The sequence below is a fragment of the Vitis riparia genome, chromosome 14, assembly GCF_004353265.1.
Source record: "Vitis riparia cultivar Riparia Gloire de Montpellier isolate 1030 chromosome 14, EGFV_Vit.rip_1.0, whole genome shotgun sequence".
Taxonomy (NCBI): Eukaryota; Viridiplantae; Streptophyta; class Magnoliopsida; order Vitales; family Vitaceae; genus Vitis; species Vitis riparia.
Window position 1 is genome coordinate 10,054,727 of NC_048444.1, and position 72,089 is coordinate 10,126,815.

General features: G+C 31.5%; 3 protein-coding genes across 3 annotated transcripts; 1 reads left to right on the top strand and 2 right to left on the bottom strand.

Annotated features, from left to right (window-relative positions):
* Window positions 1-6,288: 6,288 nt before the first annotated feature.
* On the bottom strand, window positions 6,289-9,519 carry LOC117930448 (cysteine-rich receptor-like protein kinase 8). The gene is made up of 5 exons (XM_034851109.1): window positions 8,458-9,519; window positions 7,988-8,198; window positions 7,353-7,590; window positions 6,813-6,963; window positions 6,289-6,609 (listed from the first exon to the last, which is right to left on the bottom strand). Exons 1-5 carry the CDS (start codon window positions 9,517-9,519, stop codon window positions 6,289-6,291), a joined length of 1,983 nt encoding a protein of 660 aa, XP_034707000.1.
* Window positions 9,520-29,874: 20,355 nt separating this feature from the next.
* Window positions 29,875-33,864, bottom strand: LOC117931087 (cysteine-rich receptor-like protein kinase 29). Its single transcript, XM_034851949.1, has 5 exons — window positions 32,617-33,864; window positions 32,018-32,228; window positions 31,167-31,404; window positions 30,940-31,090; window positions 29,875-30,253 (listed from the first exon to the last, which is right to left on the bottom strand). The coding sequence occupies exons 1-5, from the start codon at window positions 33,721-33,723 to the stop codon at window positions 29,933-29,935; spliced, it is 2,028 nt and encodes a 675-aa protein (XP_034707840.1). The 5' UTR covers window positions 33,724-33,864; the 3' UTR covers window positions 29,875-29,932.
* Window positions 33,865-54,179: 20,315 nt separating this feature from the next.
* On the top strand, window positions 54,180-55,975 carry LOC117929880. The gene has a single exon (XM_034850310.1). The coding sequence runs from the start codon at window positions 54,481-54,483 to the stop codon at window positions 55,240-55,242; it is 762 nt and encodes a 253-aa protein (XP_034706201.1). The 5' UTR covers window positions 54,180-54,480; the 3' UTR covers window positions 55,243-55,975.
* Window positions 55,976-72,089: the final 16,114 nt, after the last annotated feature.

Here is a 72,089-nt window from a genome sequence, read left to right on the forward strand (position 1 = left end):
ATTCATAAGGATATTGTCTCAGCATTAGGGTTCCAACTTGGAGAAGTTGATCGGGGTAATAGCAAATTCAAGTTTAACCTGAATTAATAAATAATCAATCAACCTCTAACCCAAAAGGTATTCAATCCCCATTCAACCCAATCTCATTTTTCTAAATTCGGGTTAGTCGATTTAAACTTGGGTTGATCGGGTTGCCTGATTCAAAATACATCTATAATGTTTTTTTAAAAAAAAAAAATTTAACATATTTATATAAAAATTTAAATACTAGATAGGACAAATTTTTAAGATAACAACAAAAAAAGTTAAAAATAAATTTATATATTTTAAATAAAAAATAAAAAAAACTATATATTATAATATAATTTGATACCTTTATAAAAAATTTAAAAAGAAAATGAATATAATATGTAAGATAATATATATTATAAATATTAAAAAAACATTAAATTGGATTCGGACTCAAATATTTCAAACCTTAGTTCAAGAACAACCCAAATTGAGTTTTAAATGGGAAAAACCTAACTAAAATTCAAGTCAAATATTGAAAATAATTGTTCAAGTTTGCTCAAACATGAAATTGAGTTCAAGTTCAGTTAGACCAGTCCGCTCAAGTTTCACTCCTACTCAACATCATCACTTACAATAATGAAAATATTTGAATGACATAAACTACGCCAGTGAATCTGTATGCTAGACTTCGGGTCTGTTTGATATTCTGTGATGACAATTCGCCAATAACTGAGTGATTGTTGTGGAGGTTTCTCTCCCCTTCCTTGAATTGACAGTTTAATCCATTGAAGTCAAAGACAATGAAAGAGGCGGCAACTGCCCCTAATATTTGAAATCCACATATGCATGTAAAAAGTGTGTGAGGAACAAAAAGCACCACAATTTCTCCACACAACAAAGGATGAAGACCCTCGTGTAATAGCTAGTGTGTGATAATTTCTCCATACAATTTTTTTCTTATTAGTGTTACTTTATGTTGTTTTAAAAAACATTTTTGTTTATTTTCTTTTCTTCCTTAAATAGCTACCATACTAGTGCTTGTTGTTTTCCTAATCACATTAGTTGCTAATTTTTTTAATGATGATTTAAATTTTATTTTTTATTTTTTATATTTTTACAAATTGCTTCTTTTTATCATTGAAAAATTGGATCAAACTCAACATCATCATTTGCTCAAGATTCTATAACAATTTCAAGGTAAAAATGAACCTATATGGGACCATGTTTTTTATGAAAGATACGTAAATGTTAAAAAGGCTCCCATATATTTGAATTGTAAAAAAAATTGTGAAAGGTAGGGAAATTTATAGAGTGAAACAACATCTTGTTGGAGTCAAAAGTGATATTGGACTATATAAATCTGTTTCTTCTCATATTAGATTTCAGATTGAGAATTCTTTATTAGAGTTGTAAAATTTAAAAAGGAAGATTAAGAAACTTATGAATATGAACATCCATATGACCATAATGTACCATAGTTTAAAAGGAATATGCAAAATCTTATAATAACAAGTAATAGAAAAGGAAAAAAACTAAATAGATAAGTATTTTGCACTAAGAAATACTCCAAGAGCTCAATCTTCCATTAAGAGTATATTAGCTAGTAAAGAAGTGATTTGGAAATTAGATATGACCATTAGAAGATTCTTTCAAGATGCATGCATTCTACTAATGTTGTAAGTACTCCTTTTACTTTAGAGTGATGTTGGATGTTATAGCTATAATTGGTTCTAGATATAAGGGTCTAACTTAGCATCAATTGTGGATTAAACTATTATAGGATGCCAAGAATTTGATAAATGTCACCCTTTCATTATCAATGAGTTCATCATTAATAAGTTCTTGCACAATTTTATCAAAATTTTCGAAGTTAAAATCTTGTGCAATAACGATAAGGCTTGTCACATCAAGCTATCACTTTTTTTAGTAAAAGGTAAGTTTAATTCAATCATTTCCTCATTATCATCGACCATATCATATAAGCTATTTGTATCAAGTGCAAATTCATTCAAAACTTGAGTTGTTAGGTTAATGGGTTCACTTGAGTTAGCATTAAACTTTTTCATCTCAACATTCATTGCTTTTAAACTGTTCATCAAATTTGATTGGCTCTTCATATATTCTTTGAACACATCCTCCAAATTTTATTGATCTTGTGGAAACATGGAAAAACCAAAGAATGATTGCAATTGAGGGAGATCTCTAATCTCCCTTGCAACTAAAGTTAACATTAGAATTCTCTATTTCATAATCAATTCATAACCAGGCTCATGAGTTTCTCTTGCTAGAAGATTATTGAGTATCATCATGACCATAGTTGCTTCATTTTCAATAAAGCTTTCCACACTCGACATGTCTAGAACTTGACAAGATTTTTCAATTAAAGGATAGTAAAAACAGGAGATAACTTGCCAAGTTTCAAATCCATGTTGTGGGAAATAGTGTAATAACTCAAAATATCTTTCCCAACATTGACTTATTCCTTCACTCTCAAATTGTTTAAAATATGTAAGTGTTTTCAAAAGAAAGAGAGGTCTATGCAAAGAATTATACTTTCAGCTAGGAGAAAGATTCTAACAAACAAATTGAAGACCATAATCAGAATGATCAGTTATGAAGTTGCCAAAAGGTTGAGCATTGAAGGTGGAGGAAAGATGAATGGACTGAAATAGTTTTCTCTCAATAATTTATACCTGAGTAAGCTCAAAATTTAGGTGATCTCTTATTAATGTACAATCTAATGCATGCCTAGTAATGAGGTAGATCCTAATTGATTTGTAAACTAGTGTAGTTCAAGGTGTTCCAACGTGACCATAGTAACCGTTATTTAGGCATTCCATTGTAGCATTTAAATTCTAGACTTTAGTAACATAACTTTAACAAAAATCTCAACATAAAAAAAGTGAAATAAAAAAACAAATATAAAACAAAAAACAATAACCTAATCTAAATTAAAAACAAACAATTGATTTTCAACTAAAAACAACTCAACAACATTGATCCTTGATAATGATGTCATTTTATTAGCTACAAGTTTTTGTTATAATTAAAATAATAAAGCCTAAATCACATCATTTTTAGGTGATCAATTAATCCATTTGGACTTTAGGGTGAATGCATTTAAGATCCTAGGCATAAGGAAGCTATAAAAAACCTAACTTTGGCCCTGAAAGGTGTTAGAAATCATACCTAGGGTTTATTCCCAAACCTAATTCCTTTTGCAATAGAAATGTCGAAAACCATGGGTCTTTCACCCAATGGCTCTGTCTTTAATCTTTGGCACATGTGTAGGATGGCTACATACTTAAGAGGGAGATAAATGGAGGCTAGGGCTCTCTCTAGAATAATAGAGTGAATAAAATGACTAATCCTAACCCTAAGGGGTTTAGATGGCCATTCTTGTGGGCTTAAGTGACTTTGGCCCAACTTGGGCTTGAATCACTTAATTTAGCCCATTGGGTTCTAATTAATTTATTACCCCTATTAGGCTGCAATTAATTAATTAACCCAATCCAAAAAAAAAACCATAATAATTAATTATTACATCTTATGCAACCTTTTACTTTTACCAAATATATTTGTATGCACACAAATAATTAATTCTCTAATTTCCTTCAAACCTTTGTGCCAACAAAGATTATGAGCCTGAGCAGGTACCAACGGGACTCATAATAAAAATACTGAATATCTCATAATCTAATTCTAAAGTTGACTCAATATTCCAATAAAGAGAGTTAACTACACTCCACTATCTTATGTCATTACATTGAGATAAGAATTAGTTAAATCTAATTTAATCAATTCCTTCAATCCCTGACCTACCATCTGTTGGCATCTTAGATCTAAGCAATAGAAGTAATACCAATTTTGAAAAAAAATTGATCTTTAAGGAATAAAGTACTAACCTTTAGGTTTGAATGTTCCCAAACCTTAAATTCCAAGTATTGAAGATAACCTTGAAGTTGTTAGCAATGTCGTAAATCCACAATTTTCCGCTCGATGACTCAACCTTGTTCTTGGGATACTTTCAATGGAGAGGAAATGAGGGTAGAGGTTATGATTACTACTCAAAAGGTACTCTTTTATAGCTTGAAACTAACTATTTTAAACACTTTTGAGTAGTAGTTAATACCTTTTAACTCAATTGGCACATTACGGAACCTAGCAAGGGTTACTAATCAATTTTTGGCAAGTTTTGGTGTTTTTGGTAGCTATTTGATCATTGAAACAAGCCAAGAATGAGGGAGAATTTTGTGAAATCCATGGCAATGCAAGTTGAAGCTCAAATACATGAAGAATCTCTTCCCGTGCATCGACTCCGTTAGATTTTTATCTCCAGATATTTTGTGTAATTTCCTATTTTCTCCTTGTAATCAACCTAGATATTTTCTTTTATATCTTTTTATATTTTTTGGTAACATCTTTTGTAGACACAGAGAGACACACAGATAGAGGGAATTCATTGAACACTTGTAAATTCCCGTAGTAAGAAATATACAGAGCTTTTGCTTGCCTTTCCTTCTCATTTTGTTTTCACTTTTCTTTCTAGCCAAACAACCTCTGAGGATGATTTCTAAGGGGATGAGTGGCTAGGTTTTACATTTCTTGGAGTGATGGAAGCTAGGTGAAGGACCCGAACGCAAAGGTGGGAGTTGTCCTTGCTTTAAATGAAAGTAGTTGTTAACCATTAATGGTTTTTATTTCAAGGTTTAGCTTTAAATCCCTTAAAATCACCTTGAATGGCCAATACTCAGTAAGCTTTTCTGATTCTATGGATGCTTATTGCTAGATCTATGGATGCTTATTGCTAGATCCATGGATGTCCATGCATGAATTCCTACTAATATTGTGGACTCCTATTTTAGAGCAATGTTGGATACTATATCTATAATTGATCCTAGATATATGGGCCCAACTTAGCATCACTTATAGATTAACTGTTAAAGAATGCAAGGAATTTGATAAATGTCACTCCTTCCACTATCAATAGGTTCATCATTAATAAATTCTTGCATAATTTTATACAAATTTTCAAAATCAAAATCTTGTGCAATAATGAGAAGGTTTGTCATATCAAGAAAATCACTATTTTCAATTAAAGGTAAGTCTAATTCAACAATTTTCTCATTATCATTGGCCATATCATATAAGGTATTTGTATCAAGGTCAAATTCATAAAAACATGAATTGTTATGTTTGTGGGTTCACTTGAGGTAGCATTGGCCTTTTCCATCTCAACATTGATTGCTTTTAAACTATTCATAATCTTATTGGCTCCTCATCTATTCCTTAAACACATCCTCCAAATTTTGCTGATCTCATGGAACCATTGAAAAATCAAAGAATGATTGCCATTGAGGGAGATCTCCAATTTCTCTTTCGGTTAAAGTTTAACATTACAATTCTTGATTTCATTGAAGTGCTAGCAAAAACTGGTCAAAAGAAGGGTAAGATGGTTTAATTAGCATACCAAGTCAGAAGTCCTCATACATTGTCCCTGGACCATCAGTGAACGGAAAGAACTTATCTTGGTCAAAAACTGGACTTTTAATGGCAGTGTGGTTGTCACATGTTGATTGAATGTATACTTTAGAGGTCTCCTTGTTACATGGTAACTTAATACAAACTAAGCAATAATAGGAATCGTTCATGCAGTCTACCAACAACTTCTTTTGTTATCATCTTCACTTCTTTGTCATTGACAGCTCCAAAATAGATGGGATTACCCCTTATCAGTTGAGCATAGTTGAAAGTTGAAGAGAAGAGAAGTTCCTTACAAATTTTGTAATTGCTAGATTTTGTAATCAGATCAGAAAATTGAAGTACATCTTCTTCGAAGAGGAGCCCTGCATTTCCATAACTCATGGGCGTTTTCTTGTTTTTAATTCTGACAGGCTGAACCTTGATTATGCCCTAATAAAATCTTTGGTTTTACAGAGAAAGTATCTAACTACTTTGGTTGAATAAGTAATGAATTATTTGTTTTATGGAAGCTGATCATTTACAAGGGAAAACTGATCGAAATACCAAAGTCCACAAAGCTCACTAGTAAACCAATTGATCTCATTAACAAACTTGATCAGCTGGACAAATCACCACTAAAATAACTATTCCCTAATATCTTGTATCTGTGAAATATTTTTGACACGTCGATCTCATCCTCAAGTGGCTTCAACACATGCTAGTTTTAGGTGTTTGTGTACTTTGACATCTGAATAGATTAATTCAGAAATGAAGTAGCTTAATAGATATTGAAAACAATGATCTACTAAGTAATTACCTACCATTTGCTGATGAAAAAGTAATAGAATTCTTAGAGAAAGACTCATTTTCAGGGTTTGTAGGAGCATTGATGTTGTTGTGTGGATCAACAGGGTCACGTATATTCTGGTAGCCACGTGTTCCTTCAATTGGCATTGTTACTGAATCATTTGAGAGCATTAAAACTGTAGAAGACATGGTTGGCCGATCTCGTATAGATTGTTGGCAGCACAATAACCCAATGCAAATGCATTTTAATACTTGATCTTGAGGGAAAGAACCAATAGTGACATCTACCAAATCTGTTAGCTGCCCTTCTTCTTCTAGTCTCCATGCCTGTAACATACCAATATACTTATTAATTATATGCATTAGGTTGGGGTTTTGAATGGGTTCGGACTGCATATATTAAAAGGAAATGTTCAACTAAGATGAAACTAGATGAATTTCAGCTAATGCAATAAATTGTCACCAAAAAAATTCCGAGAACGAAAATTTGATTTGAAAAGACCGACAAACTAGGTTGGGTTGTTACTTACAAGTTTCAGGAGCTCCCAGTCTTGCTCATCAAATTCCATGTCATAATTCCTTCTTCCACTTATGATTTCTAATATCAACACACCAAAGCTAAAGACATCAATCTTGGAAGACATGAAGCCTCTGGTTGCATATTCTGGAGCCATATAACCACTGTAGAACATTTTAGTTTGCGATTCTTGGCCTACCATAACTCAACGATACAGGAAAATGCTATATTCTAGCTTCACTTTTTATTACGTGAAGTATTAAATATTTATGGCATCTCTGAAATGGTAAAAGTATCGATACAGTCCCCCAAAGAAGAAAACTAGAAGATGTTTATCATGTCACACTGATGAAGAGGACTTGAGCCCTTAATTTTTTGATATTATGTTAAATAATCAACATTTCTAAAAGCTTAGGCGGCTAAGATTTGATCCTATATGGTATTCTATTACTTTTGATTCTCACTTGACTTTGTCATACATTTTGAGAGCTAAACAGAACTTAAAGACGTATGAAGAGTTTGGTCCACTCAAGGCCAATCTAGAAATACTTACAATGTTCCCACAATCCGTCGTGTTCTATGATGGGTTTGTTCATCCTTAAATAGCTTTGCCAGACCAAAATCAGATATTTTTGGATTCATCAACTCATCGAGTAAGATGTTGCTTGCTTTGATATCTCTATGTATGATTTTAAGTTGTGAATCTTCATGAAGGTAAAGAAGCCCCCGTGCCACACCTATTATGATGTTATAACGCTTTGGCCAGTCTAGCAATGCACTCTTGCTCTTATCTACAAGCATACATGTAAAAATTTGTAAATGTATGCATGATCAATACGAGGATTTATTTGGAAGTTTCATTTAAATACGTGCATATATGCTTGAGGTACTATTCAAGTGTAAACGTTTGAAAAACAGTGGATATGTAAAATCTTTTTGCTTATTTAATGGTGATTTCAACTGCATAAAAAATATAAAACCCCTTGGACTCTCTTGACTTTATGTGAGGAAATTAGAGCAAGTCAATAAGGTTAAAATCTCTCTTTGAAATGTTTATAATTTGTCCCAACATTTGGGAATATCTCCTGCGTCTAATACTGACAAAAACAATAAATTAAGGTGGGCATATCATTAAATAAAGAGAAATAAAATTGGCAAGATAAAATAAATAGCACCCAGGGTTATTACCAAAGATGAAGTGGTCAAGACTCTTGTTCTGTAGGTATTCGTAAACTAACAGCCTATTTTCTCCTTCAACACAGCACCCAAACAGCCGTACAAGATTTCTGTGTTGCAACTTCAATAATAGTCTGACTTCATTGGAGAATTCTTCTCTGCCTTGTGTCGAACCAGGTGCCAGCTTCTTCACTGCTATTTCTTCACCATTTGCCATCATTCCCTATCTCCCATTGTGAACTTAATTAAAATTTGGCTTACCCATTTCAATACTTGCAATAACAAAATTATGATAACTGTTTATGCATGAATCATTAATTAAAAGGACACTCAGAAAACATTAAAAATCTCAAAATTTTCCCCATGCATGGCCTTGGTATTATACAACAGCAAAGCAGTGATAGATAATTTTGAATGACTAATTCAAGTCAATATGAGCAGGAAAACGGAGGATTACTTTTCAAAGTCAATATCAGCAATACCTTATAAACAGTCCCAAACCCACCAGCACCCAGCCGATTTGCCAAACAAAAATTACCAGTTGCAGCAACCAAAACTTCCAAATCATACATGAAAGATCTCTTGCCAATTCCCTCACTCATTTCCTCATTGTCTTCTATAATTTCAGAGCCTCCGGTCTCCACTTCATCTCTTTTCCTCCACTTCACAGCACACAGTACCAGAACTGCCAAAACAACTGTTCCAACTGTTAGAGCAACAGAAATTTTAATTACCTGACTACGACTTCCAGCATCATTCTCTGCCACTGGTGGCGGCGCCAGTGTTGATGACGGAGAGATATCTGTGTTGATATACGAGCCATTGACCCAGTCCTCATGCACTGGGTCCATATTGAACTGGATATTGCATGTTGGTGAAGCAAGCCAACCCGCCCATTGCCCTAAACAGCAGGAGTCTATGGCCCTTGTTGTTGCCAATAGGCATCGCTTACAATCATCTCCATCGATGTCACGGGTGCAATCAACATAGCCATAGAGGGTGAGGTTTTCTGGTGCTGTTGTTCTTCCCACTGCATATCTCTTCTCAGATGCACCGGCAGTGGACGATAGATTCTGCATTAACCTCTGCACCTTCGCATCATAAATATCAGGATCAGGAGCATTGCGCGTATCATACAGACTGAAGGTGAGGGTGTAGTCGGTCTTGTTCACAAAGTTACGGTGGGAGTACCGCAGCATGCAGAGGGTGTACCACACCTGAGCCGCTGTTCCATTGGGACAGACATTGCGAATGCCCGATGTGGCAACATCGATGCATAGCTGGCAATCTGATGGGTTTATGGTGGCACGACACAGGGCGAGGGCTGTCACTGTCTGATTAATGCTGCCGGAGGTCGTGGTGGCGAAACCGCTGGAGGCAGTAGTGTTCTGAAGAGTCTGGAGAGCTGTGTCTAGATTGGAAGAGAAGGTCGAATTAGGGGCGTAATAAGTGGTTCCATCACAGGAATTCCAACGAGGGCCTTCATAGGCCAGTGAAAAGAGGGGAAAGAGGAAGATGAGGCAACACAGAAGTGGAGAAAACATTGTTATTGTATATGCAGTGTTGGATGTTGGAACTACTGGAAATGAAGGAGAATTATAGGTTGAGGAGTTAAGACTTAAGATAATGGGCATTTGAAATCTTGGACCAGTCAAAAAGAATGAAAGATAGTGGAGCGGTCAGAAATAAACAGCGGCTCTGACATTTTGTTCAACCTGTTCTCATATATCAGACGTGAGGATGCCGGAATCCCTGTTCAAATTAGGGAAGAGGAAAACCAAATACGGCAATATGTAAATTGACCCTTCGATAATAAATCCATCCGACATGACACATGTATAGTATAAAACTTTAAAATGCATGTCATAAACTAAAACTAATTCCGGGTTATGATTTTTATGCGGTAATTAAGAAATTAAATGATACACCCTTCTTGACTTTCCATTTTAATTTGACTAATGAGGTCATTTGGGGTCCCTGCAATAAGAAAGAAGAAAGTAGAGGTTAGAACAATGACTGCAGCGTGAGATAAAAGTTTGGGCGCAAGTGGGAGACTGGAGAGACGTTCTTTCCGGTGTTAGATTTTTGTGTGGATGAGAAGAATTCAACAGCCAAATAAGAGAAGAGCGTACCATGGTAGAATGGTCTACGGACCGATTCATAAGGATAATGTCTCTGCATTAGGGTTCCAACTTGGAAAAGTTGATTGGGTAATAGCAAATTCAAGTTTCACCCAAATTAAGAAATAATCAATCAACCTCCAAGGTATTCAATCCCAATTCAACCTAATATCATTTTTCTAAGTTCTGGTTAGTCTATTTAAACTTGGGTTAATTGGGTTGCCTATTCAAAATACATCTTTAATGTTTTTTAAAAACTTTTTTTTTTTTTACATATTTATATAAAAATTTAAATAGATATATAGGACAAATTTTCAAGATAACAACAAAAAAGTTGAAAATAAATTTATATTTTTAAAAAAAATAAAAAAAGTATATATTATAATATAATTTGGAAAAAATGAGATTTGATTCACTGGTATTATTTTTATTTATTTAAAAATAATTTGAAATATATACACTTTTTAATGAGTCATTCAATTATTCTAAAAAATGTCCTTTTACTTATCATGTCATATAAATCAATTGATAACGAAACTCCTCCATATAGATGTTTCATTTCTTTAAGATATTTTATTTTTATTTTTATTTTTATTATTTTATTTAGGAATTTAGGAGTTTAGGAATTTTTTTCTCTAGAAACATTATAAAGTAAGAATTTGAAAAAAAAAAAAAAAAAGACTTTATTCTAATATTAATAAGTTAAAAATAAATTCATATTCTTGATAATAAATAAACCAATAATAAATTTGTATTTATTATATAATATTAATAATTGTTTAATATAATAGCGAATAAACTTTGTTGTAAGAGTTTTTCATATATAAAATGTTTTACAATATGGTTGTACTTTGATATATAGTATAAAAATAAATAAATAAATAAATATTTTATATCAAATAAATTAATCATAATTAAAATAAGTATATATTGCTGAATTTATTTTTTAGTATTTAATAGACAACCTTATTACTTTTTCATTTGGTAATTATGATTAAATAGGATTTTTCTGACAATATTTCCTCTTCAAATTCTAGGAAACAAAAAAAAAAAAAATTAATTCTATTTAAATATGATTTTTTGTGCACAATATTTCCTAAACTTTTAAGAAACTAAAATAAGAATCCTACGAGGTGTTTGTTTCTAGAGAAAAAAAAATCCCAAATAATAAAATAATAAAATAATGATAATAATAATAAAATATCTAAAAGGAAAGTAAACATCTATATGAAGGAGTCTAGTTGTCAATTGATTTGAATGATATAGCAAGTAAAAAGACATTTTTGGGAATAATTGGATGACTCATTAAAAAATGCATATATTTCAAATTATTTTTAAATAAATGAATATAATAATAATTTAAATTTTTAGGGTTCTTTTTCCATATATTTTCATATTAGTGAATCAAATCCCACTTTTCCCATATAACTTGATACCTTTATAAAAAAATTTAAAAAGAAAATGAATATTAATATATAAGATAATATACATTATAATTTTTTTTTTAAAAAAACATTAAATTGGATTTAGGTTAGGCTCAAATTGTTCAAACCTTAGTTCAAGAACAATCTAAATTGAGTTTAAATTGGAAAAACTTGACTAAAATTCACGTCAAATATTGAAAATAATTGTTCAAATTTGCTCAAACATGAAATTGAGTTCAAGTTGAGTTAGACCAATCCGCTCAAGTTTCACTCCTACTCAACATCATCACTTAAAATAATTAAAATATTTGAATGACATAAACTACGCCGGTGAATCTGTAGGCTAGACTTCGGGTATGTTTGATCTTCAGTGATAACGATTCACCAATAACTGAGTGATTGTTGTGGAGGTTTCTCTCCCCTTCCTTGAATTGACAGTTTAATCCATTGAAGTCAAAGACAATGAAAGAAGCATCAATTGCCCTTAATATTTGAAATCCACATATGCATGTAAAAGGTGTGTGAGGAACAAAAAACACCACAATTTCTCCATACAACAAAGGATGAAGACTCTCGTGTAATAGGTAGTGTGTGATAATTTCTCCTTACAATTTTTTTTCTTATTAGTGTTACTTTATGTTGTTTTACAAAACTTTTTTGTTTATTTTCCTTTTCTTTCTTCCTTAAATAGCTACCATACTAGTGCTTGTTGTTTACCTAATCACATTATTTGCTTATTTTTTTAATGATGATTTAAATTTTATTTTTTATTTTTTATATTTTTTTCAAATTGCTTCTTTTTATCATAGAAAAATTGGATCAAACACAACATCATCATCTACTCAAGATTCAATAACAAATTCAATGTAAAAATGAACCTACATGGGACCATGTTTTTTATGAAAGATACGTAAATGTTAAAAAGGCTCCCATATATTTGAATTGTAAAAAAGTTGTGAAAGGTAGGGAAATTTATAGAGTGAAACAACACCTTGATGGAGTCAAAAGTGATATTGGACTGTATAAGTTGGTTCCTTCTCATGTTAGATTTCAGATTGAGAATTCTTTATTGGAGTTTGTAAAATTTAAAAAGGAAGCTTAAGAAACTTATGAATATGAACATCCATATGACCCTAATATACCATAATTTAAAAGGAATATGCAAAATATTATAATGACAAGTAATAGAAAAGGAAAAAAAACTAAATAGATAAGTATTTTGCACTAAGAAGTACTCAAAGAGCTCAATCTTCCATTAAGTGTATACTAGCTAGTAAAGAAGTGATTTGGAAATTAGATAAGACCATTAGAAGATTCTTTCAAGATGCATGTATTCTACTAATTTTGTGAGTACTCAGTTCACTTTAGAGTGATGTTGGATGTTACAGCTATAATTGGTTCTAGATATAAGGGTCTAACTTAACATCAATTGTAGATTAAACAGTTAAAGGATGACAAGAATTTGATAAATGCCACCCTTTCACTATCAATGAGTTCATCATTAATAAGTTCTTGCACAATTTTATCAAAATTTTCGAAGTCAAAATCTTGTGCAGTAGCAAGAAGGCTTGTCACATCAAGCTATCACTATTTTTAGTAAAAGGTAAGTTTAATTCAATCATTTCCTCATTATCATCGACCATATCATATAAGGTATTTGTGTCAAGTGAAAATTCATTCAAAACTTAAGTTGTTAGGTTAATGGGTTCACTTGAGTTAGCATTAAGCTTTTTCATCTCAACATTCATTGTTTTTAAACTGTTCATCAAATTTGATTGGCTCTTCATATATTCTTTGAACACATCCTCCAAATTTTATTGATCTTGTGGAACCATTGAAAAATCAAAGAATGATTGCAATTGAGGAAGATCCCTAATTTCCCTCGTAACTAAAGTTAACATTAGAATTCTCTATTCCATGATTAATTCATAACCAGGCTCATGAGTTCTCTTGCTAGAAGATTATCGAGTATCATCATGACCATAGTTGGTTCCTTTTCAATAAAGCTTTCCACACTCGACATGTCTAGAACTTGACAAGATTTTTCATTTAAAGAAAAGATAAAAACGGGAAATAACTTGCCAAGTTTCAAATACATGTGGTGGAAAAAAGTGTTATAACTCTAATATCTTTCCCAACATTGACTTATTCCTTCATTCTCAAATTGTTTAAAATATGTAAGTGTTTTCAAAAGAAAGAGAGGTCTATGTAAAGAATTATACTTTTAGATAGGAGAAATATTCTAACAACCAAATTCAAAACCATAATAAGAATGATCAGTTATGAAGTTGCCAAAAGGTTGAGCATTGAAGGTGGAGGAAAGATGAATGAATGAATGAAATAGTTTTCTCTCAATAATTTATACCTATGAGTAAGCTCAAAATTTAGGTGATCTCTTATTAATGTACAATCTAATGCATGCCTAGTAATGAGTTAGATCCTAATTGATTTGTAAACTAGTGCAGTTCAAGGTGTTCCAACATTACCATAGTACCCGTTGTTTAAGTACTCCATTGTAGCATTTAAATTCTAGACTTTAGTAACATAACTTTAACAAAAATCTCAACATAAAAAAAGTGAAATAAAAAAAACAAATATAAAACAAAAAATAATAACCTAATCTAACTTAAAAACAAACAATTGATTTTTCAACTAAAAACAACTCAACAACACTGATCCTCGATAATGATGTCATTTTATTGGCTATAAGTTTTTGTTATAATTAAAATAATAAAGCCTAAATTAAATAATTGTTAGGTGATCTATTATCTATTTGGACTTTAGGATGAATGCATTTAAGATTCTAGGCATAAGGAAGCTATAAAAAACATAACTTTGGCCATGTAAGGTGTGTTAAAAATGATACCTAGGGTTTATTCCCAAACCTAATTCATTTTGCAATAGATATCTCGAAAACCATGGGTCTTTCACCCAATGGCTCTGTCTTTAATCTTTGGCACATGTGTAGGGTGACTACATACTTAAGATGGAGATAAATAAAGGCTAGGGCTCTCTCTAGAATAATAGAGTGAATAAAATGACTAATCTTAAACCCTAAGGGGTTTAGATGGCCATTCTTGTGGGGTTAAGTGACTTTGGCCCAACTTGGGCTTGAATCACTTAATTTAGCCCATTGGGTTTTAATTAATTTATTACCCCTATTGGGCTGCAATTAATTAATCAACCCAATCCAAAAAATAAATAAATAAACCATAATAATTAATCATTAAATCTTGTGCAACTTTGCACTTTTACCAAATATATTCATATTTCATTCAAACCTTTGTGCCAACAAAGAGTATGAGTTTGAGCAAGTACCAATGGGACTCATAATAAAATACTGAATATCTCATAATTTAATTCCAAAGTTGACTCAATAGTCCAATAAAGAGAATTAACTACACTCCACTATTCTATGTCATTACATTGAGATAAGAATTTTCAATCCCTGACCTGCTATCTATTGGCATCTTAGATCTAAGCAATGGAAGTAATACTAATTTTGAAAAAAAAAATGATCTTTTAGGATTAAAGTACTAACCTCGATTGGTTAAGGTTCAACCTCGACTAGTTGAACAAGCGTTCTGGAGGAGAGAGAAGGTTTTTGCACTCCTCGATCAATTGAACTAAACAGGTTGATCGGTTCTTCATCCGATTCAATCGGTTGAGTTGTTTTTGGCTCAAAAATTATCTTTTTTAACTTAAAAATTTTTAGAGAAGTTTGGAAAGTATTTGACACAAGGTTTTAGTTGAAAACATGAAATCATCCAATTTTAAAAGATTTAAAACAAAATAACTCTTGGATGATTTTGGTGCATAAATAAAAAATGTAATGCATGAAAAACCTACTGCATCAACAACCTTACAAAGAGTTCTTATGAAACTTAGGTCTTGAAAAATACTTCTTTTTTAGGTCTTCTTCTTATGGATTTCCCTTTGGCTTGATTTTGTCTTTGTGATTGCCACTTTGGAAACCTTCTTACCTAATCACACTTGAAATATAATCATTAGTTCCAAATCTTATTTTGTTATCATCAAAATCGAGATTAACCAAACCTTGGTTTCACACTTCTCAAGGTTGAGAGTCCATGCAGTATAGTAGTTTGGTAAATCATGACAATTGATAGCCTTGTATCTTGATTCACCATAGGTCCTATCCAGTGTGTATGACATACACTAGTGCACACATCATAAGAAAGTCATCCCGACAGTTAAGACAAGTCATCCTTCTAATTAGAAGGTGATTCATTGCCCAAATCCATGAACTAAGTGTGGACAATTTGTCTACTTATAAGGAACCTATGACATGTATCTTCTATGCAACTCCTAATGCACTCAATTCATGTATAATGTAAGAGACATGGACCGAATTCTCAAATCAATGTCAATACACCAAAAGGATAGCAAAATGATGATTAAGTCTAACTTTGTTATTTCATGTCTTACTTTTAGGAGCTCAATCCCAACACTATCCATTATATGCAAACTCCCCCTGAATTGGTGTTCATAATTAATGAGGTAGATGGTATCAATTAACCTCTTAACATTACCTCTACAATCCTTAAGATCTCTCTATTTCTCAAGCCCAAATTAGGTTAGAAACATGTTTAACTATTCTAGGCTTTCCTAAATCCTATGCACAACAGAAAAATTACATTTTAAAACTTTAAAGGGATTTAGAAAGTGCTAATGAAAAATACAACTTAGATTTGGATGTTCTCGAAGCAAATCCACACGATGAAGATGAAAAACGAAGTTGTAGAAATCTCGTAAACTCAGAGTTTTCCACCCAATGACTTGAACCTTGATCTTGACACACTTTCGATGAGGATGGGAGAGATAGTGGAGGTTATGGCTCTCTCTCTCTCTCTCTCTCTCTCTGGAGGTAGAAAATGACTCTATAGAAAAAGTTTTGGAAACCCTAACATTTCAAAGGGTATTGATAGGGTTCCTTATTAGGCTTAAGTGACTTGAGCTCACTAGGACTTGGGTCACTTAATTTAGCCCAAAACAAATCCTAATTGATTAATTAACCCAACAAAGCCTACTAATTAATCAATTATCCTAATCCAAAAACCTAGTTCACTTACCCTTGTGTAATTACAAAAATGCCTTTATGGATAAAAGTGAACTTAGACTCAATTCGACCGTCATAACCTATGCCAATAAGGTATATGAGCTCAAAGTGGGGACGATTGGGACCTATAGGAGTATTGGCTCCCTCAGAATCCAATTCTAAAATTGATTCAACATCCCACTACAAATAATCAATTGAACTTCAATATCCTATGTAAATAGAAATGAGACACTATGTGTTGGGGTCTATGACTTGCTATCCATTACATTCAATCTCCTTGTGAACTAATGTCTATAGTCTAACGAAGTGAAAACTATCAGTGTTTCAAGACTACCTCTACTATCCTTGAGTTATATATCCTCCTATTATGTGTTCAACTGACATTTCTTAGTTCTCCAAGAGCTAATGTCAATTTCTAATCAATAAACTACTATGACCATAGTTTCGATAAATACACCTTAGGATCTTCCAAGGGGACACACTATCTCAATCTCATGAGATATCATGGTACCTCTATTGAAAATACTTATTGCTACTGAATTCCATCAACAATGACTCAATTCATAGGGAATATATGATCAACTTATGATTTCATCCATAGGTCAAAGCTATTGATAACTTAGCACAAACTCAATATTATCTCAAGATTGAGAAGCAACACAATGAAACTTGGTGAGACCATGACTACTTGATAGTCTTAAGTCATGACTCACTCTAGGTCATGTCCAATGTATAACCATACACACTAATGCACTCACCATGGGAAACTCATCTCAATAACTAAGATCATCCATCCTTCTAATTAGGAGATTATGCATTGCCTAAACCCACAAACCAACTATGAACTAATCATCTATTTGCAAGGAACCCATGACTTGGATCTTCGGTGCAACTCGTAATGCACCCAAGTCATGTACAATGCAAAAGATATAGGTCAGAGTGGTTATAATGCATGGAAATAGGATAAATAAAAGTGATCTGAAACTTTATTAAATAAATAATAAAAATCCACATTTTTATCACATTATATCATGTTTTTAACGGCTCTATCCTAACACTTACTTACCATAGTTTCCATTAGACAATAGTCCCTTTATTAATTAAACGCCGAAAATGTTTTCCTTCATGGGGACTTTGATGACGAAGTGTACATGTTTCCTTCTCCTAGTTATAGTCGATAGAAGATAAATTGGTATGTCAATTGAACAAGTTTCTATATGGTTTGAAGTAAGCATCGCTCAATTGGTTTTCTAAGTTTTCTATAACCATTCAACATGTAGGCTTGCAATAGTTTAAACCAAATTACTCGTTATTCACACGAATCTTAGAAATGTTTTTTACTGTAATTTTGATATATGTTGATGGCATGGTGATTACAAGAAATGATATTTCTTCTATTGAAGTCCTTAAGATATTTCTTCATGATTTTTTTTTAATAAAATATTTGGGCAAATTGAAATATTTTTGGGAATTGAAGTTGCACAATCAAAATAAGGAATCTCTATTTCTCAATGTAAATGCACTTAGGATATACTAGACAATATGGGTTTGCTCTGGGCTTCTCCAACGACTTTCCTTATCAAGCAAAATATCAAACTTACGCCAAGGACAAACCTTTAAATAATCATTCTCAATAAAAGAGATTAGTTAGTTGTCTCATTTATCTTAACATTGAAAGACTAGATATATCTTATTCAGTTCATATTCTTAGTCAATTTATGCAACAACCACAAAAACCACATCTTGATGTTGCTTTTTATGTCTTGCAATATTTAAAAGGAGCACTTGACTAAGGTTTGATGCTCTTACATAAAATGCCTTAGAAAATATGTTTCTTAAAAGGAGCACTTGTCTAGATATTGTGATGCAGATTAGGCAAGTTGTCCTACCACAAGAAAATATGTGATGTATATTGTGTATTTCTTGGTAATTCAATTGTATCTTGGAAAACTAAAAACCAAGTCACTATATCTCTCTCATCTGTTAAAGCAAAATATAAAGTTATGGCTTCTATTACTTGTGAATTTACTTAGTTAAGATACCTTCTTGAAGATTTGCAAATAACTAGTTTAGGTGTAGTAAAATTAATTATATTATGATAATCAAACAGGTTTGTGCATAACAACAAATCTAGTTTTTCATCAGTGGACTAAACACATTGAATTAGACTTTCATTTAGTTTGAGAGAAGATTCAAGTAGGGCAGATTTCAACATGTTTCACACGTCATCTTCAGTTGTTGACATATTAACTAAACCTTTAAGTAAAACAACTCTCTATTCACACTTCTGCAAGTTGAGGATTCTAAACATTCATTCTCCAACTTGAGGGGGAGGATTAAAATTAGTGTTGAGAAGAAAAAGGAATTTGGTTATTTACCATTTGTCTTACAACGGGTTGCTACAACATTGCCTAAACTTATGCCAAGAGGATTGCAACTAGTATTTAAATTCAAATTTGATTAGTTGATTCATGGGATTTTATCCCTTTATTGGCAGTTGTATTGTATATATATTTGGGACTGGTTTATGCACAAATATCAAGAACCTTTCACTTTTCTTCTTTGTGGACAAAGGCATTCTCTGCCAAACCACGTATAACATTTGGCATCTTTTTATTTCTTTATTTTTAACATTATCAAAATTAATATCTTAAGTTCTTTTTGGATTTAAGAAACAAAAGTTTGAATTCCAAAAATAAATATTAAAATTAATTAACGAAACAAGAGAAGACATTGGGCTTTCTTATGTTGTTTCACTCTTTGAATCAAATAAAAAACTCACAAAATATCATAAATAAAAAAACATAAGGCTTTCTTGGTTGAAAAGAAAGAAAAGTTTGAATCATTAGAAAGTATATATCAAAAGAAAAATTAGTAAACATGAGAGTAACTCTCATTTTGCTCGTAAAGAATGCAAAGGAATAAAATAAAACAAATTTTGAATCTTAATTTAATGCTATTTTAATTACATTCCCAAAAAAATGCAAAATTGATAACCAAAATACTCAATATTCCATTTAGTTATAGAGGAACAAAATTTTGATCCATTAAACATTTTCTATAGTTTTTTTACGAAAACAAAAGCCAAGATTCAAAATTTGAGACATGAAAACTCGGTATTTTGTGAATCATAGTAGTTAGATTTGAGGTCACCTTATTTTTGCTTATGGTGTTGTCAATTGGTTACTATTAGAAAAAAGTGCATATTTGAGATACTAATTGAGATCATGTTACATATTTTGGATATTACTTATTTCTTAAATAGTGAATTGATATGTTTACGCTCTTGTGATTATCACTAATAACTTGTGTAAGGTTTGAGATGTTCTCAAGGTACATTTGATACGAATATTTGCAACAAGGAAGACAAACCTATAATTAGTAGGAAAAAGTGATGTTGGCAATAGAGAAAAAATAGAATGGTTAATGGTAAGTTAAGGGAGAAAAGAATGGTGAATTGAAGCTAATGGTAGTTAAAGGAGTTTTAGGAAGAAAATGTATGTTTGATTGAACATATACAGTAGAAGATTGTAGCCTCAAGACTGGCTTGCATACATATGTAGAATGGCCACATGGCCATGCAAAAAAGGTAGCTCAAATTATGGAAAAAGGAATGCTCTTTGTAGTGATTCGAATAGCCATACAAAAACCATTTTAATTTCACACGCTTCTGCAAAGTGCTAAGTTGTAAAATAAAAGTGAGGCAAAAGCCCATATTTCAAGTTCGATTTTTGCATAACCATGTGAAACTAGCTAGGATATGCCATGTGAAAATATAATTTTTCTATGTAAGGAAGGATATTAGGAGATTTCTTTGAAAGGTGCCGCATGCATACCTATACAAAGTTATTTTATAGTTATGTACAATATAAAAGTTTCAAAGCATGCTTATTTTTCAATTATTACTTAGAAAACTTTACTAAAAACCATTAAAAACACCTCAAATTGATACTACAAAATAACCTATTTTTTGAACAAATTATGAAAAACCTATTTTATATTTTTTTTAAAAATCCAAACATGTTTTCTAGGTTGGAAATATGTTTTAAAAAATAGTTACCAAATAGGATCTTCATTTATTCTTTTGTTATTGAACAAAATGTACTACATCTTTCTCTTTTCCCTTAGTCATGACCATGATTACTTTGTTTTCTCTCATTATCATAATTTTATTCTTTCTTCTTCAAAACAAGGATTGATTTGAAAGATTTGCTCCAATTTTTCTTTTTTCTTTGTTCATAATCTCTCTTTATGGGCATTTGAAGTCATCTCACGAGTTGATCAATAGTCATTCGATTAAGATCTTTAGACTCTTCAAGAGCAATAATAATTTCAAATATTAAACATAAAGAAAATGAGATCTATTTAATTATATTTAAACGTTCCTTGTTTCACTTTAGTTGATTTATATTGACTTACATACTTGAGAAACAATTGGAAATTGTTTGGAACTCCTTTATATATAAAACTTTAAATTCTCTTATAAGAGTTTGAAATGAACTTTTCCTGTCTTGTTAACTCTTGTCAAAGTACTAATATCTCTCATTCTACGTACCTTGGTGGTTGTTGCAAATAAAATCTTCATAATAGCTTTCTTATTTTCCCTTTTGTTTATTACTTTTAAAAATCCATTTAAGCTTAAGATCAAGCCTTCATCATGTTGTCCCAATTCTCACAATTTGTTTGTGTGTGCGTGTGTTTTTAATTTAAGGGAGTTAAAACAAAAAATATTTCATTCATCGCCTCTGTCTTATAAAAAGCTATACATTTTTCCAATCATGTTGAAAAGTGTATCAAATTCCTACTTAGAACATATTTCTTTTAGTAGATAATATTTTATATATTAGTAAATCCTTATGAAAATATTTTTTATAAAATAAAGAAATTTTGAAATATTGATATAATATTTTAGGTTTTGGGAATATCATGTGATTAAAATAGTCTTATAAAGACTACATGAAATAGATATTGATGCAAAGAATGAAAAAAAAAAATCCAATAGAAACATGCCGTGAGGTTTAAGGACTCAAGATTCGAGGTTTAGATATTCAAGAGAGCATAAACGTGAGATGTTTGAGGACTCAAAAATTGTATGTTTTTTATATTTGTTGTGTTAGTTTTCCATGTTATAGTAAAATGATTATCTTTTATCCATATTCATACATAATTAGTCTAAGTAAAACGCTTGTATGCATGTCATTATGTATGAATTCATTTTTATATTTTGGCTATTGTACTAACTTATGATATTGGAGTTATTGTAATAAAAAAATGATATCAAAGCTTAAACTCATAAAAAAAAAAATATCAAACTAAATTATTAAATATAAAGATTTTGATATGTACCAAAAAAAAAAAAAAAAAAAACTAGATCTCAATTGGACTCATTTTGTACTATAAAACTTAAAATTGAAATAGATCATGTATTTCATACAAAAATAAAGAATTGACAAAAATATTTAAAAAAAATCCTCAAATGATTACTCATATCTTCATTTTTCTTTGTGTCACACCAACAATCATGTAACTGTGTTATATGCAAATCTTTTGTTTAATCAAACTCGTTATAATTAGATTGTGTTATACCACAAATACTATTTTGTTTAAAAAAAAAAAACGCTAAACCCTCATCTATTTAATTATAATTTTTTGCCTTCTCTACCTAATAATTGGCATATATAAGATTATGAGATAAAGAAATGACACATAGATGTTGTGTGGTGACAGTTTATAAATTGAGTATAGTCACTTGATTAAGAGGATCATTTGAATTGTTGGATACTAGTGGAAAAAATACATAATATATAAGAAAATGAGATAAAGATGCTAGAAAGAATGATCAACTATGAGAACTGAGAAAATGATGGAAGATGTGGTTGAAATCAAGTCACAAATAACTATGAAAATATTGACATGTGTATGCATCTGTGGTGTATCCAAATAATTTTTTTTCTTCAATCATTATTGTAATCCTACTGAAATCATAAATAATGAATATACGAACAGCCAAATTTGAGTTAGTCTCTTTTTGTGAGTTGATCAAACTTAATTTATTAGCGTCATAGTGTGTTTAGGTTAATTAAGGTAGTTACACATAGTCCCATTTTATGAGTCGATCGATAAGAACAAAATCATTTTGCCCTAAGTTCATATTTATTCAAATTTTCAGGTAAGGAAATACATTACATCATATTTATAATGCATTACACTCATAATACTAAAATAGTCTTAACTGCTTTTCAAGTGTATCAGATTCTTTAAAGAACTTATATTAATTTTTCACTCAATTGACAATAATCAGTGTTTGGTTTTTATACAAATCTAACTAATCTAACTACATGTAACTAAGCTACTTTACATTTGTTATAATTGTTTTGAGTTGGTTAGCAGATTGTGGTTGAGGGAACTAAACTATGGTTAAGAGAACTAAATCTTGAGCACTCTCTTATTGATATTCTAGTTTTCTATCATCCACCCTCAAGCTCATAGGTCAAGAAACAATAGAAAGCTTGGTTTTGAAACTAAGAAATTGAGAGCCTGATAAGTGTTTGGTAAAAATGTCAACAACCTAATAAGATGAAGGAATGTAGTGAATGTTGAGGTCTTTGTTGAGAAGTTTATCTCAAATGAAGTGAAGATCAAGTTTAATATGTTGGACTAGCATGAAAGACCAGATTAGCAGCTAAGTGAGTTGCACTTTGATTGTCACACCAAACAAAATGAGAAGCATATGAGGTGAGGCACAATTCTTTTATCACAAACTAAACCGATATGATTTTGGTAGTAAGTGAAGCTAGGCCTTAATATTCAGACTTGCCACTACTACGAGAGACAACCCTTTGTTTGGTAGATGACCAATAAATCAAGTTAGAACCAAGAAAAACACAATATCCACTAGTACTGTGTTGATCATTTAGGTAAGAAGCCCAATCTGCATTTATATAATCTTGAATATCAAGGGATTATGCTTGGTGTATTTGCAAACCAAATGAGGATGTACCTTGCAGATAATGAAGAATTATCTTGATGGTAAGCTAATGGACATTGGTGTGATTAGCCATGAATTGACAAGCTTTGTTAACAACAAAGGCAATGTCTAGATGAGTGAGCATGACATATTGAAAAGTCTTAACAATGTTGGGATATAGTTTGGGGTCTAATAAGAGAGTACCATCATGTTGTGAGAGTGTCTTACCAAGCAGACTAGGTGTGTGTGATGTTTTGAATCTAGTAGATTTGTACTGGATAAGATGTCTTGAATATATTTGTGTTGGTTAAGACGTAGTGTTGTACCATGGTGATCAATTGTTAGCATAAAGCCTTTAAAAGCATGACATAATGTAATAAAATATTCCAGTTTCACTTTTCTTTATCCTTATTCCATGCATTTCACTTTATGAGCATTCTTATTTGCATATTTTGTATTGTGTGTGACTTGGGTGCATTAAAAGTTGCACAAAAGATCCAAGTCATGGGTTCCTTGCAAATAAATGACTAATTCATAGTCAGTTCATGGGTTCAGGCAACCCATTAGAGGTTGTAGTACACTACCTCCTGATTGGAGGAATAGCTGGGTTTGGCTATCAGGATATATTTCCCATTGTGAGTGCAGTAGTGTGTATGGTTACAAATTGGACAAGACTTATGGTGAGTCATGACTCAAGGCTATCAAGTAGTCATGACCTTACCAAGATGCTTCATCATGTTGTCTCTCAACCTTGAGAGAATATTTAGTTTGTGTTAAAGTTAGCAATGGATTTAACCTACGGGTGACATCGTAAGTTAATCATATATTCTCTATGGATTGGATCACTATTGATGGAAGTCACTAACAATAGGTATTCTCAATATAGGCACCATGATATCTTATAGGATTGAGATAATGTTTCCCCTTGGATAATCCTAAGAAGGTGTGTTCATGAAAACTATGGTCATGGTAGTTTCCTAAGTGGAACTTGACATAGGCTTTTTGAAAGCTAAGACATGTCAGTTGAACACATAATAGGATGACCTATAACTCAAGGATAGTAAAGGTAGTCTTGAAAGCTTGATAGTTTTCACCTTGTTAAACTACAGATACCATTTCATAAGGAGACTAAACGCAATAGATAGCAAGTCACGAACCTAAGCACATATTGTCTTGTTGTTGTTTACATAGGATACTGGAGTTTAGTTGATTCTTTGTAGTGGGATTTTGAATCAACTTCAAAATTGGATTCTGAAAGAACCATTACTCCTAGAGGTCCTAGTGGCTTTAGGTTCACTTTTGTGCGTAAGGGCATTTTGGTACTTATGCTAAGTTATATAGGGGTAAGTAAACAAGATCTCTAGATTAGGTTAATTGATTAATTAGTAGACTCTATTGAGTTAATTAATCAATTAAAATCTAATTTGGGCTAGATTAAATGACCTAAGTCCATCTGGGCTCAAGTCACTTAAACCTAATTAGGATCCCTATAAATACCCCCTAAGGTATAGGGTTTTCATCACTTCTGTTTTCCACCATCTAGAAAGAAAGAGAGAGTCATATCCTCCACCTTTCTTTCATCCCCACCAAAAGTGTGCTAATAACAAGGTTGAGTCACCAGATAGAAGATCGTGGGTTTACAAGACTTCTAATAACTTCAAGGTTATCTTCAACACTTATGATTTAAAGTTTGGAAACATTTAAACCTAAAGGTTAGTACTTTAACCTTAAAGATCAATTTATTTAAAAATTGGTATTGCTTCCATTGCTTAGATCTAAGTTGCCAACAACAACTTCAACCTCAAGAAAGTAGTTCAGATTGCCAAGACCACGGATGGCAAGTTTATGGAGATAGGAAATAAAGGCTAAAACATGAGAGGAGGTACTACCAATCACAAGAATGTCATCTACATAAACTAGTAATATCAAAACATTAGAAACAAAATGACGAAAAAACATGGAACTATCAACTCAAGATGATTGAAATCCCCATTAAATAAAAGTGGTGTTGAGCTTATGGAACCATGCATGTGAGGCCTGTTTAAGGCCATATAGTGCTTGTTAAGTCTACAAACATGAGCCAAAAACTGTGGATTTACAAAGCCATGAAAACCTGCTCTTCAAGATCACCATTTAGAAATGCATTATGGACATCTAGTTATCAAATTGGCCATTGAAAGGAGACTAAAATAGCAAGAATTATGTGAATAGTTGAGGCTTTAACTACTACATTGAAAGTGTCAAAGTAATCAAGACCTAAAGTTTGGTTGAAACCTTAAGTGACCAGATGAGCTTTGTAACGATTGATTGTCCCATTTAATTTATATTTCAGTATGCAGATCCATCGATAACCAATTACATTTCCATTAGAAAGGGTAAAAACAAGCTACCAGGTATCATTTTACACAAGGGTTGTGTATTCGGTCTTCATGGCAGTAACCCAATTAGGATCTTTAGAAGCTTGTTGAAAGGTATGTGGCCTAGTAATTTTGGGGGGCATGAAAAGTTTTTTTTTTTTTTTTTTGGAAATACCTGCCTTGGCATGAGTGATCATGGGTTGGAAGAAGATATAATAAAGGGAACTTGAATCAGGTAAAGTATGGAAGTTGAAAAAATGGAATTGTGAGAGGATTGGCCTATAGAATAAGTACCAAATTAAGAAGAAGTTGGTGGAACAAAAATAGGATGTTAAGAAGAAAGAACCGTAGAGGATATGAGTAATAATGTTGGAGTGTAAGATGACTGATGGGAAGCAATCAAAGATGCACACGTAGAAGAATTAGTGGAAAGCTAAAATGGAAATGTTGTGTCATAGAAGATGACATGACGAGTTACATACATTCGGCCTAAATCATTATCAAAGCATAAGTAACCTTTGTGAAGAGGGCTATAGCCAAGAAAAATACACTTAGTAAAATGATAACAAAGTTTATATTTAGTGTTGAGGCAAATGTAAGGATAACACAAACAACACTTTGAGATGATGATAGTTTGGAAGTTTGCCATACAAGATTTGGTAAGGAGATTAAAATTGAAGAATATTAGTAAGTAAAAAGTTGATGAGGTAAACAATTGTATTAAAAGCATACAACCAAAATTTTAGTGGTGAAGATGCTTTAGCTAAAAGAGTAAGACTGGTTTCAACTATATGCCTCATCTTGTGTTCAGCTTGGCCATTTTGTTCAAGAGTTTTAGGAGAAGAGAATCTATTTTCAATCACATGTGTGGCAAGATAGGACTTGAAAGCCTCAAGCTCACCTTCATTATTAGATTGCAAAAACTGAATATGACAGTTTAATTGATTTTCAACCAGTGTTTTAAATTTGATAAAAATGGATAAGGCTTGATCTTCAATCCTTTGATATGAACTTCAAACCCATTAGCAAATACTACACTTTCCATTTGTGCATGACATAATATGCAATTGCTTTTGTTTAGCTAGTTTAGTTGGAAGAGTATGATTGAGTGCCTACATTTGTGGAATGGTAACAACATGATGAAGCAAACGTAAGAGTCACTCTAGGTTGTAGATCATAGGACTAAGTTGAGTTTGCCATTAATAAAGCTGAAAATGTTTAAGAGTTGAAAGAAAAAAAAAGGAAAAAAAAATCAGTGTAGCTAAAGACATTCAAGAATTGATCTTTTCTCAAGGGAATTCTTTAAGAGATGGAGTACACTCTGATACCATGAAATAGTGAGAACTGCTTTCCAAGTGTGTTAGATTCCTTAAAGAGCTTGTATTATTTTTTCATTCAATTGACAGTAATCAGAATTCGGTTTTTATACAAATCTAACTACATGTAACTAGGCTACTTTACATTTGTTGTAATTGTTTTGAGTTGGTTAATAGATTATGGTTAAGGAAACTAAACTATGGTGGAGAGAATTGAATCTTGAGCATTGTCTTATTGATATTTTGGTTTTCTATCAAATACTTCATTGACAGTCTTCTTAAAGATTTATCAAAGGAGAGATTTTTCTTTAAACCTGCAATTTTTTTTTTTTTATGATAAAAGGGAATCTAGTAATCTAATAATATTTTTTTGTATATAGGAAAAGTGGGAAAGGTTGCATGTCATTTTACAATGCATTTGTAAATCAATATTTTTCAACTTTGAGTACCTAAAACTACAAACATATTACCTAGAATTTATTCAATAAACTATATATTTTATAAATATATTTTACAAACTATTTTTCCATTCAATTTATTTCAACCAAATTTGATTTTGTTGTGGAGAATACGAAATCGTTAAAAGTCAATGAATCTCATGATTTTCACAATATTTTCAAATTATTTAGATATGAATTGTTTTTATTTATTGTTCTTATACTGTAACCAATTTTCTTTTTCAATAAATGCTTTAAATTTCTCAAAAGCATTAAAGACTTCATATTTTTCTTTAAAAATTATACACTCAAGTTTTTCTACTAAAGTCATCGATAAATAGTACAAAATATTTGTTCTTATCAAAAGAGTTTGGATAACTTGGACTATTCATACATATACATGAATGAGTTTCAAAATCTTCTTTGCTCATATAGTCATTTCCTTCAAAATATTTGTTTTCCAAGTAAGAGTCTTTCACATAATTGATTTAAATGATCTATATAGTTTAATTCCTTCCACCATTTTTTTCTTACTTTCAATCCTTCAAGATTTAAAATTTTCAAAATTGGCATATTGATCTATTATTAAGAGATTTTATGTGAATATCATAGCCCTTTTTTTTTTAAGAGTTGACCAAAACTTAATATGTATTTTTTTTCATGTAAGATACAAAATAAACATGTCAAGTAAATTGATGTCTTTCATTTTAAAAAAAAATCAACATTTTACCTTTGCCTATTATTCAAATTTAACACTGTTATTTTTCAATTCACAAAGTTCCCCAAAGTTGTTTTTAAATCCATACATATGATTGCTTGCTCTAATGTCCATAGAATTTTTCTCCTCGCTTTCTTTTTTATATGCAAACAAGACAATAGGTTCTTTTTCATCTTTGTTTTCAACATAATTGGTTTTTCTTTTCCATACTATTGGAAGCATACATATGCATAATGACCAAAGTTTTGACAATTATAAGAATGAATTTGGCATTTACTATAACTTCCCATTTTGTTTGCCTTGATTTGTGTCATCTCCACATCCTCTTGAGAAATATGAACTTTGAATTTTTCCTTCATTGTTTAATAAATTGAACCACCCTCTACTCTATTTTCTTAGATAGGAAAATGTCCAAAATTATTTTGGCTACTTTCATTACCAAGATTTTGTTCATTCTTCTTTAATATATGTTTTATTTGTAGAACTACCAATTTTTCTTGGTTCTTCCTTTACGGTCTCTCTTCATATGCTTGAAATGATCCCATAAGTTGATAAATGGTCAAAGAATCTAAATCTTTAGGCTTTTCAATGACCATAATAATATAATCAAAATTGAACTTTACTATCAAAGATTTATATATATATATATATATATATATATATATATCACATGAGTATTATTCAAACTTTCATTATTTCTTTTTAATAGATTCAAAATCATCAATAGTACTATTGAAAAATAATTGGAGATTGATTTCAATTCTTTCATATTTAATCTTTCAAATTCCTATAAAAATTTGAATGTGAACTTTTCTTTCCTTATCAAACCCTTTATCTTTATGTGTCTTGTAGTTTTTCTATACTTTGCAATGCTTACCCTTGAAATCTTCTCCATTGTGCCTTCATTCTTTGTCTAATATATACAACTAAAAATTTTGTTGTTTTTTTTCCTTATATTATTCAAAAAAAATCCCTTTTATTTTAGGATAGACTAATTTCATCTTGAGGCTCCTTATAACCATATAATCTTTCTGTATAGCTTCTCATGCATTTATAAACCTAGAAAAATCTTCATCTTGATACTCCAATCATTGTAATTATCTTTTTTGAGTTGAAAGACTTGAAATAGAAACATCCCCACTTGTTATCCTTTTTATGGTTCTAATGTCAATTTGTTGGAATAATAAGGTTAAAAACACACAACAATTACATAACTAATGGATAAATATTGAGAAAAATTATTGTCTTCAATCGTCATTATTCAACAATTACACAATGCTTCTTATTTATATGTACTTGTACACATAAAACTTCTAATTACAAAAATTTAGAAATCTTTTAAGACTATTACTTAAACATCGAAACTAGTATATATTCCATTCAAACTTATATAGAGAGAGAGAGAGAGATAAAAAGAAAGAAAAAGGAAAGTCCTAATTGACTTTAGAATTCAAAATCAAATTCTAATTTTTAGTAACTAGTTTTCACATTCAAGTTTACTTTCCGAGACATATTTGGAGATAAAGTAATTAAATAATGATTTAATGTAGCTTATAGTCTGTTAAATTACTAATTATTTTGGAATTCATAGAAAAGGACTCGCTCATAGAGCATGCAGAGTAGTAGATGCTGTTGTTTGATTCAAGAGCCTCCTGGTAGCCATGCCATACTGGGATTGGAATTGTTACAGAATCATCTGAGAGTACCTCCACCACATAACTCATCGTTGGCCGATCTTGTGTGGACTCTTGACAGCACAATAACCCAATTGTAATACATTTTAAGGCAACATCTCGAGGGAAAGAACTAATAGTCTCGTCTACTAACTCTGTAAGCCTCCCTTCTTTTTCTAGTCTCCTTGCCTGCCACACAAGATCAATATTGTAACACATTAACGATCTATTGATGCAAAAGACTGGGCTGTTTATCGACAATGTGGTCTGTAACAAATCATGAATAGAATAGATGTTGGGAACATGATTTCTGAAATTAGACAAGAAAAGTGAGGTTCGTTTCAGACTGGAAATGATTAAGGTTGAACCCAAATCACTCCATTACATATAGCACAGCCCAGAGTGGACTTGCACCATGTTCTAAGCACCATTTCTCTTTTCTTGTGATCTTCAAATATGTATTTTTCTCTTTTGAACCATGCAATCTCATCTCTACATGAACTCTCCAATGGAATATTTTTGTATCTGGTAGCAATGCATTCTCATCTTTTCACAAGAGAAAATCAAATAGGCCTGCCAAGTTTCATTTTTCTGAGAAAATTAAGATGGCGTGCAAGAATCCCCATTGATTGCCTATCAGTGGGGCAATGTTGGTAACTCTATATGGAGGTCTATAAGGAGCTGAATTTTATCTGTCTATACACAATGAGAAAGAGTGGGTTTTAGGCCTCTCTCCAATATTTCTGTATTCCACTTGTACTTCCATAAAATTTGTATCACCGATTTAGATTGGATTTTGTTTTTTTTTTTTTTCTTTTTTTTTTTTTGGGTGGACATCTAAAATGAAGACATAGGCACATTGTTTCTTTACTTACAAGTTTCAGGAGGTCTGGATTTTGCTCGTCAAATCGCAAATCGTAGTTCTTTCTTCCACTTATGATCTCCAATGTCAACACCCCAAAGCTGAAAACGTCCATCTTGGCAGACATGACGCCTCTGAGTGCATATTCAGGAGCCATATAGCCACTGTAGAGCGTAGGAGTTTATATGCAAATAATATAAGGATGAATATTAACTCTTGCCAAACAATCTTAGTACTCACAATGTTCCTGCAATACAACGAGTTTGGTGGTGGCTTTGTTCATCTTCGACTAGCTTGGCCAAACCAAAATCTGATATTTTCGGGTTCATCTCTTTGTCGAGTAGGATATTGCTTGCTTTGATGTCTCCATGTATGATTCTATATTGTGAGTCTTCATGAAGATAGAAGAGTCCCCTGGCCACACCCAGAATGATGTTGTAACGCTTTGGCCAGTCTAGCAATGAACTCTTGCTCTTGTCTACATTAAAATACATTAAAAAAACAAAACAGATGAACACATGATAAGTATATTGATTAATTTGCTGGATTCATCCAACAATGGAAGATTACCCAACTATTGTTTTTGTATCTCTACTGTCTTAAAATTAGTACATTTGCAGAAGGGAAATTAAGTCAAAGATACTTGGGATACAAAAATATAAAAATCACAAAAAGAACCATTACTCAACCAATAAACAATTCAGTCTCTTAACAACTTGCATCAAGAATATCCTACATATCCAATATAAGAACAGGTTAAGCAATTGGACTAGACTATTGCAACTAATTGACTCAATGCCCTAGTGGTGCAACTAGGTTGAATAACTATAAAGAATGAAACTCTAGAATGTTAAGAAAGCCAATCCCAGTTTAGAATTCACTTATATAATTTTCATAATTAACTCAGTTTCTATAAAGTCAAAATGAGCAGTTTTGAATAATTTAACATGCATCATCAACATATCTTCAATCTGTATTACGTATTAGATCAACAAATTAAGGTGATCAAGAAAATAAATAAATTTTAATTGATGAAAGATAGAACGAGCAACGTGTCAGTGCATTGCACATGGCGCACCCTGCAACATTACCAAAGAGAAAGTAGTCCAGACTCTTGTTATGCAGGTACTCATAGACCAACATCCTATGCTCTCCTTCTACACAACATCCAAACAGTTGAATCAGATTTCTGTGTTGTAGCTTCAATAACAGTCTGACTTCATTTGAAAACCCTTTGCTCCCATGTGTAGAACCAGGTGCCAGCTTCTTCACTGCTATTTCTTCACCATTCGCCAGTATACCCTGAAGAGATATCAAATTACTCATATGATAAAGCAGAAGCAGAAGTTCCAAAGTCCTTCCTTGCAGAGTAAAGAGACCTGAGCAATATCTCTTTGTTCAAAATGAAAAATATAAACTGTTTATGAATTATTAAAAGAAACGACTAGAGAACATATGTTGATGAATATGGTTTATGAAACCTGTTTTTGCTTGAACAACTTAAAAGCCATTTTCAAGTGTCCAAATAATCTAATTTTTTTTAGTATGAATAAAGTAAAACCACAGAATCATACTGATTCTTTTCTCAAGCAAATGGATGTGGACCTATACCTAAATTTTACAAGTAACAAAATTTGAGTGCTAAATGAAAATTTGGGAGGCAAATCCACTGGCTAAGGATATATAATACCTTATAAACAGAGCCAAATCCACCAGTACCAATCTGATTTTCCAAAGAAAAACCATCAGTGGCAGAAACCAAAACGCCCAAATCATATATGAATGATCCCATCCCAACATCCTCGCTCAAGATCTCCTCACAGTCTTTTGCCTCAATTCCAGAGCTTCCCTTCACCCCTTTGTCTCTTTTCCTCCACTGAATAACAACACACAGCCCCACTACTATCAAAACAACTATTCCAACTGCCAAAATAACGGAAATTTTGATAACTAAACCGCCACCTCCACCACCCTTATCTGCAGCAACCACCACTGGTTCTGTAGCAGGTGGTGAAACGAGAATAAATGAACTCGGTGCTGGTGTCTGAATGACATTGGTATTAATATAAGGGGCATTGAACCAGTCAGCATGCACAGGGTCCATATTGAACTGTAGATCGCATGTTGGTGTGGCAATCCAACCTGCCCACTGCCCTAAACAGCAAGAGTCTATAGAAGCTATTGCCGTCAATAGGCATCTCTTACAACTATCACCATCAATGTCACGGGTGCACTCAACATAGCCATAGAGGGTCTGGTTTTCTGGTACTGCTGTCCTCCCAACTGCATATCTCTTCTCTGATACACCAGCAGTGGACGACAGATTCTGCATTAACATCTTAACCTTTGCATCATAGACATCAGGATCAGGTGCTCTGCGGACATCATACAACCTAAAGGCAATTTGGTCGTCGGTTATGTTTACAAAGTTATCACTTGAATAACGGAGGAAGCAGAGGGTATACCAGACTTGAGCCGCTGTTTGGTCGGGACAAACACTGCGAATACCTGATGAGGCTGCATCCACACATTGTTGGCAGTCTGATGGGGCTATGGTAGCACGACAGAGGGCAAGGGCTGTGACTTGCACCCTGTGGTTGCCTGTGGTAGTGGTGGAGAAACCAGTCGAAGCAGTTGTATTGCGAAGAGCTTGGAGTGCCCAGCCAAGATTGTCAGAGAAGCTTGAGTTAGAGGTGTAGTAGTCGGTATCACCGCAGAGATATTGTCTAGGGTTTTCATATGATAATGAAAGGTGGGGATATAGGAAGATGAGGGAATACAAGAGTGGAAACAACATTATTGTTATGTATACAACTGTAGAGTAGCTAAAGAGCTGAAGAAGGAAGAAGACGATGAGAACGAGGACGGGCAAGATACTTATACCGAGTCTGAGTCAGTGGACCTGACCTATTTTGCTCAACGTTTCCTCCTATATCAGACAAATGGATCCCAATCCCTGTTCACACCATTCAAATAAAAGGCAAGAGCAGGGGAGGAGGCCAGGAATCTTTTTCACTTCCAAGTAAGGAAAAATGATATCCATCCTTTTAAATACTTCTTCCATTCATTTTGGTGCATGTATCATTACTGTTGTCCAAATATTTAAATTTCATCTGGGTCTGCAAGAAACCTACTAGGGAATATTTTTTTACAATATGAAATTAAGAACCAAAAAACAATAAATTGATGATTTAAGGATGACGATGTATTCCAGACTTCCAAATTCCTGGTTTCCACTGTGATTTGGTCATTAAGGGTAATTAGCGTTGGAGGCTGCTGATGGGAAAAAAAATATGTATATAATTGTGTGAGAGTGAGAAAGACTAATGATTGCAGACAAGGGACCAACGACCAGGTATGGAAGACTGGAGAAAGGGAGTCATCGGTTTGATTTTTCTCCTAGCTGGCCCAGTTGTTTATTTCAAAGTGCAGTTTAGAACAACTTTCAACATTTGAATAAGGAAAAGAAAATATATAGATGAATTGACTGATTCAAAGGGCATATTACAGTCAGTCTGGTCACCTACATTGTTAATGAAATTATTGATGCAGAATAACAGGGTGTGTGACTTCAAATGGATACACTGAGGTCTATCTGTGCGTGTTAGGCATTCGTGAACCTGTTTTCTTCGGTCAAAAAGCAGCCAATACAAGGGAAAAAAATGGGGAAAATCAAGTAAAGTATGACTTCTGGAAGATTAATCGCCTTCGTAAATGAAGTGAGAGTTTTGACCGAATTGAAGGAAATAAAATAAAATGCAACGGCCGGGGACCGGCTCCAACTATTAGGATTTGCTAATATGAGAGTTCATCTACCAACCATCAATATCTATTTCTGTACATGTATACAATATTTTAGTATATATAAATATTGAAAGATTATAAATGTATTTCCATGCTATTTTCTATCAAAATTGCTTCATCAATAAATTTTTCTTTTCTTTGTAGAGGGGAGAAGTCGTGTGTTATGGTTCAGTGTTGATAGTATCATCGATTTAAGAATAAAACAACAAAATTTAAACCAATTTAGTCGTTGCGACTCTTAGTTCTTGAACTAGTCTCCATAGGGAACTTACGATTTACAGTACCAGAGGTATGAATCTTGGGTGTGAGTGTAGGAGAAGAAACATATTTTTGGTTTTTTTTTTGGGTGGGGAGGGAGGGAACCTAAAAAACTGAAAAGCAAAGAACACAAGATTCCAGAAAGGAAAGTCACGAAAATTCCCTCTCTCAAGCTTAACTTGTCATTAGACTTTTTCCCTTACTCTTTGAATTTGTTCATCCTCAAATCTTACAATCCTTTTATCACTTTACCTCAAGTCTCTCCAAGGAACCCCTATTGTTGTACTGGTGAAATCAATTACAATTCAAAAATGGTTGAAGGAATAGAATAGGTGTGGCTCTTTAAATCATGCAATATGCTCACACTATAAGGGGAGGAAGATATGGCGGCGGCCAGCAGCCGCAGCTATGGAGGATAATTAGTGCACAAATGAAGGATATAGCCACGGCCATTGTATCGCCCCCCCCCCCCCCCCCCCCCCCGCACACTATGGGTTGAAGTAAAGCTTGCAATATAGCCACCGTATTCTACTGGCTTCCACGAAAAGACATATACAGAAGCAGAGCATTTAGTGGTGGTCAAAAATTGACCGCAGCAAAATTGAAGGTGAAGTAGTAACAATTGAAGAAGCTAGTGATTCCCCTCTTCCCAGATTCAGTCTCTGGATTAAATTTGTCGGCTCCAAAGGCCAAGTTACATGGTCTGATCCCACCAGCTCCAATTACCAGGAGTTCAAATCCACTCAGCAGAAAAGCCATTTGCCCTGCATGTTCCAGTGTCCAATGTTCCACAGTGGGAAGGATGCAGCTTCTGTACCACGGCTTTTAGTGTTATTACCAGCATCCCCTTTAAAAGAAAAAGTGAAAAGCCATAGAGTTGGATGTTAGCATAAGTTCAGAGCCATAAGTTCTTGCAGATGAAGGCTTGATTTATTCTAGAAAACTCATATGTCAGTTATACCATAACAGAATGGTTTGTGAAGTTGGACAGTACAAAAGAAAATCAGCTGGATTCTCAAATAAGTCTGGTTAAGCTCTCACCATCCTTGTTTGCTGGTATATATAACAATTATTACATTGAAGTGTGAAGATGAGAAGTATTACAAGTACCAGAAATGAAGATATGGAAGCAAAACCCAGTGTGTTGTAGCGACCATAGTGTCACAGAGGAGAGCTCCTAGCAATGTAGCAAAATTGGTGCTGCCATTGAAGAGGTTGACAAGAGTTGTAGCAGTGATGCTCTTCATGTTGAAGACAGTAGTGAGATAGACCAAGAGGTTGGTTGAGGTGCCAATTGTTCCCAGCTTCTCGAATGTCTTGTTACCTAACAAATTATTAGAAACAGGAAAATTGAGATGATTCACTCAGAATTAATGATCGAAAGTGTTTACAAGCTGACAAAGAAAGAAATAAAAATAAAGGGGCAGAATATGATGAATGACATTACTCTTAAAAATATGTAAATAAATAAATATTCAAACGAATAGTTGGGAAGATAGAGAGGATGTTAATAGAAACTCCAAGGACAGAAGGATCTGAAACAGCAGAGCATTTGAGAATCGAACAACAGATAATATGCAAATATCTTAGGACATTATACGTCTTTGAATCGCAGAATAAATTAACTCTAGACTCAAATTTAAGATTTTAGGGAAAAGAAACAAAAAAAAAAATTGCCAAACAAGATTATAACGATGCTGAAGCAACAAATGATTTGTCATAAGGAAGAAATTTGGATGAGTTGTGAGTGTTTCATATGACTCACATGTAGACAGAGCTTTGGAACTGAGGCAACACCATCCATTTGATTTTGTTCAATTTGGCAGAGAGACGAAGAATTCCCGCACTCTCACATTGACAGTACTGACGTTGCTGATTGTGTTTCACTGTTTTTGTCAGTGAGCCCTCAAAAGTGTTCAGAAATCTGCAAAACGATATGGTCGTTGTTTTGGTATGTTGGGAATGGTGGTATAGAAATGCTAATGGTCATCCTGTACATGTTTCCAATTAGCACCAGAGATGCTAATAGTCACCAGGCCTTCCTGAAACAGAAAGATTTACCTTTAATTTCCTCCAAAATTGAATGTTGAATGAGCCTGCCAGCTTCAGATTTGGACCCCTAAAAGCAATTGACACCTAGGAAGTTTTGATCATCTTATAGCCAGTACCCAAATCCACCATAAGCAGAATTATTGATATCCATCAGTTTCCTCGCCATTAAAACAGAGGACACCCCTTAACTGGAATCTTTAATTTATAGCTGTTGGGTCACAATGGCCATACATAGAACAGTTTTATCAGCACCCAACAAAACATCTCAGAGGAAAAAGACATGTATTCATATATTCTCATGTGTATCTTCAGGAAGTTCTTAGGGTAAAGGTTAAGTCATTGTCCTTATATCCCTTAAGGCCACTTGTAGTTGGCCGGATATAGCATGAGCGAAACTAAGGCAACACCATCTGTTTGATGTTGTTGATTACATTCTCAAATCTAAAGATGCTAATTGTGTGTTTCACAATTTTTGTCAGGAGTCCTCCAAACTGTTAAGAAATCTACACAACGTTGCGATATGGTCATTGTTTTAGTATGTTGGGAATGGTGACACAGAAATGCAAATGGTCATCCTATGCATGTTTCCAGTTAGCTCCAGAAATGCTAATGGTCACCTGGGCTTTCTAAAAGAGACCAATCTGCCTTTTATTTCCTCCAAAATTGAATGTTGAATAAGCCTAGCAACTTCAGATTTGGACCCCTAATAGCAATTGACACCTAGGAAGTTTTGATCATCTTATAATCAGTACCCAAATCAAAGGACAACTTACACTCAACTGCTTTAAAATGATGACTAGGCTGGGGTTCAAAACAACAAGACTATCCTTATCAACATATTCTATAACATCTGTTTGTGCACTGTTAGGAACAGAAAAAAGACAATAGACAAAGAAAATACAACAATAATTTTCCCAAAAAGCCAAAAGGAAGAGAAAACAACATTCTTACTACAACTGTGGAGCATAGTGAATTCAAATGTGGATGAATCTTATAATTGAAAAACATTCAATTCCACAATCAAGAAGGAAGGTGGTGGATCCCCATTCAATTCTTTTTATTCTTTTCCTAGAAGAGAAAGATAGTATTCTTATTCTTACAATCAAATTAACCTACCATCATAACAATTTTACTACTTTTTGTCTAAGCCATTAATGTTAAGATATTCCTTCTCCTGATTAATTACATTAAAAGAAATGTATAAGCAAGCATGGAACTAGGATATGTCAAAAGAATTATCAAAACATGCAATAGGTAGTCCTTCCAAATAACCTAAAACCTAAAACCAAGAGCAAGTCAATATCCACACATCAACTAACTCCTCTAATTGCTACAAATCAAAACAGATGTTGGATATAAACTCCTCCTGGCATTTATCAGAATGTGTTTTTATTAGAAAATTGGGAAGGGAGTAAAATAAGAACATGATTAATCCAAGCATAGCAGCAGTCAAAACCGGAGAAGAGTCATGCCAAGAGTTTCTTTGATAAGTCATGATAATGGTTAAGAATGAGTGACCGAGAGAGTTTCATGTATGGATGGCAATGGGACAAGTTTGGGATAAATCATTCTCATCCCAATCCTATTTTGCTTATTTATATCTATTTCTTCCCTTATCTTAAAAATAAATAAAATTACAGGGTGGAGTGGGTGTAGAAAATTCTCATACCCGCCCCAGCTCGACTCCTTTATTTTTATTTTTATTTTTTTTTCAGTTTTTTATTTTACAAATAAAGAAATATTATAAATATTTATAATTTATTTTTATGAAAAGTAATATTTTATTTATTTTTAAAATTTTAAAAAATGAAAAAGAAAATCAATTAAAATAATTTTTTATTTAAAACTGTATATAATCAGGATGAAGCCAGATGGGACAAAGTTATTCCCAGGTTTTTAAAAAATTCACAAACCCGTCACAAACTCGTTTATCTTTATCTTAAATCCCTTCTATTAGGGACAGGATAGGCAGTATCCAAAAAAACTCGTCCTATTATCATTCATAGATTTATGGGCCAATCATGTAATGATCTTTAGAATAAAAGAAGAAAAAAAAAATCAAATGGGGAAGATAATGATCATGGTAAATATTAACCACGTGAATTACAAAATTTAAAGACCTTTTATCGAAATGTTATTTTTGGGTTTCTAAGGAACTCACTAATTCATTCAATACCATGGTAGTAAGAACTTTTGATTTTTTTTTTAATGATTGTCACCTTATACCAGAACCACATGGTTAGGTTTAAAGAATTTTCCCCTTAACTTATGATCTTTAAAATATTTTCATTATCTACTTCCATTGGATTGACAAAAGCCAATATCCATGAAAAATAGTAAAAAAAAAAAAAAAAACCTTTTTTTGTCCATCGAAAAAAGCTCAATTTGTTTTCTTCAAGTTAATGGTCGAACTTTTTCATCTTTTTACTCCTTTGCATGTGTTGATGTGATTGTGTGATTGTTTCTTACACCCTTTTTTGTAGCCACATCTGCAACCTTCTTAAAAGTACGTGGTTCTATTGACTAATGGATATGAAAAGACAAAGCCTTTATACATATGCATACATAAAGCCAAATTATAGTAAAAATCAAATCTTAATAATTTATTCAAACAACTTAATCAATTATATAATAGGAGACTATCCTAACAAAATAATTCTACTCAATTAAAAAATAACATTTTTTTATTTAATTAGTATTCTTCGATCATGTTTGATATGCAAGAATGAGGAATGGGAACGGATTTTTCATTCTTTTTATCATCAATTCTCATGTTTGGAGAACTCAAATGACAATGGGGATGGAATTAAAAAAAAATCGAGGGGAAATAAAATCTCACTTATAAATGGGATTTTAAGTCATCTTTAATAAAAAGTATTTTCATTCTCTTAGTGTAAGTTATTTATATAAAAATAAAAAATAAAAATAAAAAAACCTTTTCAAAAATGAAAAAAAATCATAAACTTGTTTAAATGAATTGTTTTTAAAAATAATTTTTTATTTTGATTATAGAAAAATTTTAAATTAAATTTATATAATGTAAACTAAATTTAATTCAAGTCTTATTAAAAATTTAAAAAAAATTGCAATTAAAAATAAATAAATAGTTTTAAATAAAATGTGAATATTAATATTATAATAAAATAATAAATTATATTTTTTATAAATATTTTTAAAATGTGAATATTAAAATCCTCATAAAAGTATGATTGATTTATTTTGTTAAAAATAAATAATAATAATCCTAAGTTAAAATTTTCTAATACTATTTTATTTTAAATGAATTTAAAAACAAATAAAGTTTAATTATTTAATATATAAATAAGTCAAATTTTTTATTACATGTACATATTTACTACTCAATTATGAATAGAGTGTTCTAAAATTTTTTTTATTTAATCTGTAATTAATTAATTTTTTTAATTTTAAATTATTCTTAAAAATTATAAGATTCATTAAAGAATTTAAAGCATTAATTATCTCTTTTTTAATTTAGAATATATTTATTTAATGAAAAATTTTAGAAAATACAATTATGTGTGTAAGAGAAATAGTAAATCATGACTCAAATGTATTAGTTTTAGTTTGTTATTTTTTGTAGTTATTATATATATTGTTTGAGTTTCAAATTATTTTTAAAAATTATTAAACTCATTAATAAATTAAATACAAAGTCTCGATTGACTTGAAATTCATCTTTTTAGTAATATATATAGATATATATATATATACACACGTTTCTATAAAAATAAAAAAGTAATCAAAAGAAACCAATTTTGTATTTATCGGGTCATTATTTGAGTTTTAAATTATTTTTAAAAATTATTAGACTAGTTTACAAGTCCAACGCATTAAGTTTTACTTAATTTAAAATCTATGTATCTAGTAAAAAAAATCATAAAATTATGATTATATTTAATAAAAAAATTTAAAAAAAAAATAGTAAAGTCATTCAAAATAAATTTGGGTTTGTGACTTTCTAATGTTAATTTGATTGATTTTAAATTTCATAATTTTAAAATTCTAATTAAATTGGTTTTTAAGTTTCAAATTATTTTTAAAAATTAATAAAGTTTTTGTATTTAGTGTTTATTGATCTGAAATCTATTTATTTAATAAGAAAAGTTTAAAGAAATTAAAAGAAATTCAGAAAAATATAAGTATAATTCAAAGAAAGATAATATATAAAATTTGTTATATTAGTATTAGGCGGTGGAGAGAAAATGAAAGAAAAAAGTATTGTATGATAAGACTTTTGAAGAGAGATGATCCTTAGAGAAGAAAAACCTTACATATTCTCTGTTTAGTTTACAGTTATACTATTCTACTCAACTGCTTTTCAGTACAATAGACTCACAACCTAACTACATCGTTTTGACACTAACAAGAAGTTGACTATTACTAGGAGAATTGTGTTTTGGGCCAGTTGGGCCCAAAAATTAACATTTGGTCCATATATCATGTATATTTAAGCCCAAAACCCAAACAAAGTATGAAAATTAAAATGAAGGATATTGTCTTTCATTAATCCTTAAAATACCCTTAGCCCTTACATAGGTACAAGTGAGTGTGAATTTTAATTTTTTATGTTTTTTTTTCCTTTTTCTATTCCATATTAAGTATTACTCATTTCTAACTTTTTCTTTTCTTTTTCTTTCAATCTATATTTCTATTTTATGTCAAATAAAAAAGTAATAATGTTTTTTGTTTTCATTTTTAAAGATATTGAATCTTTTTGCTCTTATTATAAGCAATGATAAAAATTTTGGGATTTTTCATCCAAGTATTTTTTATCTTTTTGTATTTATCTTTTAGTTTAATTTTCATTTTTTATTTTAAATTTATATTACCCTTTCATTTATATTTTTCTCTTATTTTTAATTATTTTTTGTATTTTCTACATTAACCATATTTTAAAAATTGACTATCACTTTCACTTTATTATATATATATCCTTTTAGCTTTTTAATTTTTAATGTTTTTATTTTAAAATTTTTAAAAAGATAAATTTATTGAAAAAAATAACTAAGATATGAAGTTCTAATATTATATTAGTAATTTTTCTTATGTAGATAGACTAATGCAAAGTATTTTGACTCACGACAAAAAAATTGTCAATACAATTTTTTAGTTAAACTTTAGAAATTAAATTTCAAATAAAATATATTATATAAAATTTTATCTAAAAATTATTGAAAGTGGTATTTAATTTTTTTTTTTTTATTGACTTTCAAACTTATCTAATTTTTTACTTGAAAGGTAATAGAAGAACATGTTTACAAAAAAAAAAATTAGTTTTTCATTTTTTAAATAAATGAGTATAAATATATTAAAAGAATTAAAGATAATCTTAGTAAAAAATTTGATAAATATGATTATAATTTTAAATATAGATTCATTTGGATAAAATTTCAGAAAAAAAAAAAAAATTTGATGATGAAATTTAAAAATAAAATTTGAAACAATTCTTGAGTGGGAGAATTTGAGTTGGGAAAAAATCTTTAAGTGGAAAAAAATGAGAAAGTTTTTCAAAATCACTTGAAATCCTTAACAAAAAGTAGTCTTGTACACCCTTGTACAATTAGTAAATTTGTCTTGTACAGTTAGTGTAATACCCTTATATAATAACTCGAATTGCATACATCATCTCATGAATATCTAACAATAAGTCAGTTAATCATGTTTGCATTGGTTTGGTTTTAAAAAAGATGAAAAATTGTTGTATAATTTTGTTTTATAATCATCATAAGTGAAGTACCTATTCAAATGATCATATACAAGTTAGATAAAATGCATGAGATGAATGTATGTTTAACCAATATGTGTAAGGAATGTCATTTATCCTCGATTAAGGGAAATAAATAAACAAGTTTTTCAGAATCACTTAAAATCTTTCACAAATAATAGTCTTGCTCATCCTTGTACAGTTAATATATTTGTCATGTACACTTAGTGTAAATACCTTGTACAATGACTCAAATTCCATATACCTCCTACTCAATGTGTAACCATAGATAAGTTAACCATGTTTTCATTGGTTTGTTTCAAAAAATAGTGGAAGATGGAAAAACAAAATTTTTTCTCAAACATCATTAGTGGGATAAGTATTCGAATTTTCATGTGCGAGTTAAATAAAGTGCATAAAATGAGTGTGTAATAGAGGAATGTGTACCTTAAGAGTGTGCAATCCTTATATGACAAGACAAAAAAAAAATTGTCCAAAATTGATTAAAATCTTTCACAAATGATAACCTTGTATACCCCTTGTATAGTTAGAACATTTGTCTTATACAGTTAGAACATTTACCTTGTCCAATTGAACATTTACCTTGTACAATTAATATAACACCCTTGTACAATGGTGTAAATTTCATTCATATGCATACATTATGTGCCACATATAATGTGTGAACCATGTTTCCAATGGTTTGATTTAAAAAATGATATAAAATGTAAAAACAAAATTTTTCTCTAAACATCATTATTAAGGTAAGTATTTGAATTGTTATATTGGGTTAAATAAAGTACATGAAATAAAAGAATTTGTGGTAGGAGAACGTATAATCCTTAGATGACAAAAAAAAAAAAAAAGTTGTTCAAAATATACAGTTTTGTACACCCCTTGTATAATTAGTGTAATAACCTTGTATAATGGTATAAATTTCATTATGTTCTTTTTTATTTTTTTTTTATTTTTTTCTTATTTGTTCATTTTAAAAAAAAATAGATAAAAATAAATTTTACTTGTTTTTTTTAAAATTATTCTCTATTTAATTTTATTTTTTAAAATTATTCTTAAAGAACAACAACCAAACATTATTATAAACTTTTAAAAATGATTTCTTTTTTTTAAATTACATAACAAAATAAGCTTTTATCATTTATCAATTAAAAAAAAAAGTCTTAAAAATATTTTTTAAATGAAAATAAAAAAATTTATTGTAAACCATATTTACAGGTATTATAATCATTTTATTTCTTTTCCGGATCATTTTTATTGTTACCTAACATTGAAATGGAAATAAATAATCACTGGAACATCATAATAATCCTGATGCAAATATATAAATGAAAGAATTAGAATTAATAAATTTACTAAATTTATTATTATTTAAAGAAAAATAGAAATAAAAACATAATATTCATTTTTGTTTTCCATTCTCATGTAAGAAACATGTCGTTCATGTTTTCTTTTCAAAAGAAGGGAGGAATGTTGGAGAAAAATCTTCTCCTCACTTTGCACCCATAAGAATGAATGTCACAAGCAAAATCAACGAAGTATTGGGTGAACATCCAAAAGGCATGGCATGAATTGCAGTACTGGTATAAACAACTTATAAAATTGTAATGATGCAGGTGTTGTGTGAGGACGGTGCTGTTAAATCTTGCAATAGGGCCCATGAAAATCTTTCACGAAGACTCTTTAGGAGAGCCAAATCAACCAGCCTAGCACGTCCTTTGTGTAGCTTCCTTCACCAGTCAATCTGCAAAAGAAAAGGCTCTAGTTTGTTGGGGGTCGCCTTCCATTTCGATTCCACTGGAACTTTCAGACCCATAAAGATTTGAGACTTTAATAAGGGTGTTGGAGGTTAATTACCAGAGACATGTTATAGCAGCTTGAACCCAATTATCAGGTGGTGACCCACCCAGTACAGACACTTTGGCAGGGGCCTACCCACTTGAACGCCATAGTTCAAAACCCAATTATTAGAGCCCCACCCCAGACACCCTGAGCATTCCTCTCACTATACTCCATGAGTCCTGCCTGTAACCATTCAAACAAAATATAAATCTAAATACGCCCTGGCTGTCAGAGTTCAGAAGCTGCCTCCAATTACGTACATTCCCTGTTTCCAAGGGCATACACCTTGCCCACATCTGTTGCAGGTCCCAGCATGCCAAAAATCTATTCAACAAACTTGATTCATGTGTTCTTATCAACAATAACTAATGACTCGGGTACCATTTATTTAGTGACAACGAAACATGCATGTATTAGGTATTAATACCAGAAAATTTTCCGTCTTTCCTCTCAAACATGTCAACATGTTATCTATATCATCAATATATTCTCTGATCTTGCTTCCTGAAAACTTGTACCAAAAACAACTTCACATGTTCTTATAGAGCTTGTCTCGGCCTACGTGCCCTCGCGACAACAATATGGGCACCTTCTTTAACCATTTTGGCCCTCAGGAGGAAACCCTAGTGATGAGTGTTGTCCCTTCTCCATTTGGCCCCATGCAGTAAAAAGAATCAAAACTCTCTGTAATGCATGCATGCACCATCTCTGTGCTTCTACCTACCTTAAAAAGAAAAGAGGGTCAATTACAGAAATTCACTACCCATTGCCAATGTGGAAGCTCTCCTTATGCTAATGCCGACCACCAACATGGCCAGCCAGGATGGCGACTTGACACCATGATACGGCCTCCACGTCTCTGTTGCCTTCACTACCTGATTCTTTAAATGTTGCTTTTAGTGTTTTGGCTCACATGGCAAGTGGCAAGAAATGGAAATATAAAAAAGAAAAGGATGTCAGTGGTCCTCTGAGGGGAAGGCCCATACGGCAAATGGACTTTTCGTTGGCCCATTAATTCTGCCATGGAAAAAGGACGGGATAAAAAGGTAGTGGAAAAGCATGGTGCTGCTTTGGGCCAATGTTGGGCCCATTGTCCTTAGTGGATGTGGATCCTACATCCCATGCTGCACAGTTGGGCTAACTTTTAGGCCCACTTTCTTTAATGAGCCCTACCTTCAGTGCTGTCAAGTGATGATATGGAAGAAGAAGAAGAAAGCAGATCCTCAAGAGTTGACATAGAATATGATGGTGGTCTGGGCCAAAATCCGCAACTTTCGGGCATTGCTTCAAAGCTTTATTAGGATGAGGAGAGTAGAGAGCATCAGTGCTTTTCTATACTCAAGCTTCATCACCAAGAAACCCTGTTGCCCATCTACTTGCATGCAAATACAAATTATTAATACTGATATATGGAGACAGAATTAAATGTTCTGATATATATAGAGACAATCCCAAGTTGTTATCTCACTTTGGAATCATTTCCTTTTCTTTTTCTTTTTCTTTTTCTTTATTTTTATTTTATTTTATTTTTTTCACTTTTTGGAGTACATTTTATCTTATTGAAGTATTCAAAATCAACTCTATTCTCCCTTCTGCAAATAAGGACATACAAGTAAGGTTAACAATGGAGTATCATTTTTCACTTCAAAATTTCTAGACTTGCTTGGCAAATGGATGAAAATAGATCTTTTGAAAAAGGTAAATATTTTAAAATTTTAAGTGTTAGATCTTTTGTTATCAAAATAATTCCCACTTTTTGCTGCCAAACAAGGCAATGTAAAAAAAAAAAATTAAAAATATACATTATAGACCATAATAATTTAAGATACTACTTGAATTAATTTTTAAGAAATTATAAACTATTTTTGAATTCAATAACAACTTTATTTGTATGACTAATTTACTCTATACATATTTGGGCTTTAACTTAAAAACAAAAAATAAAATATTATAACTAAATATGTCCCTACAAACTCATTATTATCCATGACAACGGAACAAGTTCAAAACGCGTCTCCATCCCAATGTTGTTTGATTTATTGATATTCATTCTTGTCCCCACCCAAAAAATAAAAATAAAATGAAAGGGGTTGGGAGGGGTAGGGTGACTATAGGAAATTCTAATGACGGTCTTGCCCGGCCCATTTAAAATTTTCAACAATTTTATTTTTTTTTCAATTTTATTATTTTAAAATTTTAAAATTTTATTAAAAATAAATTTAATATATAAATAAAAATATTATAAATATTTATAATTTATTTTTATGAAAAGAAATATTTTATTTGTGTTTAAAAAGTTAAAAAATGAAAGAAAAAAAAGATCAATTAAAATAATTTTATATTTAAAATTATATATAATGAGATAGGGTGGGACAAGAAAAAGTCATATCCGAACTTGCCCCGAATACGTCCTAGGTTTTTAAAAACTTTTAAAATTCATTTATCTTTATCTTAAATCATTTCCTTTAAAGGCGAGACAGGACGTGTATCCGAAAAAACTCATTTCATTATCATCATTACTTATTAATTTATTTAAAAATAAATAAATAAAAGTAAAAAAAAGAAAAAAGAAAACTTTGTAGTAACTGATACATTTGGGCACCCATGACATTCTTAACAATCTCACTAGTAGTGAATGCAATACTATAAAATGCGTCCACCTAGCATCAATTTTTGTGATATTCATTTTGTGAAATTTCAATATTCAAGTCAGGACCAAATGAAGACAGATGATGATTTGGTATTAGATTCAATGGATTCAACAAAGCAGCTCAATCAGTTCATTAGGTGAAACATTCAATTATCCTCTTCTATTTTTCTACTTCTAGTTTCAGTTCGTTAATATCTTTAGGTAAGGTAGTTGGCCACTAACTTTAATTTATGTTTTGGGGCAACCGAGAATGTAAATATTGTTGTAAGAGTTGATTAACCAACACTGATAGAATAACAAAACTTGATTAATTGAAATACCTAGCCAATAGATTCATGATTTTACCCTTTTCTTGGTAGGTTCATTTTAATATAGATAGCATAGATTTTTTTTTATATCAAAGTTTATTTTTGAAATTATAGACTTAGTTGGATTAAGGGTGGGATCCATTTAGGTTTGAGAAATTTTGCGTCCTCGTATTGTTAACTCTTTCGAAAAATATTAAAATAGTCATTTTTAGAACAGAAAAGTAGTGAAGCGTCGAATCAATACCTACCAAACTTTAAATTTAGGTTGTTGAAAATAATTGATAAAATCTAAACCATTAAACAAAATACAAATATATGGAATTATGGTACGAAGTTATAAGATCAAAATATAAATAAATTGAAGTATAATACAATGGGAGAGGACCATCGAACAAAATAATGAAACTTATATATAATTCAAATAAATGGAATTCATACGAAGTAATATGACTTAAAGTTACACATGTTACCATCTTTTTGTCGGATCGAAAAGTTCACTTAGGTATAATAATGGGACCCTTTAGAATATAAAATATTATTTGTTAATAAATAATATGTTATTATCACATTGGGAATGTCTTCTAGCAAACTAAAATCCAAAAATTCTAAGATGTATTAAATAGATATCATATTGAACTCAAACTCTATACCTTGAAATGTACATGGCTAAATATAAACTCTTGAAGGTGAATATATAGAAATGAGATTCATGTAAAAAAAATGAAATTCAGATATTAAAAATAAATTAAGTTATAAAATAATAAGAACATTTCTAAGCATTAAAGGATGAGATTTTTTACCATGTGATGGTTTTTTATTTGTTGACACTATTAATACCATAGAAAAAATTTAATTAGAGTTTTTATACTAATTTTAAATGATTTTATAAAAATATTTTTCATTTAAAAAAGAAAAAAAAACTAAACATAAAAGTATATTGATCTCAACTAAAACAAATTATTTTATACTTAATAAAATTTTTATAATATTAATATAATCTCAAAAATAAAAACTCATCATTTCAAATTGATTGGTTGTTTAGCTAATTAAAATTTTTTACATATTTTGTCATAGGTCCTCTTACCATGAGATTTAATACTCAAGATTAAAATTTGTTTGTAATTTTTTCTCAAATTATTTATTTTTTTCAAAGTTGATATTTATAGCGTTTAAGCTTAGACAAATTACTATTTTGAGTTTAACTAAGATCTGAAAATTCATAGTTATAAAACTCTATAAATATGTGATTTTACATAAGATTTGTAGTAAGGGTGAAAAAAAAGTGAGTTCTCATAAACGTAATAAAAAGAGTGAAGAGAGATATGTAAAAAGTGTATTAGGTTTTGGGAAGAGAGAGTTTGAGTATGTGATCTTGAAATTTATTAGTGAAATCAATCTCTCTTTCCCATAAGTGTAGGTGATAATGATGAATCATGTAAATTTTATCTTCTTTAATCTACTTTATTTTTTGTTGCATTCAGTATCGTGATTTTTGTGAAAAGTGGTATCATAGCCATATTGTACAGATCATGAGAAAAGTACAATTCATTTAAGTCTAGTTCTTAAAATAAAATATATTGTTTTGAATAAGAAATCTTTTGACCTATGAGAAAAGTTACAAAAAAAAAAAAATTATGTATCATAACAAATAGATTACATTTGAAGAAATAATTGTATGAGTTAAAGATGAATAAAAAAAACTAATATTAGGAATCATATAAATAAATTTAATAAATGCATAATTCAATTATTTAGTATAGAGGTTAAGATTGATGGGAAAAAACAAGTTGTTATTTTATCAACATCTCTACCGAAATAATATGAGATATTGGTAACTACACTTTTAGTTGAAAAGACGATCTTGATTGTGGATAAGGTATCAACTGCTTAAGAAAATATTAAGCAACTAAATTGTTCATCTCATATTAAGCAAGATTTTGTAGTGAAATTTAAATCATATTGTGACAAGAGTAAATCACGAGGAAGATATTATAATAGGAGGCACAATGTTCTCAATCATGCTCTTGAAGAGAGATGTAGAGTGTTAAAACTACCATAAAAAGGGTCATATATTGAGGTATTATGAAAAATTGATAACCCCATAAGACTTTACATATAACTAACATTGTTTATTAAAAAATTAATAATGATGATAATAGTTTTTTAATTAGGGAGAATTGTGTTTTGGGCCCAGCTGGGCCCAAAAATTGATAAAAGATCCTTATATGTTTCATATTTAAGCCCAACACCTAAAGAAAGTCTATAAATTGAAAAGAAGGATATGAAACATTTAATTTTCCGAAAATGCCCTTTATTGTCAAAAAGAAAAAGAAAACAACTAACTTCTCACTCTCTTTCATTCTTTTTTTCCTTCTCTCTTTCATCATTCACCTTATCTTTTTCTCTCACATATTAATAGGTGGGACATATAAATTAATTCTTTTCTAGAAAGGTGTTACTATTTTCATCAATTATTTTTCTCCCAAAAACCATGCCTAATAAATTAAATATTGGTAATCAATGGTTGAAAAGGATTATTACTATATTTTTAAAGTAAAATTTTTTTAAAATACCTCATAAAATATTTTTTTTTTAAACTTACAAAATATATAATAAATAATTTTTAAACACCTTAAAAATATTTTTTTTTTTATCCAATATATATATAAATATCTTTAAAGTTGTAGACAATTATTTGAATATTTTCTCTATTTTTTGGACAATACATTGATATTGTTTTAATATATTATTTTGTAATATCATCATCTTTTAACTAATGGTGATAATTAATTTTTAATTGAATAATGTATTATAACTTAATAATTTGAAAAATATTCAAATGCTTTTTTAAATCTAAAATAGATGTGGACTTGACATGATTTAAATTATTAAAGCATGATGTCATTAAGTCAAGCAAATGTATCATATTAAGAGATGTGTATGTAAATTATATCATAATTTTCTCTTTTTTTATTTTTTTTCCTCGTACATGATATCTTTTGTATAAAGTTTTGTAGATGAAAAATAATAAAATCTTTTGTTATGTAAAGAGGTATAACAACACATTAAAATTGAAAAGATAATATAATGGAATACAAATTAGATGAAAATCACTTTAAATAAGGATATAATAGAAAATATATAAATGTAAGAAAAAACAAGTTTAGATGAAATTTAAAATAAAAAATCAAAGAAAATAAATTAAAAGTAATAATATGAAAATCGTAGAATCTTTAAAACTATAATTACAACAAAAAAATTATTTTAAATTAACTTGATAATTTAAATTAATGATTTTTTATAAAAAAAAATTACAAATGTTACAAAGATAATTTTTTATCCTTTTTAATTCTATTTAAATATGATTTTTTTAATATCTGCTAACATTATGTTTATAAAGGTAAAATAGTAAAAATATATATTTCATTCGGTTTACTTGTAATAAACACTTTAAATGTGATTAATTTTAATTTTATTTCCTATGTTTTAATTTTGGTAGAGAAGATCTAAATGACATAGTTTGGTAAAAAAATATTCATAATTTTTCCTTAACAGTTATTATATGTTGTTTATATTGTCTTAAGTTATTTGAAACAATGACATTAATGTGTTATCCATTTATATTAATTTGATTTCACAAAAAAAAAAGGTAATACCTAAATATTATGGTTAATTTTCCTTTATATAGGATGTAAATGTAGTAAGAAAAAATTTTGTTAAAACTACTTAAATGAAATATGCAATTACAAATTTTGGATGATGAAATTTAAAATTTCAAATTAAAACAATTTTTAGGTGAAGGAATGTGTGGGGGAAAAGTGTTCAATCCTTAGGTGACAAGAAAAAAAAAAGTTCAGAATTGATTAAAATCTTGCATAAAAGATAACCTTGTACACCCTTGTATAATTAGTACATTTACCTCATACAGTTAGTACATTGCCTTACACAATGAGTGGAATACCCTTTTATAGTTAGTGTAACACCCTTATATAATAGTGCAAATTTCATAAACAATTTATGGGTAACAAAAAAAATAAAAAAATGATTCAAAATCGACTAAAATCTTTCACAAATGGTAGCTTTGTACACCCTTGTACACTTAGTATATTTCCTTTGTACACTTAGTACATTTCCCTTGTACAATTAGTATAACATCATTGTACAATGGTGCAATATATCCCTCTTAAGTTGTGTGTCCACGTAGATATATTAATCTTATTTCTAATGGTTTGGCTAACAAAATGGTGGATGAATTATGATTAAATTTTTTTTCCCCAAACATTATTACTAAGAAAAGTATCGAAATTTTCATGTGAAAGTTAAATAAATTGCATGACGTAGGTATGCAATCTATGGGTGACAAGGAAAATGAAAAAGTGATTCAAAATCGATTAAATTTTTTTATAGATGGTAGTCTTGTACACCCTTGTACAGTTAGTACATTTTCCTTGTACACTTAGTACATTTCCCTTGTACAGTTAGTGTAATATCATTGTACAATATATCTATCCTAAGTAATATGTCGATATAGGTGTGTTAACCATATTTCTAATGGTTTAACTAATAAAAAGATGGTGAATTAGGGTTAGTTTTTTTTTTTTTTTTCCTAAACATCATCATTGGGGAAAGTATCGGAATTTCCATATGGGAGTTAAATAAAGTGCATGACATGAGTATGCAATTTGTGGGTGACAAGGAAAATAAAGGAGTGGTTCAAAATAGATTGAAATCTTTTATAAATGGTAATTTTATACACTGCTTGTACACTTAATACATTTCCCTTATACAGTTAGTAAATACTCTTGTATAGTGACACAAATTTCATATTCCCGTAGTGCATATATGCCTATATTTGTATTAAACATGATTCTAGTAGTTTGATTAAAAAAATGATGAAAAACTTCAATCCAATTTTTTTATGAACATATTACATTTTGTGAAAAAAAATATACAATTGACCAATTCCTTTATTTAATTGTGAACATATTATATTTTAAAAATAAAAAGAATAATTAATAAATGAAATTTAATTCTTTTTGTTATCTTAGTATTAAACAAGGTCTTCAATTTTCATTTTTAAAAATATTTTTCATTTTTTTAATTAAATGTATTTTCAAAAAGAGACAATATAGAAAATAAAAATAATTTTTAAAAATAAAAAAATAATAAAAACTAGAAAAAATATTTTAAAACCAAACTCAAACATAATCTATATAATTTTTAACTACTTGTTTTTATTTAAAATGAGTAAATATATCATTTAACCCTTTTGTATGAGAAAAAAATCAATCTCTACTATACTATGTATTGATATAATCCATTTCTAAATACGAAAACATTTTAGTTGGATATTTAAAATAAAAACTCTTCATCTATCCTCTTTCTCTCTTTTTCTTTTTTCTCATTTCAATAAATTTTCAATTAATTCAAATCATTAAAAAAATTCCTTAATAAACAAATTTGGAACATTCATATAACTTATTACAAAAATATATGTTCAAAAGATTATTAAACTATGGAAAGAAAAAGATTAAAAAAAAAAACTTTAAACTTTTTATTTTATAATAATAAAAAAATAAACTTTAAAATACTTTTTAGTATAAAAGAAAAAAAATAGTAAATATATTTATTTTAAATAGTGTTTTAATCATTAAATTATTTGCTTGTAAAATGTAAAAAATAATTTTTATTCATTTAAATTAATATTTTTTTCAAAAGTATGTTCCAAAATAATTTTTGAATCATTAATATAATTTTTATTTATTTATAATTTAAAAATAGAAAATAATGTTGATATTTCAATTATTTTTAAAGAAGTTTAAAAAATAATAATAAAAAAAATGATTAAATAAGGGAGAATTTTATGGATGGGGCATGTAAAGAGTGGTGGTATAAAGACAAAATGATGGGTGTAAGTAAAAAGGGGTATTTTTGTCTATTCCAACCTTATATCCTTACAATCAATTAAAGGTGTTTGGAGGATCTTTTATTAATTTTTGAGTCTAGCTAGGCCCAAAACACAATTCTCCCTTTTAATTATAACTATAAAAAAAAATTTCTTTTTCTTAAATTTTGAATTCTGAATGTTTGTTTCATATGTACCATATAAAGAGTACTTTGACACCTATAAGGAATATGATGGGTTTTTAATAGAGAGAATATGAGTACGTAATTTTAAAATTTGAATACATAATATTGAAATTTATTAGTTAATATGACCTCATTTTCTAGTGGATATAAGCAATTAGACCGAACTACCATGTCAATACTTTGTATTTTCTCTATTTTATTTTATTTTATTTTCTGCTTAGTTTGATTGTTGTAATTTTCCTAGCAAAGTTATGATAACATAAGGCATTTTTATATAATGGAAAAAAAAATTAAACAATTAGAATTTTGAAAGACATTCACTATAGAAGTAATGAAAACAAATACTAAGATATCATCTTCTTCAATAATATTTTGATGGGTGGAAATTGAAAAATATTTTGGACTAATAATCAAGGTATGTTGGATCATCTTGAACCTCTAATGGGAGGCATAAGCCTTAGCAATTCCCAGAATGAAAGGTTTTGCAACTTCCTTTGTAACTCTCCTTCCATGTCAGCACCCAGCAGAACATGGCTGTCTCATTGCCCAATTAGCTGTGGGTGCTTCGTTCTCCTTATCCCTTTCCCCCTCTCTCCCCACACGTTGCTTTTACAATTCACATTCAAGGTTGAAACCGCTTATTTACCTGCTCCCACATCAAACTGTATTTCCCCATATAATTATATTTCAGAACTTCCAAGTCTTCCCATGTTAGATTTCAAATTCAATGCTCCTCTCTGACTTCTTAAAACCCCACTGTTTGTTTTGCATGACTTTTGTACTTTCCCAGAATATCTCAACCCCCCCGCCATGGCAATAGAGCTTTGCTCCGACAGTTGTAGCATGTGCATGAGCCCTAGGATCTCGTTTTCCCATGATCTATGCCAGGCTGATGTTGTTCCTGTAGAACACCACCCTTCCCAATCCAATTCTCCCACAAATGACTTCGATTTCTGCGTTTATGAGAGCTTCTACCAAGACACTTCATCCGCCGATGAGCTTTTCTACGACGGGAAGATCCTTCCCATTCAAATTAAGAAGAAGATCGCCACCCCGAAAAGTACTGTTCAGCAACCCAAACCACCGTTGCCGCCGCCACCACTGGCACCGCCGCCGCTGCCAACGCACAATAATCGGAAGAAAGAGAGCTCTAGAGAAATTAAGAGAACAATCAATGAAGTGTATGAGAAGCAGAACTCCAAGTCCTTCTGGCGGTTCAAGCGCAGCACCAGTTTGAATTGCGGCAGCGGATATGCCCGAAGCCTCTGTCCTTTGCCACTTTTATCACGAAGCAATTCCACAGGTTCCGTGTCTAATGCTAAGAGATCAGCCTTGTCATCAAAAGATGGAAATAATATCAAGAATTGGCACAAACATCCCTCTGTTGCACCCATAAAGTCGCCTCATTCTTCGTCCTCAACCAGTTATCAGAAGCCTCCATTGAAGAAGACTTATGGGTCTCACAGCAATGGTGTTCGAATCAATCCAGTTTTGAATGTCCCCACTCCAAGTCTCTTTGGTTTAGGCTCAATTTTCTCTAATGGCAAGGATAAGATCAATAAGAAGAAGTGATCGTTAACACTTGGTTCATCGGAAGATTCAAGTTTCTTGTATTCTAATTTGCAAATTACTTTTGTGGAATCTCAATCTTTTTTTCCCTAGGGTACCCAGCGTCTCTCTGACTGGTTGGTTAGAAAATGAAAGAAAACAGCAAAGAAAAAAAAATCTTTGTGAATATTCTTATGCATTTGTTTGCTTCCATTTCGTTCCAAAATGGAAAATTAAGCACACCCAGCAAAGTCACAAAGTTGCATTATTAGACCAAATTGAGTGAAAATTTTGAGTTTATTCGAGTCCCATAAATTATGATTATCCTCTCATTTTCCTGGGAACCAAACGAGGGATATTGATGGAACTTTGAGGAAAGGGCATAGGGGTTGAACCAAGAAGACAAAGAGATAGAAAGGGAGATGATGAGGGGGGGGCCAAGGGCATTGTGAGACATAATTCATGCCACATGCAATGGGGCACAAGAAAACAGGTAAGCCTCCCTTTCATGGTTGTCCCATTCTGTTTTTCTTTTTCTGCTTTTTGATTTTTGCTTGCACATGATGAATTGTACATATACTCCGAGTTCGGTTTCCTTTTGTTTCCATAAAAAAAAAGACTAAAAGACTAGGACAAATTGGTTGGTTGTAAGTGGGTGATCAGAAATTATACTCTTCTGAGAGCATTTAATATATATATTATGAGTTGTTGATTGTTTGTTTCTTGTTTTGAATTGCACGTTATGATGGTAAGACAAGTTGTTGGGTTTGAATGAATCAATTATTAAATGGCTCTTCTACTTTCAAATGAATCAATTCCATATCTAGCTACTAGAATGTCAACAGCTTTATTTCTACTTGGAATTACAGCTAACCACCAGCTTATTTACAGCAAGTCCGCAACCACCAGCTTTCAGAAAATCTCTTTTCTTTTGAATTTATGAATCTTGGAAATATGAAAAGGGTTTTTGTATTGAGTGTTGATTGTGAAGTGGTCAATATGATTGCTTTAACAGAGGGGAGAAATGATATGATTTGGGCTGAGAAGGCTTAATTTACTGAAATTTAGACTGGAGAATGTGTCTTTTGTGCTGGCAATAACAAGACCTGGCCTGGCCTGGCCTGGCCTTTGAATGGGTTGAGCGCACGTTGTGGCAACATGGCCTTCACCACACGCCAATTGGCATTTGCTCACGTGCCATGGTTCTAATGTTCAACCCATTCAGAGTTTCTTTTTCGCACTCACCAAACAAACATAATCATAATTACTTTGTGGTTTCATAAAAACTATTCAAAAATTCTTTTGTCATTTGCACTGTAACAAAGGAGCCAAATATTCTCTTATCATTAATTTGCATTGAAAGCAAGATGAAAACATGCAACCTCGCGTAATATTCATAATGGATTTACATAAATAACGAACAAAATCAAGACGGAAAGGTAAAAAAGTAATCGAATATCAATGACTAGACTTTAATTAAGCAAATATCGAACAAAAATTTCCTTTATTCAAAAAAATAAAATAAAAAATATAATTTTTATTCCTCACCATTGGAATACAATACTTTTATACGAGATCATATCATGTGTTAGTTTTTAGTTTCATTTTCACCGACGATTGTTTGTGAGTTATGAATTGACAAAAATAAATTGACCAAATATTAAAGTATACATACAATTGAAATTGTAAATTTATATGTATAAATAATAAACCATATACAATTAAATTGATTGAGTACTTCGAGTTGCAATTCTAGTAAATAAGCAAAAGAATTTTAGTTCTACATCTACGAGCTTCAAGTATAAACATGGAGGAGAAGATTGTCTACATATTCCTTGGTTTGATATTTGAGAGTTATGAAAGTGATGAATACGTTAGTTTGTTGAAATGGGATCAGATACATAGATTTTCTCTCTGTGATTGATGGTTGGAAATGGTACTCTGGGGAAGGTGCATCATTGAGGTGTCTGATGTAATTGGTGCCTAAGTAAAAATTATAGGCTTCTTCATAACAATATTATTATTGGTACATATCACATCTTCATTAACGATTGGTTGTCTTTGCAACGATAATGTTGTAGATTGACAATGAAAAGATGACATGGTAGGGCAGATTTGAATTACCCTCAAAAATGTTTTCTTTAGGTGATTTGGGATGGGATGACCCATCCCAAGTGTGTCCATTGCCATCCCTAGTTTGGCTCGGACGGCCCAGGCCGACCCTTAACTGAGCTTGATTCAAATTGAGTACACCTAAGTCAATTATTAAAACTGAGGCATGTCCAAACTCGGAGTAAGGTTTTTGGGCTGAATCAATTAGAAATGGGATGGGACATGATTGAAAATCCAACTGCAATATGTGTAGTATAGAGATAACTCCTAATAATAGGGCCAAATGGATCCATATTTTGAGCATTATGATCTAAATTATTAAAATGGGCTGCCCTTTTGCTTGGGGTCAGGCTTCATCCAGTTACCATCGTGGGATGTATTTTCCATTAGTCTAAAACAAAATTTTCAAACCTTGATGGTTCTTTCGGGTGGTAATTGGTGATACCAAAATTAGGTGTCAGCTAGGTATCCCAAGAGGGATGTGACTCAACCCGATACCACGACATGAGAAGTGGAACCCTTTCGTGAGAAGGTGGATATGACAGGGAAGATATTTCATCTAATAGAAATATCGGTAATCACAAATATATCGGTAATATAAGCAAAATATCGGTCCTAAATGGAAAAAATTCGCTAAAATTTCGAAGATATATTGGATAAAAATGGTAAAAAATTAAATTATTATAAATAAGTTAATTTTAATTATCTTATAATTTATTTTGTATACTAATTAAATATAAAACAAATATAAAATCATAAATAAAATTATCAATATTTTTAAATAAAAAATTTTTGTATCAAAATGTATCAATATTTTTAAATAAAAATCATAAATATATTTAAATAATATAATTAGTACATTTGCAATAATTTAGTTTTAAATTAATAATTTTATTTTATTTTGATATTCAAGTGTAATGATTGTATATTGAGAATAAATTAACTTAGTATATTTTTAAATTATTATAACATTAAATTTAAATTAGTACATTTTTACGATTAATTAATATATTTTTAATAAAGGTAAGTAAATTAACTTAACATAATAATATATTTAAATAACATAATTAGTATATTTGTAATAATTTAACTTCATGAGTCTACACTTACAAAATTCATATTTCTTATAAGTCGATACTATATAATTAAATTTAATATTGCAAATCATATCATACATATATTAATTTTTTCAACAAAACAACTTTAAAATGTCTATTATATTTCTAATTTCATTTTTAAGAGTTTTTTCTTATATTTTCATAAGTTTTAATGAATTTTTGGTCTATCGATATTTTGTATCAAAATATCCACTGATACATCCGATATCTCCGTAAAATCCAAGTACCGATATATTCGTGATTACTGATATTTTCATCATTGATCAAGAGATACACTTATATTGGTTTCATTAAAATACCATAACCAAACTTCTTTTCTATACAAATCTTATAGCAACTGGCTGTAAAGAAAATGGGCTTGGGTTACAACTTTGGGGTTTGAGATGCTCTTGAGAGTCAACTTTAAGCAAGCCTACAATATGCGCCTTGACCGAACCCAATTCTAATATATGCAGGTTTGGATTGAGAAATCTCAAGCCCACCTCAAGTTGGTTTGGGTTACGTGGACGTTTCAAAAAATTGAAAGACTGCTTAAAAAATTGAATGTAGAGGGAGTCATAAGTTTAAATAAGGTTGAATTGCATACACTTGGGAAATATAAAAACTTCACAACTTTTTTTAGTTGATAAATTATTATTTTAAAGAGAAATTTTTCGTATAATTTTATAATTGGATAAGCAAAACAATCAATTAAGATTAAAAAAAATTAAATATATATTATTTAACATTTATCAAAATTTCAATAAACACGTACTAAAATTTTGTGTAACATAGTATAACGAAAATGAATTTTATTTTTGTACACTAATTATATATATATTTTTTTTTGTATTTAGATTATATTTTTCATACATCAGTATTTTATTCACATATTTCATTCTTTAATCATTTTTTTTTACCTTAGTTACATCCATCATATCTACATTATATTTGTCATTCTTTAATGCATGGATAACATTTTTCATATCATGGTCATATTTTTCATATTGAGGTTACCTTTTTCATACTTTAATACTTGGTTCATATCCTTATTTTTATTGTTTAATACTTTGACAACATTTTTCATATCTTAATCATATCTTTCTTACTTCAATACCAAGATTATATTCTATGTATAAGTAACATTTTTCGTATTTCAATATCTAAGTATAAGTCACAACATTTGTACTTTAGTACCTAAGCTACTTTTTTCGTGTCTTGATATCAGAGTCATATTATTTGCAACTATGCCACATTAAGGGTACTTTAGTACTTAAATTATATTTTTTTCATGATACTTTAATATTTAGGTTACAATTTTTTTTTAAGTACATATGTCACATTTTTTGTACTTAAATCATATTATTTGCACCTTAATATTTAAGTCACATTTTTCATACCTTAATACTTAAGTCACTTGTTTTATTCTTAGGTCACATTGTATCTAATTATCTAAATCACATTTTTTGTACCTTAATAATTGTCACATTTTTTATATTTCAATACCTAGATAACTCTTTTCATACCTTGAGACCTAGAGCATATTCTTTGTACTATTAGTACCTAGGTTGCATTTTGAGAACTTTAGTACTTAGGTTATCTTTTTCATATCTTAATACTTAGGTCATATCCTTATATCTACGTCATATTATTTAATACTTACATCACATTTTTTGTACCTTAATAATTAAGTTATATTTTTTCATAACTAGGTGACCTTTAAAATAACCTTAGTACCTAGGTCATCTTATTTATACTTAAGTGTATAGAACATATTTGGTTTTTTTTTATACCTAAACATACTCTTCGTGTGTGTGTATATATATATATATATTAGTCCCTAGTTCACTTTCCTCGTATCTTAATACTTTCATAATATTCTTCATAACTATTCTTTTTCTTTGTTGTTAAATCATATTTTTGTATAATTTTTTATTTCTTTTCTTTTATTTTATTTTTATAAAATTTTCAAGATTTAGATAATGAAATAAAATGTGCATATTTATAGTATGAATGGATAAAAATATAACAAACAATAATAAAATATTTTTCCTACAAAAATATAAAAATGATTTATTAATCAATAACTCAATTTTTATGATTTTTTTCAAATAAATGACTCAAATTATAAACTTACATTATTTATTTAGTGATATTAAGTGGTTTCCATTTCAAAATAAAAAATAAAAAAATAATAGCATCAAATGTTATGCCAAAATTTTGTATTATGATAATATTATTTGCGTCCTGATCAATCTTATAGGTCTTACATCTATAAATGCATTATTCTATAAGAAGGATTTTTCGGGTATATTTAATTGGGAAAAGTGAGTTTTGACTCACAAATTTGAAATATTTGTGAATTTATTTTTTTTTAGATATTTTCATATTAGCAAGTTGAACCCACTTTTTGCCCGACTTAATTAGTGAATACTTAATATTAACCCAATACAATGTATATATATATATATATATATATATATATATTTAAAAATAATTATTTTTTCAACATGGATAACCAAAAAAGTTCCATAATTCCACCAATGAAAATCCTCGATGTGAATTGAGATAGAGTTGAATTTGAGTTTAAGTCCAAAATAATCCTTTTGAAGAAGAAAAAAGTAGGGAGAATAGTGTCCCTCCCAAAGTATTTGTCAAAGTAGTCTTTTATAACCACATAATCATCCACGTGAGCTTTTTTAGTATAAAAAAGTTTTTTTAATGTAAAAAACCACCATTGGTGACTATGGTTTTAAAAGTTTTAAAAATATCATTAAAACCACGATCATGGACTATGATTTTAGAATTTTCTTTAAAACCACAATTAGTAATTGTGATTTCACAAATATTTTTAAATCTCATCCTATTACAAATTTCAATAGTTAGTGAAAATGTGAATCTCAATAATGAACTACACCTAGAGGGGGGTGAATGGGTGTTGTAGAACAATTTAAAAATTATCCCAACAAAGATTACCTAACCTTAGACTATCTTAACGTCAAGAATTTTTTCTTCCAATAACTTTTCAACAAAGCAAAACATCCACAAGCAATAATGTATGCATCAACACTCTCCCAACAATTTATAAATGCAAAACACATGCAAATGCTTCAACACTCCTCAAAAATAAATCAAAATATAGAGTGAGAGAAAGAGACAATGAACACCGGATTTTTAACGTGGAAAACCTCCGAAGAGATAAAAAACCACAGGCCTATCACCGATTGAAAACTCCACTATGAAGAATAAAAACTGAGTACAAGGTTTTACCTAGCTCAAGCCAACCAATCCTTCCCGGAATACTTGACTAGTACCTTCATTTTCAGCTTCTCCTTTTGGAGCACACTTGGAGTCCGCACCAAACTCAATCTCGACCTCTTCTTGAATCCACACAAGAAGAAAATGGGTTTTTGCACAAACCCAAATAGAATGAGAGATTTAGATGTGAATGAAGGAATGAATCAACCCATTTATTGCTCAAGAAAATCCATTGAAAACTAGTTTGGAAAACATTACGAGAAGTTGATTTTCTTTGTAATCAAAAACCCCAAATTAGGAAAGCAAAAATGAGAAAATGAAGAACACTTGGAGTGTGACTGCTCTTCCCACGTTTTCTGCAGTCTCACTTCCCAGAAAATGAGAGAATATTGGTTTTTAAAGTGTAAAAAGAAACCCTTAATCTAATGGCTGAGATTTGATCAAAAAAACATTAGTTGGATAGATCCACCCCTACACCTGGATCGATCCAGAAACAGAGGAATGAAAGCCTTGCACCAAAAACCATTTTTCCCAACTTTCTAACACATTTAAAGATTAAAAACCGGGTTGATTCACATCCAATCACCACACACTCGACTACATACCTAGGCCTCTTAGCAATGTCTTAGTCTTCAAAGTCAAGTAGTCCGAATAGGAATAGGAAAGCCGAGTTAGGGGACACTTAGGAATTTTGTCTGGAATTGTCAACCTAGCTAAACACTCACAATCTCCCCATTTGGCAATTCTGGGACAAAACCCTTTACAACACGAATGAGTACAAGTAAGTAAGCCCCACCCAACTCTCATACAAGGCCCGTCACTCACTCAAAACCACAACCTAGGTACTACAATACCTGCAAATAAATCTCAAGAAAAGCATTAGTAGCACCTGTACATATTCCAAGGCACTTCCACAAGATTTGAATAAATTAACACATAGATATCCACATATATCCACAAATATCATTTGCCTAAAGATAGTCAATATGCATTCATGAGTCAAAATAACCATGTCCAATATCCACAAATACAAAACAAAATGATCATGATCAACATATCAAATATCCAAAGCACAAAACACAATGTCATGATCAACTACATGTCAAGTGTAAAATGTCTCCCCCTTTTTGTCCCAGAATGAGACAAAGAGTTGTCCAAAATAAGCCATGTACATAAGTCGATCAAAATGAACATGATAAGCAAACTACACAAGACAAAGAGCTGTTTAAAAAATAATAACTAGCTGCTACTTGGCTAAGAGAGATGCTTATGGACAAAATCTTCAAGAGCATGCAACTGATCCATATTGCAAAGCATTTGTCCATCAATTAGTGCGAAGTCTCTCTCCATATAAGATTGGAGTTGAGAAATCTGCTCAGACAATAAGGTGGATTGAGCAGAAATCTTCTCATCCAAAGCATCAAACCTAGCACAAAGTTGAGCTAGGACACTGGAATCTACATCTGAATCAGCGTCACTTTCACCAAATTTTCTCTTGGCTCTACTTCTTCTTAGAACCAAGAGCACCCTTAATCTGTCCTTGACGTCGATTCCAAGAAGAGGTATCAATGGGGCCCATTGGCACAAGAAAAAGAGAATTTATAGGAAATACAACTCCAGCCCTTTGGCAGATTTGTGTGATTAAAATGCCATAGGGAAGAACCTCCTTCTTAGACACTGTAGGATCACCTCGAAAAATCATCTCATCTAAGATGCAAGATGCTAGATTGATGGGTTCCCGATGAAGGATACGAGACAAGAGAATGCAACCATTCTTACAAATGTTTGCCCGATGAGAGGAGGGATAAACTAAGAATGATAGAAAAGTAGCTAACACCCAAGCAGGACGAGATAAGCTGCCAGTGTGCACCCCTGAGCCTAGCTGACCTCGAACCTCTCCCCATAAGTCAATAGACACTCTATCCAACAGGTCAGAGGTGATTTCCAAATCACTCACAGAGGGTGCTTGAACCAACGGGATGCCTAAGACTTTAGCAATTATCTTAGGGGTGACTTTAACAACAATTCCAAAAAGACTTGACTGGAGGTAGGACTCATCCAAGTCATGCTCAATAATGTTCGAATAAAACATTCGGACAATAGGAGCACAAGCAGACCCAGTGAAGTTTGCTAGAGGAAGCCATCCTAGTTCTACAAACAGGTCTAGAATTGGTGTGTCGAGAAAAGATTCTAAATGAAGTTGTCTCTCAAGAACAAGAGACCTCTGATGATAAACCTTAGTGTACTGATCTCTACAGAACTTTGCCGGGAAAGCATTGAAAGGAATCCCATCAATTGAAGTTTTTGTAGGAGCCTTGGGGATACTGGGAGACTGGATAGAAGGAATGATGGGTAAATTTTCATCTCGAGCACCTTTTGAGGTTCTAGAGGATGACCCTTTAACAGGGGCTTTGCTTCTACGACCTTTTGGAGGCATATTTCCCAAATAATCCACTCAAATAGCCTACTGTGAGAAAATCTCACACAAAAAATAACCAACAACACCAATGGAAGAAAAACCAACCTGTACGCACGAGAAAAGCTGTGACGACCAGGGGCTACCAGATCAGCAATCCTTTGACGGGGAAGATATCAGATCAGTGATACTATAAGAAAAGCTGGAACGAATGCCGACTAACGGAAATGGAAATGCAGGCCGGCGACAAACAGGCGACAAACAGAGAAGAAAAAAATGAGACGAGACGAGCTAACAGTACACTAAAATGCCGGCAGCAGACATAAATGAGAATGAGAGCTGTGCACGGCGAAAATTTCCGGTGACAACGGCCAGATCGAACCAAACGACGGTGAATAGTAGAGACGAAGGGTTCTTCTCTGGAACGAAAACCCTAGGGCTTGGAAAGAAATGAGACGAGTAACCAGATTTGGGGTTTTTGACATTTCAAATTTTTTTTTTAACTTTTAATTACCAAAATGCCCCTCATCCATTTAACCCATGAGTATAACCATTTAGGGACACAATTGGAAATTTTCACACAAAACAAAGAAAAAATGTTTAAGGATTTTGAGTTTTTTTTTTAAAAAAATATATATTAAAAAAATTATGAAAATACCCCTGATTCATTAAACCAAAGGAGTTGAACCAGATGAGGGCAAAAATGGAATTTGACACAAATGCATAAGTGGTATCGATCTTGGTAGATCGATCCACACATCGTTCAAGAGCCCTCGGTGAAGGAACAAAATTGTGCAACTGCAGGAAACTTTTCACAAAAAAATTTCTAAGTGTTGGAGTCAAGTGGTATTGATCTTGGTGGATCGATCCACACATCGTTCAAGGGCTCTCGGTTACAAGACTATGCACACAGTGGATCGATCCACAAATTCAGCAGATCGATCGACACCCTACTGAAAAATGACTTAGGCAAAAAATTTACAATAAAAACACAAGAAAACCAACAAGCTTTCCAAACATTGAAAATTTGATTCACCATAGCTAAGATTCAATAGGATGACATACTTATCTTTCAATCAATGAGTTAGAATTGATTCATATTGAACAAGAATGCTACCAAGAGCTTAACTTTAGACAAAATTAATAAACATAAAGATTGAAGAACCTTCAAAATTTATTAAATGAATAGGTAAAAAACAAATGATTATCAACATTCTAACAAGTATGTTTAAGCTCAAAGAAGACTTACTCATGACGCCATAAAATGGTGAGTATGTTAATTTCTTTCCACTTATAAACCTATATCCACCCATAAAGCAAAAAATCATTTTCAAGACACACTTCCTTCCTAGAGAAATTCAAGATAATATTCCAAGAAGTCAATTTGCACCTCTCTTGGCCGGATTTCTGTTTAACACAGCTTATTCACATCCCAAAAAAAATTCATACAACATTTGTTTTTCACATTGAGCATTGAAATGATTTCACAAACATGAGCTTCACTCTTAGGATCATTTTTTTTTTTTTTAATTTGAGGATCACTAAGGTGGCCTTTACAACATAACAACATAAGGGATGTCCCACTCTTGCAATGGAGGCTTTTTAACTCTTGAAACATTCCAAGGAGCCATAACCATTCTGGGAAACTTAATATTTTTTTTTTTTTTTTTAATTTCAAAGAGAAGGCAAACAATCAAGGAAGAATAATCTTAAACACTCAAGGATATTCTGGATGACTTTACTCACTTTTTAATGCTCATTAGATAAACATAAGTTTGCATTTAGACTATAAAGAACATTACTGACAATTTATGTAATCACAAGGTTCAACCATGAGTTGTTACTCACTTAAAAGAAATGAAGCTAACCCTTTGAGGTTTATCTAATCAAATCAAAATAGCAAGGATTCAATATCATGTTTACCAATCAAGTCATGGAGATAAAAACATCTTAAAGCTTTTAAGATCGTTAAGAGTCAATTTAACTCTTAAACAAAAGTGTAAGCATGTCACTCTCATGAACTCAACACATGTTGAAAATTTATGAAAAATGAAGAAAGGATTGAACCAAAACAAAAGGACATCAACTTGATTAAAGTTAGGAACATAGGAAGACAACTAGGACTCAAGGATATGCAAGAAGGTGTCCTAGACAGGTTCTAAAGAAAGTCAATTGACTGTGCATAAACCTATGGACTTTCTAAGTGATTCAAACCTAGACACATCCAAAGGTTTAGTAAGAATATCAACAATTTGACCCTCAGTTGGAACATATTCCAATGACACCACTTTGTCTTCAACTAAGTCACAAATGAAGTGATGTCTAATGTCAATGTGTTTTGTTCTAGAGTGCAGAACAGGGTTCTTGGAGATGTTGATTGCACTAGTATTGTCACAAAACACTACCATGGTTCCTTGGTCAATCCCGTAGTCTCTCAACATTTGCTTGATCCACAAAAGCTGAGAACAACAACTACCGACAGCAATGTATTACGCTTCAGCTGTGGAAAGCGAAACAGAGTTTTGCTTCTTACTCATCCAAGCAACCAAACAATTTCCAATATAGAAACAACCACCTAAAGTGTTTTTCCTATCATCCACATTTCCAGCCCAATCGGCATCAGTGTAGCAAGCTACATCAGAATGAGTGTCAAATGGATACCAAAGACCCAGCTCTAAAGTACCAACAATGTACCTAATGATACGCTTAAGAGCTATGAGATGAGATTCCTTAGGACATGCCTGATACCTAGTACACACTCCAACACTAAAAGCTATGTCTGGTCTACTAGCAGTGAGGTACAAGAGGCTACCAATCATGCTCTTATACAATGTTTCCTCTACCCCTTTCCCGGATTCATCCTTACTTAGCTTTAGGTTGGTAGGCATTGGTGTCCTAAAATGTTTAGTTGACTCAAACCCAAACTTTTTGACAAGTTCCCTTACGTACTTAGATTGGGATAGGAAAATCCCATCCTTGAGTTGTTTCACTTGGAAACCAAGAAAATAGGTCAATTCTCCTACCATGCTCATCTCAAACTCACTTTTCATCTCTTTGGAAAAATCTAAAGCGCACTCACTGGAGGTAATGCCAAACACTATGTCATCCACATAGATTTGTGCTACCAATAACACTTCATCATTTCTTCTAATGAACAATGTTCGATCAGCTCCCCCTCTCATGAATCATTTCTTAAGAAAATAGGATGTGAGTCTTTCATGCCAAACTCTAGGAGCTTGCTTTAAACCATAGAGAGCTTTTCTAAGTCTATAGACATGATTTGGATACCTAGGGTCTTGAAACCCTTTGGGTTGCTCCACATACACTTCTTCATTAAGGATCCCATTTAGAAAGACACTCTTGACATCCATTTGAAACAATTTAAATTTCCATACACAAGCTACAGCTAAGAGTATTCGAATGGATTCAAGTCTTGCAACTGGAGCAAAGGTTTCATCAAAATCAATTCCCTCAATTTGCTTGAACCCTTGAGCAACTAACCTAGCTTTATTTCTCACAATCACACCATTTTCATCCATCTTATTTTTGAAAATCCATTTTGTTCCAATGACATTCACATCTTTTGGTCTAGGCACTAAGAACCAAACATTATTTCTAGAAAATTGATTTAGCTCTTCATGAAGAGCATCTACCCAAGCTTCATCATTCAAGGCTTCTTCAACATTTTTTGGTTCAATTTGGGAGGTATAGCAAACATAGCTTACCTCATTTAGCTTGGATTGTCTCCTTGTTACCATGCTATCCTCATAGTTCCTAATCACATTGCTCAAAGGATGGTTCTTAGGTACCCTTGACTTATTTTTCTTTGATGGCTCAATTCTCCCCCTATCTCCTTTATTTCCTTGCTCATCTTTCTTTTCTTCATCTTCACTTAACTTTTCATCTTCAGATTTTTCTTCAATCACTTCAATATCTTTTGACACATCAATTCTATCATCATCACACTCTCTTGACCTTGATCCTATATCATCCACAATCACATTGATTGATTCCACCATACATTTTGAACTCAAAATGTATACTCTATATGCCCGACTTTTGGAGGAATATCCTAAGAATATCCCTTCTTCACTCTTGGATTCAAACTTTCCAAGATTTTCATGATTTTTCAAGACATAGCATCTACTTCCAAACACCCTAAAGTACTTCACACTGGGTTTCTTACCTTTCCACAGCTCATAACAAGTCTTCCTAGTATGAGGACGCATGTAAGTTCTATTGGAAGTATAGCAAGCGGTGTTGATGGCTTTAGCCCAAAAATGTGTAGGGAGTTCATGCTGATTTAGCATTGTTCGGGCCATTTCTTGAAGGACACGGTTTTTTCTGTCAACTACCCCATTTTGTTGAGGTGTTCTAGGAGCGGAAAACTCATGTTTGATTCCTAGAGAATGACAAAATTCAAAAAAAAATTGAATTGTCAAATTCTCTCCCCCTATCACTCTTAATTCTTTCAATGGGATGCCTTTTTTCATTTTAAATTTTCAAACCAATGTCCTTGAAATTTATGAATGTCTCACTCTTATCTCTTAGGAATGCAACCCATGCATACCTAGAATAGTCATCAACCATCACCAAAATGTATTTCTTGCCCCCTAAACTCTCAGTTCTCATTGGTCCCATGAGGTCCATATGTAAGAGTTCTAAAGGTTAGAGGTCAAAATTTCATCAACTCTCTTATGTGTACTCCTTGTTTGTTTTCCCTTTTGACAAGGACCACAAATAGGATTAGAGGGTTTTCCAAGCTTAGGAATCCCTTTGATGACTTCATTATTTACAACCTTCATCAAGTCACGGTACTTTAAATGACCCAACCTACGGTGCCACAAATCGATTGATTCAATTTTTGAACTACCACACATAAGAGAAGAAGAAAAAGAGGTAGAAGGCTTTTGACAAACAGCATAGCAATTATCAGAAGTTCTCAAACCAATCATCACACAATTTGCCTTCAAATCAAACACTTTACATAAATTTTGTGAAAATTGAACATTGAACTTCTTATCACATATTTGACTATGCATCAAGTAGCTTTCAATCCTTCACATAAAAACCTCTTCAAGGTTAGGGATCTCGGGACAAATTGTGTCTTTCCCTTTCACACTAGCAATACAAAACCTCTTCAAGGTTAGGGATTTCAGGAGCACAAATTGTGTCTTTCCCTTTCACACTAGCAACATTGCCATCACCAAAAGTCACATTTCCTCCATCAAATTCGGTGAAATTAGTTAAGAATGATCTATTACCTGCCATATGACGTGAACAACCACTATCAAAATACCATGAGTGTAACTCACTAGCTCTAAGTGCAGTGTGAACAACAAGGCAATTAAGCTCACTCTTTTTCACCCATATTTGTTTTACATTTGTGACTTTGGTCATTTCATTTGAAGTGCTTCCTTGGAAGCCACTATAATGAGGGACATTTGAATCTCTCTTGAACACTCTCTTGCCTTCTTGTAACAACCTATTTCTCAAAGTGAATGATTTATTCATTAGGTTGGTCAACTTTCTTTGGAAACTCTCAAACATCCTAGCATAACATCTATCAATGGTGTGTTCCATTTTAGTGCAATGAGTGCAATGAAGTTTCAGTTTTGGAGAATTTTCTTAGGACCACTTCTTCACAAGACTTGACAAAATTGTTTTACCACTACTTGGAGTGGTAGCTTCATCAAAAAACCTAAGCCTCTTTATCAAATGATTTCCTCCCTAAATTGATCAAATCACTAAGTCTTTTAGAGCTAGGATGTGACTCTTCTTTCCTAAGACTCAACTCATTCTTAAACACTTGATTTTCACTCTTCAATTCATCACACATTTTCTTCATGTCAAAGTGTTCGCCCTCAAGAAAGGCAATCTTATCTAGCAAAGATTTTTTCTCTCCCTTTAGAGTTTTAATCTCATTGATTAAACTCCTTTTAGAAGTCTTCCACTCAACTTGTTCCTGTTTGAGACTTAAGCACTCCTTGTACAAAGTCTCATATGCAGAGTCAAAACTCATCTCATCACCATTTGAGTCACTTGACTCACAAGACTCACTAAGTACCTCCTTTTTGAGTGGTTCATCAATGACACTTGCCATAAAGGCTGTGAAATTAGTGCATTCCTCACTAGCATTGGATTCTTTTTCACTAGATTGACATGATTCTGAGTCACTCCAAGTGACTTGCATGGCTTTCTTTCCTTTTTTCTTTGAGGGACATTCTGTGGCATAGTGTCCCTTTCCTCCACACTTGAAGCATTCAACCTCAAGGTCCTTTTTGACACTCTTGTCTTTCTTTTTGTCTTTTACATTTGATTTTCCCATTGAATTATTCCATTTTTTAGCATCTTCCTTGGACTTCTTCTTATATTTCCTGAACTTCATGTATTTTTTGAATTTTCTAGCAAATCTAGCAACCTCTCCATCCGACATTTTCTCATTACCCTCACCTTCGGAACCTAAGGACTCCTCTTTAATGGCATTCAAGGCAATGCCCTTTGATTTCCTAGGTGATCCAAGAGTCATTTCAAAGGTTTGGAGTGAACCCACAAGTTCATCCACTTTCAAGGAATCCACATCCTTGGACTCTTCAATGGCAGTGACTTTTGCTCTAAATCTCTCCGGAAGAGATCTTAGAATTTTTCTAACCACTTTGGAATTAGGGATGGGCTCACCTAGATTAAAACTAGAATTCACAATGTCCATCAGTTTTGCATGAACTCCAAAGTTTTTATGATCCTCCATCCTAATTGTCTCAAACCTAGAGGTTAACATTTGAAGTTAGACACTTTCACAGCATTAGTGCCTTCATGAGTCACTTGAGGATATCCCAAGCCTCCTTAGCCGAAGTACATGTGGCTATCCTACGGAATTCATCCGTGCTAATGGATTAAAGATAGAATACATGGCTCTAGCATTGTCTCCACTAGCTTCATTATTATCTCTATCCCATTCCAACTTTGGCTTGATAACATTAGTTGGTCTTCCTTCTCTATCCAACACCTTAGGTGGAGACCAACCAAATTCAACTACATTCCAAACTTTTTCACTTTGCATTTTGAGAAAATATTGCATTCTCACTTTTCAATGAGAATAATTTTCGTCGGTTAAAAATGGTGGTCTCCCAATGGAAGCTCCCTCTTGATGAGGTTCCATGATTGAGATTCAAGGACCGAAAATGATTTTTCTTTTAAAAACCCGCTCTGATACCAATTGAAAATGTGAATCTCAATAATGAACTACACCTAGAGGGGGGTGAATAGGTGTTGTAGAACAATTTAAAAATTCTCCCAACAAAGATTACCTAACCTTAGACTATCTTAATGTCAAGAATTTTTTCTTCCAATAACTTTTCAACAAAGCAAAACATCCACAAGCAATAATGTATGCATCAACACTCTCCCAACAATTTATAAATGCAAAACACATGCAAATGCTTCAACACTCCTCAAAAATAAATCAAAATATAGAGTGAGAGAAAGAGACAATGAACACCAGATTTTTAACGTGGAAAACCTCCGAAGAGATCAAAAACCACGGGCCTATCACCGATTGAAAACTCCACTATGAAGAATAAAAACTGAGTACAAGGTTTTACCTAGCTCAAGCCAACCAATCCTTCCCGGAATACTTGACTAGTACCTTCATTTTCAGCTTCTCCTTTTGGAGCACACTTGGAGTCCGCACCAAGCTCAATCTCGGCCTCTTCTTGAATCCACACAAGAAGAAAATGGGTTTTTGCACAACCCAAATAGAATGAGAGATTTAGATGTGAATGAAGGAATGAATCAACCCATTTATTGCTCAAGAAAATCCATTGAAAACTAGTTTGGAAAACATTAAGAGAAGTGGATTTTCTTTGCAATCAAAAACCCCAAATTAGGAAAGCAAAAATGAGAAAATGAAGAACACTTGGAGTGTGGCTGCTCTCCCACGTTTTCAGCAGTCTCTCTAGAAAATGAGAGAAGATTGGTTTTTAAAGTGT

Bases quoted from the DNA above. Each gene is read 5' to 3' on its own strand.
- LOC117931087 (XM_034851949.1), bottom strand. From the start codon at position 33,723: ATGTTGTTTCCACTCTTGTATTCCCTCATCTTCCTATATCCCCACCTT. The intron at 31,405-32,017 runs GTAATGTTGCAG...ATTTTAATGTAG, and splicing joins TCTGGACTACTTTCTCTTTG to ACAAGAGCAAGAGTTCATTG. The intron at 31,091-31,166 runs GTGAGTACTAAG...TACGCTCTACAG, and splicing joins CGTTGTATTGCAGGAACATT to TGGCTATATGGCTCCTGAAT.
- LOC117930448 (XM_034851109.1), bottom strand. From the start codon at position 9,519: ATGTTTTCTCCACTTCTGTGTTGCCTCATCTTCCTCTTTCCCCTCTTT. The intron at 8,199-8,457 runs GTATTGCTGATA...AATGGGAGATAG, and splicing joins GGTTTGGGACTGTTTATAAG to GGAATGATGGCAAATGGTGA. The intron at 6,964-7,352 runs GTAAGTATTTCT...AATGTTCTACAG, and splicing joins CGACGGATTGTGGGAACATT to TGGTTATATGGCTCCAGAAT.
- LOC117929880 (XM_034850310.1), top strand. From the start codon at position 54,481: ATGGCAATAGAGCTTTGCTCCGACAGTTGTAGCATGTGCATGAGCCCT.